Source organism: Arachis ipaensis, chromosome B5 (assembly GCF_059453495.1).
Source record: "Arachis ipaensis isolate K30076 ecotype BB chromosome B5, ASM5945349v1, whole genome shotgun sequence".
Classification (NCBI taxonomy): Eukaryota; Viridiplantae; Streptophyta; class Magnoliopsida; order Fabales; family Fabaceae; genus Arachis; species Arachis ipaensis.
Genome location: NC_142440.1, coordinates 61634349 through 61706437, shown reverse-complemented (window position 1 = coordinate 61706437; position 72089 = coordinate 61634349). Strand labels below are relative to the sequence as shown.

At 38.7% G+C, this 72089-nt stretch overlaps 3 protein-coding genes, 1 non-coding gene and 1 pseudogene across 4 annotated transcripts; 1 reads left to right on the top strand and 4 right to left on the bottom strand.

The window, feature by feature from the left end:
- Positions 1–10096: 10096 nt before the first annotated feature.
- LOC148564398 (small nucleolar RNA R71) lies at positions 10097–10204 on the top strand. The gene has a single exon (XR_015885077.1). It is a non-coding gene; the product is annotated as a small nucleolar RNA R71 (small nucleolar RNA).
- A 4843-nt stretch (positions 10205–15047) lies between these two features.
- Positions 15048–16909, bottom strand: LOC148564397 (uncharacterized). Its single transcript, XM_088487032.1, has 4 exons — positions 16691–16909; positions 16373–16585; positions 15708–16253; positions 15048–15437 (listed from the first exon to the last, which is right to left on the bottom strand). Exons 1-4 carry the CDS (start codon positions 16907–16909, stop codon positions 15048–15050), a joined length of 1368 nt encoding a protein of 455 aa, XP_088343158.1.
- Positions 16910–48972: 32063 nt separating this feature from the next.
- LOC148564396 (uncharacterized) lies at positions 48973–49485 on the bottom strand. The gene has a single exon (XM_088487031.1). It carries the CDS (start codon positions 49483–49485, stop codon positions 48973–48975), a length of 513 nt encoding a protein of 170 aa, XP_088343157.1.
- A 5964-nt stretch (positions 49486–55449) lies between these two features.
- Positions 55450–57030, bottom strand: LOC148564395 (uncharacterized; annotated as a pseudogene).
- Positions 57031–59822: 2792 nt separating this feature from the next.
- On the bottom strand, positions 59823–61007 carry LOC148564394 (uncharacterized). Its single transcript, XM_088487030.1, has one exon. It carries the CDS (start codon positions 61005–61007, stop codon positions 59823–59825), a length of 1185 nt encoding a protein of 394 aa, XP_088343156.1.
- Between the last annotated feature and the right edge of the window lie 11082 nt (positions 61008–72089).

Below are 72089 nucleotides of genomic sequence, written 5' to 3'. Positions count from 1 at the left end.
TACTCGGAATACCACAGACAAAGTTTAGACTTTCCGGATCTCAAGAATGACCGCCAATAGTTCTAGCCTATACCACGAAGGTTCCAATCTTGGATTAGAAACCCAAGAGATACGCATTCAAGCCATTGCTAGTAGAACAGAGGTGGTTGTCAGGAACATGTTCATAGGTGAGAATGATGATGAGTGTCATGGATCATCACATTCATCAAGTTGAAGAACGAATGAATATCTTAGAGAAGAAGTAGGCGTGAATTGAATAGAAGAACAACAATAATTGTATTAATTCACGAAGAACAGCAGAGCTCCACACCTTAATCTATGGTATGTAGAAACTCCACCATTGAAAATACATAAGAACAAAAGGTCCAGGCATGGCCGAATGGCCAGCCTCCCAAAGAGGGTTCAATTATCAAAACATGATTCAAAGATGAAAATGCAATAGCAAAAGGTCCTATTTATAGAGAACTAGTAGCCTAGGGTTATAGAAATAAGTAATTAATGCAGAAATCTTCTTCTGGGCCCACTTGGTGTGTGCTTGGGCTGAGCATTGAAGCTTCCATGTGTAGAGACTTTTCTTGGAGTTAAACGCCAGCTTTTTGTGCCAGTTTGGGCATTTAACTCCAGCTTTTGTGCCAGTTCTGGTGTTTTGACGCCAGAATTCTTAAGCTGACTTGGAATGCCTGTTTGGGCCATCAAATCTCGGGCAAAGTATAGACTATTATATATTGCTGGAAAGACCAGCATGTCTACTCTTCAACGCAATTGAGAGCGCGCCAATTGGGCTTCTGTAGCACTAGAAAATCCACTTCAAGTGTAGGGAATTCAGAATCCAACAGCATCTGCAGTCCTTTTTCAGCCTCTGAATCAGATTTTTGCTCAGGTCCCTCAATTTCAGCCAGAAAATACCTGAAATCACAGAAAAATACACAAACTCATAGTAAAGTCTAGAAATGTGATTTTTATTTAAAAACATAATAAAAACTAACTAAAATATACTAAAAACATACTAAAAACAATGCCAAAAAGCGTATAAATTATCCGCTCATCAGACGCGTATGCACAAGCTGCGCGCACGCGTGGGGGTGATTGCGCCAGTAGCACAATGTCAGCATGAACCTTGCACAACTCTCTGATCGAAGTACCGGGAGTTGGCTGTAAAAGTATCGACGCGCATGTGGACGGTGCCCGCACGCGTGGGTTCAGTAGAGAGCGGATTGACGCGTAAGCTTCAGGTATGCTTATGCGTGGGTGGGAGTTGTGCTCCCAGCACAGTGGTCGCACGATGTTTGTGCAACTCTCTGGAAAAATGTACGAAGAGGTGGGGTTGTGCGATCGATGCAGACGCGTCATCCACGCTTACGTGTGGATGCGCAGATCAGCAAAGGGATACGTACGTATCATGTGCGCGTACATGTGAGATGAGTCATGCAGAGGGCTTAGTGTTGGCCCAGCTCAGGCATAACTCTTGAGAAAAATATACCAGAGAATGAGGAGACGCAACCGACGTGTACGCGTCAAGCACGCTCGCGTGTGGAATGCCCGATCATGTTTAAGGACGCGTACGCGTCATGTGCACGTATGCGTAAGAGGGGTTTGGCGTGGGGCTCAGTGCTGGCTCAAATCTTGCACAACTCTCTCGTCGAAGTACCAGGAGTTGCGAAAGGCCAACGACGCGTACGCGTCTCGTACGCCCACGCGTGGGTACCCCTTTTTTTTCATAGACATGAAGGGATGCATTTTCATCACAAATTTAGTAGGCAATTAAACTAAAGAGATAAAAAACACTCAAAAATCTATGTAATGCTCAAAATGGAGTGGTGTCTTCCACATTAAGGATCCAACCTACTTAAGATCAATGCAAACCTTCATGAACATCACAACTTAGCACAATAAAGTCTATCTAAACAATCAAAAACTAATCATTCACCAAATCAAGCAGGAGTTCAAGATTATATATAAAAGAGACAAAAAAGGTAGATCTCACCATGGTGGGGTGTCTCCCACCTAGCACTTTTGTTTAATGTCCTTAAGTTGGACGGTTACTAGCTCAATTCTCTTTGCCATTAGGTGCATCTTTCAAAAGGAACATCTCGATCTCCTTGTTACTTTTCATCTTTTCACCATGATACATTTTTAGACGATGCCCATTAACCTTGAAATTGTCGGGGCTTGAAGGATGGCGCAAATGATAGACCCCATACGGCTCCGCCTTTTCTACTCGATAACGTCCTTCCCATATTGACCTTAGCTTTCCAGGCATCAACCTCAATCTTGATTTGTAGAGGAGGACTAGGTTGTTGGCGCTAAATTCTCTTCCTCTTATGTTCTTATCATGCATGGCTTTCATCATTTCCTTGTAGAGTCTAGAGTTCTCACAGCCTTCTAACCTCAAGCATTCCAATTCCACTAATTATAGCTTTCTCTCAATTCTGGCCCCTTCCAAACTTGAATTGCACTCCTTGACGACCCAATATGCCTTGTGCTCTATCTCCACCGGTAGGTGGCAAGCTTTTTCATAGACCAACCGAAAGGGGCTCATGCCAATTGGCGTCTTGTAAGCCGTTCGGTAGGCCCATAGTGCGACGGTGAGCTTAGCACTCCAATCCTTTTGATGAGGCTTCACAATCCTTTCCAATATGCGTTTAATATCCTAATTGGAAACCTCAGCTTGGCCGTTTGTTTGGGGGTGGTAGGCTGTGGCTACTTTGTGCATGATGTCATATTTCCTCATTAGCCCTTCCATTCTCTTGTTGCAAAAATGTGAGCCTTGGTCACTCACGATTGCTCATGGCGACCCAAAGAGACAAATTATGTTATTACTCACAAAAGAAACGACCACATTAGCATCGTTCGTCCGGGTGGGTATCGCATCCACCCATTTAGACACATAATCAACGGCTAGTAGAATGTAGAGAAAACCATTAGAATTTGAAAATGGTCCCATGAATTCGATACCCCACACATAAAAAATCTCACAACATAACATGGTTTGTTGTGGTATCTCATCCTTCTTGGAGATATTACCAAATCTAAGACATTGGAAACAAGATTTACAAAAGAGAGAAGAGTCCTTGAAAAGAGTTGGCCACCAAAATCCACAATCTAGGATCTTTCTTGCCGTCATCTGAGGTCCATAATGGCCACCTCTCTCAAAGGAGTGGCAAGCTTCCAAGATTGATTGGAATTCGGTTTGTGGGATACACCTCCGAATTACTTGATCCGCACCACATCTCCAAAGGTATGGGTCATCCCATACGTAGTATTTAGATTCACTTTTTAGCTTATCCTTTTGATGCTTGGAGAGATTAGGAGGAAAGGTGCGAGACACCAAGTAATTGGCAATTGGTGCATACCAAGATATGACTTCAGAGATTGCTTGCAAGCCCTCAAAGGGAAAGGAATCATTAATAGGAGTGGCATTACCCTTGGTGTGCTCAAGGCGACTCAAGTGATCCGCCACTAGGTTTTGTGAACCACTCCTATCTTTAATTTCTAGGTCAAATTCTTGCAATAACAAAACCTATCTAATTAACCTTGGTTTAGATTCTGGTGCACGAAATTGTGATGTCCAGGCTCGAACAATCCCTAGTAATGGCTCCAAAGCTTGGTGCTTTGATCTTAATTCATAATTGTCACAACTTCGATACAACTAACCAGCAAGTGCACTGGGTCGTCCAAGTAATACCTTACGTGAGTAAGGGTCGAATCCCACGGAGATTGTTGGTATGAAGCAAGCTATGGTCACCTTGTAAATCTCAGTCAGGCAGATATAAAGTGATAATGGTGTTTTCGAATATGATATAATAAAATAGAGATAGAGATACTTATGTAAATCATTGGTAGGAATTTCAGATAAGCGAATGGAGATGCTTTTCGTTCCTCTGAACCTCTGCTTTCCTGCTATCTTCATCCAATCTGTCTTACTCCTTTCCATGGCTGGCTTTATGCAAGGGCATCACCGTTGTCAGTGGCTACATCCCCTCCTCTCAGTGAATAATATGCTCACGCACCCTGTCACGGCACGGCTATTCATCTGTCGGTTCCCGATCATGCTGGAATAGGATTCACCCTCCTTTTGTGTCTGTCACTAACGCCCAACAATCGCGAGTTTGAAGCTCGTCACAGTCATTCAATCATTGAATCCTACTCGGAATACCACAGACAAGGTTTAGACTTTCCGGATTCTCTTGAATGCCGCCATCATTCTAGCTTACGCCACGAAGATTCCGGTTAGGAGATCTAAGAGATACTCATTCTAGCTTATTTCATATAGAACAGAAGTGTTTGTCAGGCACGCGTTCATAAGGGAGAAGGATGATGAGCGTCACACATAATCATCACCTTCATCACGTTCTTGGGTGCGAATGGATATCTTAGAAGAGAAATAAGAAGAATTGAATAGAAAATAGTAGTACTTTGCATTAATCTTTGAGGGACAGCAGAGCTCCACACCTTAATCTATGGAGTGTAGAAACTTTACCGTATGAAAATACATAAGTAAAGGTCCAGGGATGGCCGAGATGGCCAGCCCCCTAAACGAGATCAATAGTCTCCTAAGATGAACAATGGATTAAAACTGAGACCAAAGATGCCTAATACAATAGTAAGAGGTCCTATTTATAATAAACTAGCTACTAGGGTTTACATGAGTAAGTATTTGATGTATAAATCCACTTCCGGGGCCTACTTGGTGTGTGTTTGGGCTGAGCTTAAGTGTTCCACGTGCAGAGGCCATTTGTGGAGTTGAACGCCAGTTTCTGTGCCAGTTTGGGCGTTCAACTCTGGTTTTGGATCCTTTTCTGGCGCTGGACGCCAGATTTGGGCAGAAGGCTGGCGTTGAACGCCAGTTTATGTCATCTATTCTTGGCCAAAGTATGGACTATTATATATTGCTGGAAAGCCCTGGATGTCTACTTTCCAACGCAATTGGAAGCGCGCCATTTCGAGTTCGGTAGCTCCAGAAAATCCACTTTGAGTGCAGAGAGGTCAGAATCCAACAGCATCAGCAGTCCTTTTTCAACCTCTGAATCTGATTTTTGCTCAAGTCCCTCAATTTCAGCCAGAAAATACCTGAAATCACAGAAAAACACACAAACTGATAGTAAAGTCTAGAAATGTGAATTTAACATAAAAACTAATGAAAACATCCCTAAAAGTAACTAGATCCTACTAAAAACATACTAAAAACAATGTCAAAAAGCGTATAAATTATCCGCTCATCACAACACCAAACTTAAATTGTTGCTTGTCCCCAAGCAACTGAAAATCAAGTAGGATAAAAAGAATAGAATATACTATAAATTCCAAACTATCAATAAAACATAGCTCCAATCATATGAGCAGGACTTATAGCTTTTTGCCTCTTGAATAGTTTTGGCATCTCACTTTATCCATTGAGGTTCAGAATGATTGGCATCTATAGGAACTTCAGATTTCGAATAGTGTTATTGACTCTCCTAGTTCAGTATGATGATTCTTGAACACAGCTTCTTTATGAGTCTTGGCCGTGGCCCTAAGCACTTTGTTTTCCAGTATTACCACCGGATACATAGATGCCACAGACACATAATTGGGTGAACCTTTTCAGATTGTGACTCAGCTTTGCTAAAGTCTCCAATTAGAGGTGTCCAGGGTTCTTAAGCACACTCTTCTTTTGCTTTGGACCTTGACTTTAACCGCTCAGTCTCAAGTTTTCACTTGATACCTACACGCCACAAGCACATGGTTAGGGACAGCTTGGTTTAGCCGCTTAGACCAGGATTTTATTCCTTTAGGCCCTCCTATCCACTGATGCTCAAAGCCTTGGGATCCTTTTTATTTGCCCTTGCCTTTTGGTTTTAAGGGTTATTGGCTTTTTCTGCATGCTTTTTCTTTTTCTTTCTATTTTTTTTTCGCCTTTTTTTTTTCTGCAAGCTTTGTTCTTTGCTGCTTTTTCTTGCTTCAAGAATCATTTTTATGATTTTTCAGATTATCAAATAACATGTCTCCTAGTCATCATTCTTTCAAGAGCCAACATATTTAACATTCTTAAACAACAACTTCAAAAGACATATGCACTGTTCAAGCATACATTCAGAAAACAAGAAGCTTTGTCACCACATCAATATAATTAAACTAAGTTCAAGGATAAATTCGAAACTCATGTACTTCTTGTTCTTTTGAATTAAAACATTTTTTCATTTAAGAGAGGTGATGGATTCATAGGACATTCATATCTTTAAGACAAAGTTACTAACTACTAATGATCATGTAATGAAGGCACAAACATAGATAAGCACATAACATAGAAAACGAAAAACAGAGAAAGCAAAAACAAGGAACGAATCCACCTTAGTGATGGTGGCGTTTCCTTCTTGAGGAACCAATGATGTCCTTGAGCTCTTCTATGTCTCTTCCTTGTCTTTGTTGCTCCTCCCTCATTGCTTTTTGATCTTCTCTTATTTCATGAAGCATGATGGAGTGCTCTTGATGTTCCACCCTTAGTTGTCCCATATTGGAACTCAATTCTTCTAGGGAGGTGTTGATGTGCTCCCAATAGTTTTGTGGAGGAAAGTGCATTTGAAGCATTTCTGGAATCTCATGGTGATGAGCTTCATACGCCTCTTGAGCTCCATGAGTGGGCTCTCTTGCTTGCTCCATCTTTTTCTTAGTGATGGGCTTTTCCTCTTTAATGAGGATATCTCCCTCTATGTCAATTCCAGCTGAATTGCATAGGTGGCAAATGAGGTGAGGAAAGGCTAACCTTGCCATGGTGGAGGACTTGTCAGCCACCTTGTAGAGTTCTTGAGGTATAATCTCATGAACTTCCACCTCTTCTCCAATCTTGATGCTATGGATCATGATGGCCCGGTCTATGGTAACTTCAGACCGGTTGCTAGTGGGAATGATTGAGCATTGAATAAACTCCAACCATCCTCTAGCTATAGGCTTGAGGTCCAATCTTCTTAGTTGAACCGGCTTGCCTTTGGAGTCAATCTTCCATTGAGCTCCTTCTACACATATGTCCATAAGGACTTGGTCCAACCTTTGATCAAAGTTGACTCTCCTTGTGTAGGGGCGTGCGTTCTCTTCCATGTATGGCAAGTTGAACGCCAACCTCACATTTTCCGGACTAAAATCTAAGTATTGCCCCCGAACCATTGTAACATAGTTCTTTGGATCCGGGTTCTTACTTTGATCATGGTTCTTGGTGATCCATGCATTGGCATAGAACTCTTGAACCATTAGGATGCCGACTTGTTGGATGGGATTTGTTAGAACTTCCCAACCTCTTCTTTGAATTTCATGTCGGATCTCCGGATACTCATTTCTTTTGAGTTTAAAAGGGACCTCAGGGATCACCTTCTTCTTGGCCACAACATCATAGAAGTGGTCTTGATGGGCTTTGGAGATGAACCTTTCCATCTCCCATGACTCGGATGTGGAAGCTCTTGTCTTCCCTTTCCCTCTTCTAGAGGATTCTCCGGTCTTGGGTGCCATCAATGGTAATGGAAAAACAAAAAAGCTATGCTTTTTCCACACCAAACTTAGAATATTGCTCGCCCTCGAGCAATAAACAAAAGAATATATGAAGAAGAAGAAGAAATATGGAGAGGGAGAGGGAGATGTGGTTTCGGCCAAGAGGAGTGTAGAGGGGTGTGTTGTGTGAATTTGATGAAGAATGGATGGCTTTATATAGGGAAGGGAGGGGGGGTTAAGGTTTGGCCATATGGGTGGGTTTGGGTGGGAAATTGGTTTTGAATTTTGAAGGTAGGTAGAGTTTATGAGGTAGGTTTATGGGGAAGAGGAGATAGATGTGAGTGGTGAAGGTTTAGTGGGGAAGAGAGATTGAGGTGATTGGTGAGGGGTTTTTAGGGAAGAGTGTTTGTGGGGTTGTGTGAAAGAGAGTGGTGAGAAGAAGTGAGTGGAGGTAGGTGGGGATCCTGTGGGGTCCACAGATCCTGAGTGGATCCTGTGGGGTCCACAGATCCTGAGGTGTTCAAGGATTTACATCCCTGCACCCATTAGGCATGTAAAAATGCCTTTGTACCCAACTCTGGGCGTTCAGCGCCAGGTTGGTGGCCATTTTGGGCGTTCAACGCCCATTGGTGTGCCATTTCTGGCGTTGAACGCCAGAACCATGCCTGTTCTGGCGTTCAGCGCCCAGAAGCTGCCCATTTTGGGCGTTCAGCGCCAGAACCATGCTCTGTTTTGGCGCTGAACGCCAGACAGATGCTCCTCCATGGTGTGATTTTTCTTCTGCTGTTTTTGATTCCGTTTTCAATTTTTCTATTTATTTTGTGACTCCACATGATCATGAACCTAAGAAAACATGAAAAACAATAAAAATAAGAATTAGATAAACATTGGGTTGCCTCCCAACAAGCGCTTCTTTAATGTCAATAGCTTGACAGTGGGCTCTCATGGAGCCTCACAGATGTGCAGAGCTTTGTTGAGACTCTCCAACACCAAACTTAGAGTTTGGATATGGGAGTTCAACACCAAACTTAGAGTTTGGTTGTGGCCTCCCAACACCAAACTTAGAGTTTGACTGTGGGGGCTCTGGGTGACTCTGCTTTGAGAGAAGCTTTTCAAGCTTCCTCTCCATGGTTGCAGAGGGAGATCCTTGAGTTTTGAATACAAGGGAGTTCTCATTCCATTGAAGGACTATTTCACCTCTGTCAACATCAATCATAGCTCTTGCTGTGGCCAGGAAAGGTCTTCCTAGGATGATGGATTCATCCTCTTCCTTTCCAGTATCTAGGACTATGAAATCAGTAGGTATGTAAAGGCCCTCAACCTTTACTAATACATCTTCTACTTGTCCATAAGCCTGTCTTCTTGAGCTGTCTGCCATCTCTAATGAGATTTTAGCAGCTTGCACCCCATAGATTCCCAGTTTCTCTATTACAGAGAGGGGCATGAGGTTTATTCCTGAACCAAGGTCACACAGAGCCTTAAAGATCATGGTGCCTATGGTACAGGGTATTATGAACTTTCCAGGATCCTGTCTCTTCTGAGGCAATGTCAGTTGATCCAGATCACTTAGTTCATTGACGAACAAGGGGGGTTCAACTTCCCAAGTATCAATGCCAAACAATTTGGCATTCAGCTTCATGATTGCACCAAGAAACTTGGCAGTTTGCTCTTCAGTGACATCCTCATTCTCTTCAGAAGAGGAATACTCATCAGAGCTCATGAAGGGCATAAGGAGGGTCAATGAAATCTCTATGGTCTCTAGATGGGCCCCAGAGTCCTTTGGTTCCTCAGAGGGAAGCTCCTTATTGACCACTGGACGTCCCAGGAGGTCTTCCTCCTTGGGATTCACGTCCTCTCCTCTCCTCACAGGTTCGGCCATGGCGCTTATGTCAATGGCCTTGCACTCTCCTTTTGGATTCTCTTCTGTATTGCTTGGGAGAGTACTAGGAGGGATTTCAGTGATCCTTTTACTCAGCTGGCCCACTTGTGCTTCCAGATTTCTAATGGAAGACCTTGTTTCATTCATGAAACTTACAGTGGCCTTAGATAGATCAGAGACTAGATTTGCTAAATTAGAAGCATTTTGTTCAGAATTCTCTGTCTGTTGCTGAGTTGATGATGGAAAAGGCTTGCTATTGCTAAACCTGTTTCTTCCACCATTATTAAAGCCTTGTTGAGGCTTTTGATCCTTCCATGAGAAATTTGGATGATTTCTCCATGTTGAGTTATAGGTGTTTCCATAAGGTTCACCTAAGTAATTTACCTCTGCTATTGCAGGGTTCTCAGGATCATAAGCTTCTTCTTCAGAAGAAGCCTCTTGAGTACTGTTGGATGCAGCTTGCATTCCATGCAGACTCTGAGAGATCATATTGACTTGCTGAGTCAATATTTTATTCTGAGCCAATATGGCATTCAGAGTATCAACCTCAAGAACTCCCTTCTTCATAGGCGTCCCATTGCTCACAGGATTCCTTTCAGAAGTGTACATGAACTGGTTATTAGCAACCATGTCAATGAGTTCTTGAGCTTCTGCAGGCGTTTTCTTTAGGTGAATGGATCCACCTGCAGAAGTGTCCAGTAACATCTTTGATAGCTCAGATAACCCATCATAGAATATATCCAGGATGGTCCATTTTGAAAGCATGTCAGAAGGACACTTTTTGGTCAACTGTTTGTATCTTTCCCAAGCTTCATAGAGAGATTCACCTTCTTTCTGTCTGAAGGTTTGAACATCAGCTCTAAGCTTGCTCAGCTTTTGAGGAGGAAAGTACTTGGCTAAGAAAGCCGTGACCAGCTTATCCCAAGAGTTCAGGCTGTCTTTGGGTTGAGAATCCAACCATAATCTAGCTCTGTCTCTTACAGCAAAAGGGAAAAGCATGAGCCTGTAGACTTCAGGATCTACTCCATTAGTCTTAACAGTATCACATATCTGCAAGAATTCAGTTAAGAACTGAAAAGGATCTTCAGCTGGAAGTCCATGAAACTTGCAGTTCTGCTGCATTAGAGAAACTAATTGAGGTTTCAGCTCAAAGTTGTTTGCTCCAATGGCAGGAATGGAGATGCTTCTTCCATGTAAATTGGAATTAGGTGCAGTAAAGTCACCAAGCATCTTCCTTACATTATTATTATTTTCGGCTGCCATCTCCTCTGCCTGTTCGAAAATTTCTGAAAGGTTATCTCTGGATTGTTGTATTTTAGCTTCTCTTAATTTTCTCTTCAGAGTCCTTTCAGGTTCTGGATCTGCTTCCACAAGAATGTTCTTATCCTTGCTCCTGCTCATATGACAAAGAAGAAGGCACAGAAAAATAATAATAATAATAGAGATCCTTTATACCACAGTATAGGGATCCCTTTGTGAGTGGAAGAAAAGAGGGGGAGACAAAGAATGTGATGTAAAGGAAGAAACACAACTGTACGGATGGAAGAGATGTGAGATGAGATGTTAGGATATGAATGAATAAATAGAATGAGATGGGGGAGGGATAATTTTCGAAAATTATTTTGAAAAAGAGTTAGTGATTTTTGAAAAATGGTTTTTGAAAAAATGTTAGTAATTTTCGAAAATTAAGTTTTAAAAATTAAAAATAAAAATAATTAGTTAATAAAAAAGAAATTTTTGAAAAAGAGGGAAGATATTTTCGAAAATTAGAGAGAGAGAGTTAATTAGGTAGTTTTGAAAAAGTTAAGAAACAAACAAAAAGTTAGTTAGTTAGTTGAAACAAATTTTGAAAAGATAGGAAGTTAGGAGGTTAGGAAAGATATTTTGAAAAGATATTTTTGAAAAAGATAAGATGAGAAGATATTTTTGAAAAGATATGATAGAAATTAGTTTTTGAAAAAGATTTGATTTTTAAAATCACAATTAATGACTTGATTCATAAGAAATCACAAGATATGATTCTAGAACTTAAAGTTTGAATCTTTCTTAACAAGCAAGTAGCAAACTTCAAATTTTTGAATCAAAACACTAATTGATTATGTTATTTTCGAAAATTTGGTATAAAAATAAGAAAAAGATTTTTGAAAAATATTTTTGGAATTTTCGAAAATAACTAAGAATTTTGAAAAAGATTTGATTTTTGAAAAAGATTTTGAAAAAGATAAGATTTTCAAATTGAAAATTTGATTTGACTCATGAGAAACAATTTGATTTTAAAAATTTTTGAAAAAGTCAATCCAAATTTTCGAATTTGATGAGAGAAAAAGGGAAAGATATTTTTTTTTATTTTTGAAATTTTTATGAAAAACATGAAAAATATGCAATGCATGAAATTTTTAGATCAAAACAATGAATGCATGCAAGAATGCTATGAATGTCAAGATGAACACCAAGAACACTTTGAATGTCATGGTGAACATCAAGAACATATTTTTGAAAAATTTTTTATGCAAAGAAAACATGCAAGACACCAAACTTAGAATTCTTTAATGCTTACGCACTAAGAATTCAAGAATGCATATGATAAACATGAAAAGACACAAAACAAAAAATCATCAAGATCAAACAAGAAGACTTACCAAGAACAACTTGAAGATCATAAAGAACACCATGAATGCATAAAATTTTCAAAAAAATGTAAGATGCATATGCAATTGACACCAAACTTATAACATGACTCAAGACTCAAACAAGAAACACAAAAATATTTTTGATTTTTTTGATTTTCTAATTTTTTTGGATTTTTATTTTCGAAAAATATTTAGAAAGAAAGAAAAATAAGGATTCCAAAATTTTTAATATGAATTCCAGGAATTTTGCCATGTTAGTCTAAAGCTTCAGTCCAGGAATTAGACATGGCTCACTAGCCAGCCAAGCTTTCAATGAAAGCTCCAGTCCAAAACACTAGACATGGCCAATGGCCAGCCAAGCTTCAGCAGATATGGATACTTTTCATGTATAGAGCAACTAAGTGTGTGAGAATCTCTTCATTTGTGATGGTAAGTTGAAACCCCAGTCCAAAAATTAGACATGGCTTACAGCCAGCCAGGATTCAACAAATCATCATGAAACACTAGAATTCATTCTTAAAAATTCTGAAGAAAAATATATTTTTGAAAACATTTTTATATTATTTTCGAAAACAGATGAGAAAATTTTAGAAATATTTTTGAAAAATTTTTTTGAAAATAAAATAAAAATAAAATTACCTAATCTGAGCAACAAGATGAACCGTCAGTTGTCCAAACACAAACAATCCCCGGCAACGGCGCCAAAAACTTGGTGCACGAAATTGTGATGTCCAGGCTCGAACAATCCCTGGTAATGGCTCCAAAGCTTGGTGCTTTGATCTTAATTCATAATTGTCACAACTTCGATACAACTAACCAGCAAGTGCACTGGGTCGTCCAAGTAATACCTTACGTGAGTAAGGGTCGAATCCCACGGAGATTGTTGGTATGAAGCAAGCTATGGTCACCTTGTAAATCTCAGTCAGGCAGATATAAAGTGATAATGGTGTTTTCGAATATGATATAATAAAATAGAGATAGAGATACTTATGTAAATCATTGGTAGGAATTTCAGATAAGCGAATGGAGATGCTTTTCGTTCCTCTGAACCTCTGCTTTCCTGCTATCTTCATCCAATCTGTCTTACTCCTTTCCATGGCTGGCTTTATGCAAGGGCATCACCGTTGTCAGTGGCTACATCCCCTCCTCTCAGTGAATAATATGCTCACGCACCCTGTCACGGCACGGCTATTCATCTGTCGGTTCCCGATCATGCTGGAATAGGATTCACCCTCCTTTTGCGTCTGTCACTAACGCCCAACAATCGCGAGTTTGAAGCTCGTCACAGTCATTCAATCATTGAATCCTACTCGGAATACCACAGACAAGGTTTAGACTTTCCGGATTCTCTTGAATGCCGCCATCATTCTAGCTTACGCCACGAAGATTCCGGTTAGGAGATCTAAGAGATACTCATTCTAGCTTATTTCATGTAGAACAGAAGTGTTTGTCAGGCACGCGTTCATAAGGGAGAAGGATGATGAGCGTCACACATAATCATCACCTTCATCACGTTCTTGGGTGCGAATGGATATCTTAGAAGAGAAATAAGAAGAATTGAATAGAAAACAGTAGTACTTTGCATTAATCTTTGAGGGACAGCAGAGCTCCACACCTTAATCTATGGAGTGTAGAAACTCTACCGTATGAAAATACATAAGTGAAGGTCCAGGCATGGCCGAGATGGCCAGCCCCCTAAACGAGATCAATAGTCTCCTAAGATGAACAATGGATTAAAACTGAGACCAAAGATGCCTAATACAATAGTAAGAGGTCCTATTTATAATAAACTAGCTACTAGGGTTTACATGAGTAAGTATTTGATGTATAAATCCACTTCCGGGGCCCACTTGGTGTGTGTTTGGGCTGAGCTTAAGTGTTCCACGTGCAGAGGCCATTTGTGGAGTTGAACGCCAGTTTCTGTGCCAGTTTGGGCGTTCAACTCTGGTTTTGGATCCTTTTCTGGCGCTGGACGCCAGATTTGGGCAGAAGGCTGGCGTTGAACGCCAGTTTACGTCATCTATTCTTGGCCAAAGTATGGACTATTATATATTTCTGGAAAGCCCTGGATGTCTACTTTCCAACGCAATTGGAAGCGCGCCATTTCGAGTTCTGTAGCTCCAGAAAATCCACTTTGAGTGCAGAGAGGTCAGAATCCAACAGCATCAGCAGTCCTTTTTCAACCTCTGAATCTGATTTTTGCTCAAGTCCCTCAATTTCAGCTAGAAAATACCTGAAATCACAGAAAAACACACAAACTCATAGTAAAGTCCAGAAATGTGAATTTAACATAAAAACTAATGAAAACATCCCTAAAAGTAACTAGATCCTACTAAAAACATACTAAAAACAATGTCAAAAAGCGTATAAATTATCCGCTCATCAGATTCCTTCTTAGCCAACAAATACTTTAACGTCGCATGATCCGAGTACACTACCACCTTGGAACCAAGTAGATACGCTCGGAATTTATCCAAAGCGAAGACAAAAGCCAACAACTCTTTTTCGGTGGTAGTGTAATTGGATTGGGCTCCATCCAATGTTTTTGATGCATAGGCAATGACATACGGATTCTTACCCTCGCTCTGTGCTAGCGCGGCTCCCACGGCAAAGTTTAAAGCATCACACATTATTTCGAATGGCCGACTCCAGTCGGGCCCTCTTACTATGGGAGCTTGGGTCAATGCAACTTTGAGCTTGTCAAAAGCCTCCATGCACTCTTTGGTTAGATCAAATTCAATGTCTTTTTGCAACAATCAAGATAGAGGTAGTGCCACCTTACTAAAGTCCTTAATAAATCGCCGATAAAAACCTGCATGACCAAGGAACACACGGATTTCCCTCTCAGAGGAGGGGTAAGAAAAACTAGATATAACATTGATCTTTGCCGAATCCACAGAAATACCATCATTAGAGACATCGTGTCCTAAAACAATACCTTATCTAACCATAAAATGACATTTCTCAAAATTTAAAACAATGTTTGATTTAGTACACCTTTCCAACACTTTTGCAAGGTTGTCCAAGCAAAGATCAAAAGAGTCCCCATAGACACTAAAATCGTCCATGAACACCTCTATTCAATGTTCTAGAAGATCCACAAATATGCTCATCATACATCTTTGGAAAGTTGCCGGTGCGTTGCATAAGCCAAATGGCATACGCTTGTAGGCATAAGTTCCAAAGGGGCACGTAAATGTAGTTTTCTCTTGATCCTCTAAAGCAATGTGGATTTGAAAATACCCCGAATAACCATCTAAGAAACAGTAATGAGATTTACCAGACAATCGATCCAACATTTGATCGATAAACCGTAACGAAAAGTGATCCTTCCTAGTGGCCGTGTTCAAACGCTGGTAGTCAATACATACCCGCCATGAGTTTTGCACCCTTATAGCTATAAGCTCCCCGCTCTCATTCTTGATTGTGGTCACCCCAGACTTCTTTGGAACAACTTGGACGGAACTTACCTATTCACTATCCGAAATGGGGTAAATGATGTCCGCCTCTAATAACCGGGTTACCTCCTTCTTTACAACCTCTAGAATGGTAGGATTCAAACACCTTTGAGGTTGCCGAATGGGTCTAGCTCCTTCTTCTAAGAAGATTCGGTGCTCACACACTTGGGGGCTTATGCCCACTAGATCCGCCAAGCTCCGTCCTATAGCTCTTTTGTTCCTTCTCAAAATATTAAGTAACTTTTTTTCGTGTTGAGGAGTGAGCTCCCTTACAACAATTACCGGGAACTTGTGAGCTTCATCAAGATAGGCATATTTTAGGTGGGGCGGTAGTGGTTTCAACTCTACATGTTGTTCTTGACTTGGCATTTGAACTTCCGGAGGATCCGGAGGGGGTACAGTGTTCTCTTCACATTCGTGGGGGCTCCCCACACTTGTTCCTTCAATCATATTCTTCTCATCAATATTTACACAATGCACTTCGACCACAACATTATCAATTAAGTCACACTGGAATATGGAATGATTCTCCGGTGGGTGTCTCATGGCTTCATCAAGACTAAAGCTAACAACTCTTCCGTCGATCTCAAAAGAATAAGTTCCCGAATAGACATCCAATTTGAACCTAGAGGTCCTCAAGAATGGCCTCCCAAGTAGGATAGATGATGTCCTTTCGGATTCACTAGGCGGCATCTCAAGGATGTGAAAATCAATCGAAAATACCAAACCCTTTATATTTACCAACACATCTTCCGTAATACCCGTCACAGTTATGATGCTCTTATCCGCCAAGACAAACCAAGCCGCCGACCGCTTCAACGGTGGGAGCTTCAATATATGATAAACGGAAAGAGGCATAATGCTAACGCATGCACCAAGATCACATATACAATCAATGAATTGGACTCCATCTATGGTACAAGTGACTAAGCAAGGACCCGGATCACCACACTATTCCGGTATTGCTCCCATAAAGCCGAAATAGAACTCTCCAATGGAATAATTTCTAACTCATGGATTCTATCTTTGTTCATACACAAATCCTTAAGAAACTTTGCATATTTGGGTACTTGATGGATAGCATCAAAGAGAGGGATAGTTACCTCAACTTTCTTGAACATCTCCACCATTTTGGGGTCAAGCTCTACACGCTTCTTAGTCTTTCTTGCCAATGTAGAAAATGGAATTGGTTGAGCAACTTCTTCCAAGACTTGCTCATCTTTAGAGACTTCACTCCTTGGTTAAGGGACTTCATCTTCAACTACCTCATGTGCTTCATCCTCCTCTTCGATTTCTTCTATCTCAATCACATCCTCATCTTGAGTAACTATCATTGGCCTAGGTGCCTTGGGACTCATCTCTTTCAATTGAGTTCCGGACCTCAAGGTAATGACATTGATGCCAACCTTGGGGTTGGGTAGAGGTTGAGAGGGTATAGCGCTAGAACTTGAAGCTTGAGGAGTGGAGGTAGAAGGTGGTTCCATACGAGCAATGAGGAGTGTCTCATCTTGATTGGAGGGAGGGGAAAGATAGGTGATTTGGGGGGTTTGTGATTGGTTGGGTTGAGGTGGTTGCCTATGATGAGGCGGTTGATAGGTTTGGTAGTTTCTTCCTTGGTTTGGTTGTTGATGTGGAGGGTTTTGTGAGTATCAGTTTTGTGAATTGTTGGTGTTCCATCTTTGGTTTCCTCCATTGTCCCTACCTCCTTATTGATAATTGTCCCGCCAACCTTAGTTGGAATTATCTCTCCAACCTTGATTATAGTTGTTACTCCCTTGATTATAATTATCTCCTTGTTGGGGATACCCTTGGTTGAAATTGCCTCCTTGTTGGTAGTAACTTTGATTTGGGCAGTCATAGAAATTATGGGTGGCCACCAAGGTGTTGTCTTCTTGGAGGCTTGGACATTCATCCGTGTAGTGGGAGTAGCAAGAGCAAATACCGCATACTCTTTGGGGGACCAATTGTTGATTTTGTTGTTGAGGAGGTGGTGGAGGTTATTATTGATGAAATGGAGGTTGTTGTTGATTTATTTGGAGTTGCTTTAGAATGCTTGTCATCTTGCCCAATATTTTGGTAAGGGCGGCAGGCTCACCACTAGAAGAAACTTCATTGACGGCTCTAGGGTGATTGCTCCTTTGTCTAGCATGCAAGGTGGATTCGGCCAAGTCAGAGATCAATTGCCATGCTTCCTCTGCCATTCTATATTTTGTCAAGGAACCATTGCTTGAAGCATCTAAGAGGATCTTGTCTTGTGGTTTTATTCCTTGACAAAAATAGCTAATCAACACTAGAGTGTCAGTCATATGGTTGGGGCATAAGTCAAGAAGCTTTTGGAATCGTTTCCAATACTCGTATAGCATTTCCAATTCACCTTGGACAATGCATGAAATTTCCTTCCACAACTTATCGGTCACTGATGAGCGGATATTTTATACCCTTTTTGGCATTATTTTTATATAGTTTTTGGTATGTTTTAGTTAGTTTTTATTATATTGTTATCAGTTTTTATTCAAAAATTATATTTTTGGACTTTACTATGAGTTTGTGTATTTTTCTGTGATTTCAGGTATTTTCTGGCTAAAATTGAGGAACCTGAGCAAAAATTTGATTCAGAGGCTGAAAAAGGACTGCAGATGCTGTTGGATTCTGACCTCCCTGCACTCGAAGTATATTTTCTAGAGCTACAGAAGTTCAAATTTGTGTTTTTATTTTCTTAAAGATTTCTAAAATTTATTCTTGGTGTTCATCTTGATCTTCTAAGTGTTCTTGGTGTTCATCTTGACATTCAAAGCTTTCTTGTTTGTTTTCTTTATTTTGATCTAAAAATTCTAAGTTTGGTGTCATTTTATTGTTTTTCTGTTTCCTCATTAAATTAAAAAAATATCTTTTCTCTTTATTTTAAGTTAATTTTCGAAATTTACATAAGAATTTCAGATTTTTATTTTAAAATTTTTATTTTATCTTATCTTAGTTTTAAAATTTCAAAATTCAAATCTTTTTCAAAATCTTATCTTATCTTATTTCAAATTCAAATTTCAAAATCAAATCTTTTCAAAATTTAAATTTTTTTCAAATCTTTATCTTATATTGTTGACTTTTTCAAAATTCAAAATTCAAAATTTAAAATTCAAAATTTAATTTTAAATTTCAAAACTTTTTAATTTAAATTCCTTATCTTCTCTTACCTAACTTATCTTTTCTAATCTCAAATCTTTTTAAATCTTTTTCAAAATCTTTTTCTTTTTTATTTATCATTTTCGAAACTTGTTCTATTTTATTATTTTGATTGAAAAATTTTAAGTTTGGTGTTTTCTTGTTAAGAAAGTTTCAATCTTTAAAATTTTAAAGTCATATCTTTTTCAAATCTTTTTAATTAATTAATTATTTTAGTTTTCAATTATCTTTTAATTTTTGAACGTATATTCGACTTTCCATTTATTTTATTTTATTTTATTTTCTTTTAATTTCGGTATTCAAAAAAAAATATTTTTAATCCACATCATCTCCCTTTCTCCATCATGGACCTAAGTGGAAATGAATAGTCCAGAAGGACTCTGGGGTCATATGCTAACGCCACTACTGCTTTATATGGGAGTAGTATCTGTATACCTCCCATCAGAGCCAACAGTTTTAAGCTAAACCCTCAGCTCATTATCATGGTGCAGCAAAATTACCAGTATTTCGGTCTTCCACAGGAAGAACCTATTGAGTTTCTGGCACAGTTCTTACAAATTGCTGACACAGTACATGATAAAGAAGTAGATCAGGATGTCTACAGATTATTACTGTTTCCATTTGCTGTAAAAGATGAAGCTAAGAGGTGGTTAAATAACCAACCCACAGCAAGCATAAGAACATGGAAACAGTTATCAGACAAATTTCTGAATCAATATTTCCCTCCAAAAAGGATGACACAGCTAAGGCTTTAAACAAGAGGATAATGAATCTCTTTATAATGCCTGGGAGAGGTACAGAGGGATGCTAAGGAAATGCCCCTCTGAAATGTTTTCAGAGTGGGTGCAGTTAGACATCTTTTACTATGGGCTTACAGAAAAGGCCCAGATGTCTCTAGACCACTCAGCTGGTGGATCTATACACATGAGAAAGACAATTGAAGAGGCTCAAGAGCTCATTGATACAGTTGCTAGAAATCAATATCTATACTTGAGTAGTGGGTCCTCCATGAAAGAAGAAGCTAAAACAGTATCCACTGAACTTAGTCCTCAAGAACAAGTTGCTGAACTCAATTAGCAATTGCTTATTATAACAAAATAGTTTGAAGAATTCAAAGAGATGTTCCAAGACACTAAAAATGCTAACAAGAATATGGAAGCACAATTGGATCAGACAAGATAGCAGCTATCTAAACAGATAGCAGAAGAATGCCAAGCTATTCAATTAAGGAGTGGGAAGACATTGAATGTATCAACTCCAGGAAGCAGAAAACCAAGAAAGGAACAACTGACAGAGGATAACTAAATCACTGCCCAAAATCCCTCTGAGGACAGTAAGAGCCCAGAGAGGAATGATTTTGGCATTCAAAAGCCAGAAAAGGGTAAAAAGCTGGCGTTAAACGCCCATTGGATAGCCAAATCTGGTGTCCAAACGCCAGAAAAGGGTGGCAATCTGGCGTTAAACGCCCATGTAGCACCCAATTCTAGCGTTCAAACGCCAACAAGGGATCAGACACCTGCAAGTGCTGATAACAAACCCCTTAGGCAGGCTTCTCCAACCACTTCTGTAGGAAATAAACCTGCAGCAACTAAGGTTGAAGAATATAAAGCCAAGATGCCTTATCCTCAGAAACTCCGCCAAGCGGAACAGGATAAACAATTTGCCCGCTTTGCAGACTATCTCAAGACTCTTGAAATAAAGATTCTGTTTGCAGAGGCACTTGAGCAAATACGCTCTTATGCTAAGTTCATGAAAGAGATCTTAAGCCATAAGAAGGATTGGAGAGAAAGTGAAAAAGTTTTCCTCACTAAAGAATGCAGTGCAGTCATTCTGAAAAGCTTACCAGAGAAGTTTAAAAATCCCAGAAGTTTTATGATACCATGCACATTAGAGGGTGCTTGCACCAAGACAGCTTTATGTGATCTTGGGGCAAGTATCAACCTAATACCTGCATCCACTATCAAAAAGCTTGGTTTGACTGATGAAGTTAAACCAACCCGGATATGCCTCCAACTTGCTGATGGCTCCATTAAAATCCCATCAGGCATAATTGAGGACATGATTGTCAAGGTTGGGCTATTTGCCTTTCCTACTGACTTTGTAGTGCTGGAAATGGAAGAGCACAAGAGTGCAGCTCTCATTCTAAGAAGACCCTTCCTAGCAACTGGACGAACCCTCATTGACGTCCAAAAAGGGGAGATAACCCTGAGAGTCAATGAGGATGAGTTTATGTTGAGTGCTGTCAAAGCAATACAGCATCCAGACACACCAAAAGACTGCCTGAGCGCTGATATTATTGACTCCTTGGTGGAAGAGGTCAATATGACTGAGAGTCTCGAATCAGAGATAGAGGAAATTTTTAAATATGTTCAGCCTGATCTGGAGGAACCAGAGAGAACAGAAGAACCTCTAAAAACTCCTCAGGAAGAGGATAAGCCTCCTAAATCCGAGCTCAAACCACTACCACCATCCCTAAAATATGTATTTCTGGGAGAAGATGACACTTTTCCAGTGATCATAAGCTCTGCTTTAAAGCCACAGGAAGAGAAAGCACTAATTCAGGTGCTGAGGACACACAAAACAGCTCTTGGGTGGTCCATAAGTGATCTTAAAGGCATTAGCCCAGCAAGATGCATGCACAAGATCCTATTGGAGGATGATGCTAAGCCAGTGGTTCAACCACAGAGGCGGCTAAATCCAACCATGAAGGAGGTGGTGCAGAAAGAGGTCACTAAGTTACTAGAGGCTGGGATTATTTATCCTATTTCTGATAGCCCCTGGGTGAGCCCTGTCCAAGTTGTCTCCAAGAAGGGAGGCATGATAGTGGTTCATAATAAAAAGAATGAACTAGTTCCTACAAGAACAGTTACAGGGTGGCATATGTGTATTGACTACAGAAGACTCAATACAGCCACCAGAAAGGATCATTTTCCTTTACCATTCATAGACCAGATGCTAGAGAGACTAGCAGGTCATGAATACTACTGCTTTTTGGATGGCTATTCAAGTTACAACCAAATTACAGTAGATCCTCAGGACCAAGAGAAAACAGCATTCACATATCCTTTTGGAGTATTTGCCTACAGGAGGATGCCATTTGGTCTGTGCAATGCACCTGTAACCTTTCAGAGGTGTATGCTCTCTATCTTCTCTGATATGGTAGAGAAATTTTTGGAAGTCTTCATGGATGACTTCTTAGTATTTGGAGACTCATTCAGCTCCTGTCTTGACCATCTAGCACTTGTCCTGAAAAGGTGCCAAGAGACTAACCTGGTTTTAAATTGGGAGAAATGTCACTTCATGGTGACTGAAGGAATTGTCCTTGGGCACAAAATTTCAAACAGGGGAATAGAGATGGATCAAGCTAAGGTAGAGGTAATTGAAAAATTACCACCACCTACCAATGTTAAAGCAATCAGAACCTTTCTAGGGCATGCAGGATTCTATAGGAGGTTTATAAAGGATTTCTCAAAAATCACAAAATGTTTGAGCAATCTGCTAGCTGCTGACACACCATTTATCTTCGATACAGAGTGTCTGCAGGCATTTAAAACTCTGAAAGCTAAACTGGTCACATCACCAGTCATTTTTTCACCAGACTGGACATTACCATTCGAACTAATGTGTGATGCCAGTGACCATGCTATTGGTGCAGTATTGGAACAGAGGCATAACAAGCTTCTACATGTCATTTATTATGCTAACTGTATTTTAAATGACGCACTAGAAGAACTACACAACCACAGAAAAGGAGTTGCTTGTAGTGGTTCACGCCATTGACAAGTTCAGATCTTATTTAGTAGGATCAAAAGTGATTGTGTACACTGACCATGCTGCTCTAAAATATCTCCTCACAAAGCATGATTGAAAACCCAGGCTCATAAGATGGGTGTTGCTTCTGCAAGAGTTTGATATAGAAATAAGAGACAGAAAGGGGACAAAAAACCAGGTAGCTGATCACCTATCCCGGATAGAACCAGTAGTAGGAGTGTCCCTCCCTCCTACTGAGATCTCTGAAACCTTCTCAGATGAGCAACTCTTTGCCATTGAGGAAGTACCATGGTTTGCAGGCATTGCAAACTATAAAGCTGTGAGATTCATACCCAATGAGTACAGCAAGCAGCAAACAAAAAAACTGATTACTGATGCAAAGTACTATTTGTGGGATGAACTATATCTCTTTAAGAGGTGTGCAGACGGAATGATCCGTAGATGTGTACCTAGAGAAGAGGCACAGAAGATCCTATGGCATTGCCATGGATCACAATATGGAGGACATTTCGGAGGTCGGCGGACAGCCACCAAGGTTCTCCAATGTGGCTTCTACTGGCCTACTCTCTACAGAGACTCCCGAGAGTTTATACGTAACTGTGACAGTTACCAGAGAGCTGGTAATCTGCCTCACGGTTATGCCATGCCTCAGCAAGGGATCTTAGAGATTGAGTTATTTGATGTATGGGGTATTGACTTCATGGGGCCTTTCCCACCATCATACTCAAACACTTATATTCTGGTGGCAGTAGACTATGTATCTAAATGGGTAGAGGCAATTGCAACACCCACTAATGATACTAAGACAATGATGAAGTTCTTCCAGAAGCATATCTTCAGCAGGTTCGGTGTCCCTAGGATACTAATCAGTGATGGAGGCACTCATTTCTGTAATAAACAGCTTGACTCTGCTCTGGTCAGATATAGAATTAACCATAAAGTGGCCACTCCATATCATCTACAGACAAATAGGCAGGGTGAAGTCTCAAATAGAGAACTAAAACGAATCCTAGAATGGACTGTAAGTACCCGTAGAAAGGATTGGGCAAGAGGTCTGGATGATGCTCTGTGGGCATACAGAACAGCATTCAAGACTCCTATAGGAACCTCTTCATACCAGCTTGTGTATAAAAAAGCCTGTCATCTGCCAGTAGAACTGGAACACAAGGCCTACTGGCACTACAAGAAAAAGACGTATTTGTAACAAAAAATATTGTTACAAAACGTCGATATTTTGACACAAAAGTTTTTTGTAACAAAAAAAGGGGTCCATTGCAGTAAGTCCCGTTACAAAAAGTTTTTGTAACGAAAAATGGAACTGTTACAATTCAATACCATATTTTGTAAAAAATTTTTTTGATACAAAAAACCAGAAGCCGTTACAAAACTGGTAACAAATTTTGATCTTGAAGGTATTTTTCGTGACAGTAAATTTTTTTCTTCAGTTACGAAAGCGAATAAGTTATTTTGTAACAACTTTATTTTTATTACAAATTACGTGCATAATTTAGTAAATTAGTTTTTAAATTAACTAATATAATAACGCTTTTAATAAGCTAGTTTACATCTATTTAATATGCAAAAACATACATAAGTCAAACAAGATCCTTCTAGCTAAAATTGTCTTGAAACAAAATAACATTAGCTAGTGAGTACATGGATTAGTTCAACCATAACATAAAAGTTCTAACATAAAAGTTCAACCAAAACATAAAAGTTCTAACATAGATTAGTGTCTCTATGCATCAAAACATTCTTGAGCCCTCAAGGTTACATATGGTCACCCTTTCAGCATTCCTGTAAATAAGAAAAACCAAAACCAAAAAGTTAGAAACAAGATATAACACTATCTATAATTTTTCCACTAAGTTTTATCCAAACTGTTTATAAAAAATTCGGCAGAACCTCCCCTAAAAATTGGATATTTCCACCGTTTACGGTTCCAACAAACACAACCAATATGCAACTTATGTCTCAGCCATACCCAACCAAATTTATCAAAGCAATCAATAGGACATTTGTCATTTTTCAACCATGACACAAGTAAAATATGATAAAGAGATCCATATACAAATTAAAATATACTAATATAAAATGGGAATCATCTACAAAAATATATTAAAAACATAAGCAACTTTACGAGTACCTTTAGGGTCTAGTTTGTTTCATTGTCAAAGCGCGCTATGAGAGAGTTGACAACAGCTTGTTGAGCTTCCAATTGAGCTTTCATTTGAGCTAATTCTTCCTCTTGCCGTGTTCGTTGCTCTTCAAGTTTTTCTTTAAGCACATCTATTTCCTTTGTTAGCTCCTCACGGTCTTGCATTGCCTCTTGAAGTTGTGCTTGAATCCTTAACTTAGACTTTGAAGCCTTTATGCCATAACTTGCACCACTTTTGTCACCTCTCACAATTAGAAAAGCTTCATTTGGAGTGAGAGGATTTTCCAAATCATAGGAGTCATCAAGCATAGTGCTAATGTCATCCTACACAATCCAATTTGTAATTTGAAAATGGAGATAATATTTAACTTCCATGCAACAAAAAGAAGAAAAGCTTAAGAATGTTACATCAATTTGTTTAGCTTTTTCATTCACCCATTCTCCATTACTCTTTTGATGAGTAATTTGCCATAATTCTTGAATGTCAGGCTCGACACTGGTTCTAGGATGGCGCTGCAAATTTTTTGGAAGTGTAAAATATAGCATGTAGTTAAGTGCAAACATGACATAGCAAAAAATAGAAGACCAAATTAAAACTTTAAGACTATTTACCCGATCACGTCTAACAACTTGAAATGTCCTTCGACCAACAATATGGGGTACAACATGATGCTTTCTATTATCTTTGTTTCTTAAACTTTTTTCCTATAGAAGACCAAACTCACAAAAGACAAAAGGAGGTCAGCTATAATAATTTGCATTGACCTAAAATAGCAAAACAACATAAAAAAAACCTCAATGGTTGTCACAATGAAAATTTTAAACCTGAAAAGAAGGACTTCCAAAGTAGGACACCAAAGTCTCCCATGTCTCCGGTAGAACATTGTTTGGTGGATTTTGAAGGCGCTCCTCATCAGTTTGATACAACTCATAGTGCTCACGCAATCTTGAGCGCCAACTTCGATAACATATGTTAGCCTTAGCTAAAATTATATTGCGCATTACTTGCGTATCAGCTATATCAAACTTTTCCTACAAATGATTTGTCAAAGTTAGTTAGCAGAAATAACTTCTATAATAAACTGAATAACAGAAAATATAAATATATATTACCAAAACAATGTCGCATATTTTTTGCTTGACATCATCTCCAACTTGGCTCCATTTCTCTACATCCAAAGGAGCATTTTGTCTTGTAACGATACCCACTTCAGATGCAAACAGATCAGCATGGATGCCATTAGGAGCTAATTTCTCCAAAGAGATCGGCAATTCCAATTTCCCATTTGTCTTTGTTTTGATAACCCTATTTGTTGCAATCCCATGCGAAGGTCCCCTTTTACCAATACGCCTATCAACAGGGGCAGTGGGTGGTGCTGAAGTAGTGTCTGTCGGGGCTGGGACAAATGCTGCTGGGGCTGGGGCAGGGGCTGCATGGCTGCCAGGGCTGGGGCAGGGTCTGCCGGGGCTGCAGGGGCTGCCAGGGCTAGGACAGATGCTGCAGGGGCTGCAGAAGCTGGGATAGGTGCTGCAGGGGCTGGGATAGGTGCTGCAGGGGCTGCCGGGGCTGGGACGGGGCAGGGGCACGCGCTGCAGGGGCCGTGGCAGGTGCTCGTGGTGTATAACCAGATGCAGCAGCCCTTGTCAATCTCCGTGTAGCCATTATGTTACGCAATCTACAATAAAGTTAACAGAGATAAAATTAGAAAAATGAAATAAAAAAATAGCAACATCGTTTAATATACAATTACACAAAGGAAAGCACATCAATAAAAGTTGGTACTTGATTCAAAATATATTATAGTTTTCAAAAAAGTTAAACAAGTGGAATAAAGATTGAAGAACTTTGCAAATGTAAATATGATGTAATTCATAAAGTTTAACTACTTTAAAGGCAATCACCATTCCTATACAAAAAGTGGATAAAGTATATTCACAAATAACCTAAAAATCAAATAATCAACCATGTTACACACCAATACTTTCAACCACAACAACATCAGTATAATCAACTAACAATATTTTCAACCACAATAACAGCAGAATCAAGGTTCAATATTTCAGCTAAGATTATCAACTAACAGCATAGTTAACAATACTCAAATAAACTGAAGTTACCTTTAGCAGAAACGTAATAGGACCAGACCCGACCAGCAGGAGAAGAAGGACAACCGAATCAGACCAGCAGAGGCAAAGGACAACGCCGGATGAGCAGAGTAGCATAAACTATCCTAGATTAATGCAATGTAAAATACACAAAATTATTAACAGAATTTAAACAATATCCCTATGTTACTAAGGATCAAATAGTTACCTACTTTACTCAATTCACAAACACAAAAGTATAAAAAAAATATTGGAACAGAATAAAAAGAAAGCATAAGCTAACAACACTAATATAGTCAAACAGATATAAAAACTAATATTTTCAGTCACAACATCAGCAGAATCAAGGTTCAATACTACTTTTAACTGGACTTACCTTCAGCAGAGGAGACGAGCAGAGGAGACCGCCAGTAGACCAACGAAACACGGCTGAACCAGAAGAAATTGAAGACTGCAACACAACACCAGAAGAAGACCCTTTTTTAAAAATTCATCATTTCACTATCAAGCTAGAAGACAAACTTTTTAGTGCTAATAGAGGTTTCTTCTGCTTTATTATGTAACTCAGGTTTTCCAACTTTAGTATACAACCCTCAAGAAAGGAAAAAGAACAAACAGAACAACATATTAAATCATTTATTTTTACATAATTAGCATCAATTTTTCTCTTCTAAACCTACAATAAAACAGCAAGAATTACGTCCACAAAATTAATTTACAATAACTACATATTAGAAAAAATCATCACCTCTAGACTGAAGAATGGCAGAAGCAGATCAAAGTTCAGTTCTCAGCGACGGGTTGGGGCCGTTCCACCGTCGAAGACGCAGGCCACCGGCGAGGAGATGTGACCGCACGATCAGAGCTTCGGCACGAGCAGAGCTTCGGCAGGAACAGCGCACATCCAGCAGAGGACTCACCCACCAAGACGACCACAGATACGGTGGTAGCAGAAACAGAAGAGGCTAGACGCAGAGGCAGAGAAGGCAGAAGGCAGCGGAGCCAAGACGGCCACGCCGACAGAGACGGAGGTAAGGAGTGGCACCCACGAACCAGATTCGACCAGCGACTTGAGGACCACGACGCAGCCGAAGACATCTCCGAGGGGCTACGCCGGTGACTCTTTCTCCTGCAAGCAGCTCCTTTTTCCTTCACAGATAGGGTTTGTTGACGGCGCCATGGGTTGAGAGTTACTGAGTGTGAGGCTTCGAGTGAGGTGGGGGAATGGGGGAACCTTAGGGTTTTTTTACCATTTTACATTCACTAGCTATTAGCCCTTGGTTTTTTTAACATTGCATTTAGTTTTTTACATTTTCTTGGAATAATTTTAACTCTTTGTTATTTATATTTATAAATTAATAAAAAAATTTAAATTTTACAAATTAGTTTTAAGTTATTTTAAAATTCTGATTATTATAAATTATATACTAATTTTCTAAAGGAATATAAATTAATATTTACATCATTTAAAAATTAATGAATATGTAAAAAATAATCTATACAATATATTTTAAAAGAATTATATAAAAAAAATTTTTTATTTCTGAAACAAAATAAAATTATTTTAAAAAAATATAAAGACAATTTTTTTAATTCTTAAAGTTTTTAACATTTTGAAAAAAAATGTATAAATTATACACATATTTTATGACACAAAATAAAACTTGTTACAAACAATATTAAATTTCGTGACAAATTAATTTTTTGTTACAAATTAATTTAAGTTTTTCAGACAAAAAAATATTTTGTTACAAAACATTTGATTTTTTGAAACAAAAAACTATTTTGTTACAAAATACTACGAATTTTTGCAACTACTTTATGTTTTGTTACAAAACATTACAATATTTTGTAACAAAACACCGGCGCGTTACAAAAACTACCATCATTTGTAACAAAATAAAATGTATTGTTACAAAATATCTGGATGTTTAGTAACAACTTGTAATGTTGTTACAAAACATACTTTTTTTGTAACAATCAGCAACTATTAATACAAAAAAATGGTTTTTTGTAACAATTTTTAATTTGATACAAAATTTTTGTTACAAATGTTCCATTTTCTTGTAGTGTGGGCAATCAGGTTCCTAAACCTTGATGCTAAGGTAGCTGGAGAAAAGAGATTACTCCAGTTGAATGAGCTAGAGGAATTCAGACTCAGTGCTTTCGAAAATGCTAAAATCTACAAGGAGAAAGCAAAAAGATGGCATGACAAAAGGCTATCATCTAGAGTCTTTGAGCCAGGACAGAAGGTCCTGTTGTTTAACTCTAGGCTTAGATTGTTCCCTGGGAAATTGAAATCCTGATGGAAGGGACCATATGTGATTATAAGTGTATCACCATATGGATATGTAGAGCTTCAGGATATTGACTCTGACAAAAAGTTCATTGTTAATGGACAGAGAGTCAAACATTATCTTGAAGGCAATGTTGAGCAAGAATGGTCAAAACTGAGACTAAATTAAAAACCTCAGTAGAAGTCCAGCTAAAGACATTAAAGAAGCGCTTATTGGGAGGCAACCCAATCTTATTTATATATGTTAATCAATTTTTCATTTCTTTTTCCATTGTTATTTTATGTTTTCTTTAGATTGATGATCATGTGGAGTCATAAAAACAGCTGCAGAATTAAAGCAGAATCAAAAACAGGATAAAAATAGCACACCCTGGAGGACAAGCTCACTAGCGTTTAAACGCCAGTGAGGATAGCAGAATGGGCGTTTAACGCCCATGCAGGCAGCATTCTGGGCGTTCAGAAAAATGCCCAGTAAAGAAGGATTCCTGGCGTTTAATGCCAGCCAGGGTATCAGGCTGGGCGTTAAATGCCCAAAAAGGCACTCAAGTGGGCGTTAAACGCTAGAATAGATAGCATTCTGGGCGTTTAACGCCAGGATGACACAAGGGAGGTACTTTTGTTTCCAATTCAATTTTTTTCGAATTTTCATGTTTTAATTCAAAATTTCATGCATCAAAACATTACAAACATTCAATTTTTTTCCATTCCCAAAAATTAATAATCTTATAATTTCTTTTTAATTCTTTTTCAATTCTTTTCAATTCCTTCCAAAACGTTTTCAAAACTTACATATCTTTTCAAATTATTTTCAACTCTTTTTAAATTTTCTAGTATACAGTAATAAGTTTTCAAAATTAATTGCATCATTCTTCTTCTACTCCCTTCTATCTTATTTTGCTTGAGGACAAGCAAATCTTTTAAGTTTGGTGTGGAAAAGCTCAACTTCTTGCTTTTCATAACCACTAATTGCACCTAAGGCCAGAGAAACCTCTAGGAAGAGGAGCAACAAAGGCAAGGAAGAGACATAGAGGGGCTCAAGCACTCCATAAGATCTTCAAGAGGAAGAACTAGCCGCCATCACTAAGGTGGACCCGTTCTTTAATCTCCTTGTTCTTATTTTTCTGTTTTTTGGTTTTTATGCTTTATGTTTTGTCCATGTTTGTGTCTCTATTACATGATCATTAGTATCCAGTGCCTATGTCTCAAAGTTATGAATGTCCCATGAATCCTTCACCTTTCTTAAATGAAAAATATTTTTATTTGCAAAAGAACAAGAAGTACATAAATTTTGAATTTTAAATAGTTTAATTATTTTGATGTGGTGGCAATACTTTTTGTTTTCTGAATGAATGCTTGAACAGTGCATATTTTTTGATATTGTTGTTTATGAATGTTAAAATTGTTGGCTCTTGAAAGAATAATGAAAAGGAGAAATGTTATTGATAATCTGAAAAATCATAAAATTGATTCTTGAAGCAAGAAAAAGTAGTGAAAAAGAAGATGCTTACAAAAAAAATGGCAAAAAAAAAAAAAAGAAAGAAAAAGAAAAAAAAAACAAGTAGAAAAAGCCAATAGCTCTTTAAACCAAAAGGCAAGAGCAAAAAGCCAATAACCCTTTAGACTAAAAGGCAAGGGTAAAAAGGATCCAAGGCTTTGAGCATTAATGGATATGAGGGCCCAAAGGAATAAAATCCTGGTCTAAGTGGCTAAACCAAGCTGTCCCTAACCATGTGCTTGTGGCGTGAAGGTGTCAAGTGAAAAGCTTGAGACTGAGCGGTTAAAGTCGTGGTCCAAAGCAAAAAGAATGTGCTTAAGAGATCTAGACACCTCTGACTGGGGACTTTAGCAAAGCTGAGTCACAATCTGAAAAGGTTCACCCAGTTATGTGTCTGTGGCATTTATGTATCCGGTGGTAATACTGGAAAACAAAATGCTTAGGGTCACGGCCAAGACTCATAAAGTAACTGTATTCAAGAATCAACATACTGAACTAGGAGAATCAATAACACTATCTGAATTCTGAGTTCCTATAGATGCCAATCATTCTGAACTTCAAAGGATAAAGTGAGATGCCAAAACTGTTCAGAAGCAAAAAGCTACTAGCCCCGCTCATCTAATTAAAACTGATCTTCATAGATATTTTCGAAATCTATTGTATATTCTCTTTTTTTTTATCCTATTTTGTTTTTAGTTGCTTGGGGACAAGCAACAATTTAAGTTTGGTGTTGTGATGAGCGGATATTTTATACCCTTTTTGGCACTATTTTTATATAGTTTTTAGTATGTTTTAGTTAGTTTTTATTATATTTTTATTAGTTTTTATTCAAAAATCACATTTCTGGACTTTACTATTAGTTTGTGTGTTTTTCTGTGATTTTTGGTATTTTCTGGCTGAAATTGAGGAACCTGAGCAAAAATCTGATTCAGAGGTTGAAAAAGGACTACAGATGTTGTTGGATTCTGACCTCCCTGCACTCGAAGTAAATTTTCTGGAGCTACAGACGCCCAAATGGCACGCTCTCAATTGCATTGGAAAGTAGACATCCTGGGCTTTCCAACAATATATAATAGTCCATGCTTTGCCAGAGATTTGATGGCCCAAATTGGCGTTTAAAGTCAGCCTAAAAATTCTGGCGTAAAACGCCCAAAATGGCACCAGAATTGGAGTTAAACGCCCAAACTGGCACCAAAGCTGGTGTTTAACTCCACGAACAGCCTAAACACGAAAAATCTTCAATGCTCAGCCCAAGCACACACCAAGTGGGTCATAGAAGTGGATTTCTGCACTATCTGCACTTAGTTACTCATTTTATGTAACCCTAGGTTGCTAGTTTAGTATAAAAACTACTTTTAGAGATTCATTTTAGACCTTATGACATTTTTTACACTTGATACTGTATCTTTGACGGCATGAGTCTCTAAACCCCATAGGTGGGGGTGAGGAGCTCTGCTGTGTTTAAATGGATTAATGCAATTACTACTGTTTTCTATTCAATCACGCTTGATTCTATTCTAAGATACTCATTCGTACTTCAATCTGGAGAAGATGATGATCCGTGACACTCAACATTATTCTCAAATCTATGAATGCGTGCCTGACAACTACTCCCGTTCTATCTGAGCTCAACGTAGTCATTGGGCGACAGCTTGAGTGCGTATCTCTTGGGTTTCTGATCCACGGATCGAGTCCGGAGGTTAGAACCTTCGTGGTATAGGCTAGAACCAATTGGCAGCATTCCTGGGATCCGAAAAGTCTAAACCTTGTCTGTGGTATTCTGAGTAGGATCTGGGAAGGGATGACTGTGACGAGCTTCAAACTTGCGAATGTTGGGCACAGTGACAGTGTGCAAAAGGACAATGGTCCTATTCCGACGCTAGTGAGAACTGACAGATGATTAGCCGTGCGGTGATAGCGCCTGGTATTTTTCATCCGAGAGGATCATACAGCCTGCCATGGAAGGAAGCCATGCGTGTTTGGAGAAGAAGACAGTAGGAAAGTAGAGATTCAGATGACAGAGCATCTCTGGAACATCAACCTGTTTTTCATTACTGAATCATAAGTACTATTTATTTCACGCTATTTATTTTTCATAAATACAATCACTCTTCTTATTAATCTCCTGACTAAGATTTACAAAATAACCATAGCTTGCTTCAAGCCGACAATCTCCGTGGGATCGACCGTTACTCACGTAAGGTATTACTTGGACGACCCAGTGCACTTGCTGGTTAGTTATGCGGAGTTGTGAAAAGTGTAATCACAATTTCGTGCACCAGTCACCGACGCAGGAAAGAATTTGTCTAAGAATTCTCTTCTAAGCAAGTCCCAATCACTAACAATCTCACTCGGCAAAGAGTAGAATCACTCATTAGCTCTCCCTTCAAGAGAGAAGGGAAAAGCATACAACCAAACCGTAACTTCACTAGAGCCTTCCTGCTTAGTAGTAGAATATACACCTTGGAAGTCCCTAAGGTGTCTAATAGGATCTTGAGCGGGAAGTCCTTGGTACTTGGGAAGAAGATTGATTAAAGTAGTTTTAAGCTCAAAATTAGCATTCAAGTTTGGATGACGAATGTGAGTAGGTTGAAGAACAAAATCTGGAGCACCGGCTTCCTTGAGAGTGACTCGCCTTGGAACGGCCATAGTGTCCATACCTAGATCAAGAGAAGAGTTTTTAGTAGTATCTATGGAAGAGTAAACAGTGCCTTCTTCGAATGACGATTCAGAATCAACTTCGGATGTGGTGGGTGAATTGGCAAAAACCTTTTCACCACCTCCAAAGGCCAATCATCTCCGAGCTTATCTAATGTGAAGCAAAGTTATTTCTATTTCAGGATCAAATCTAGCTAAGCTTGTAACAACCATAGTTTTTGAAAATCAAATAATTAGTTATTTGTGATTTATTATATTTGTTGATAATTTTATTTTAAGAAAATTATTTTACTAAAGGTAATTAAATGGAGTTCCATGATAATTGAAGTTTAAATTAATTAGAATTTTTATATAATCTTTATTAGATATTTGTTATAATTGAAATTATAATTTTGATAATTGAAAAATAAGAAGAATTGTATAATTTAATTTAAATAAATTCTATTTTTAATGAATTATGTTATTAATTTGAACTCCTAGAAATGATTTTATTAAAACTGATTAGATTGATATTTATAAATACTTTAAGTTTACGTCAATTAATATTTATGTACAATTTTTATTATAATTGGTTATTTTATAAATTGAAATTAAAGTTTTGGAGATAGAAAAATAATGAGAAGTTATATCATTTAATTTGAATAATTAATATTGAGTTAAAACTATATTTTATAGAAATATGATTAATATGTTCATTTTATATTTTAAATTAGAAATAATTAATTGAACTTAACAATATGTTGATAAATAATGTTCCTAAATATTTTTAATAGAATACATTTGATTTTAAAATTACTCTACTCTCCAATTTTCTATCCCTAAATCCTAAAATCCCCAAATTCATTCAGAATCCCTAATTTCCCCAATTCCTAACCCTAACAGATGCAGCCTCACCCTCCTCCTTCAATGTAACAAACACACACAAACTCACCCTCTCTCCCTTAGCTTCACCGCGGCACACACACACACACACACACACACACACACTCAAGAACACTACACCCACTCAGCCCACACTCCTTCCGTCACACACCCACACACTGTGAATGAACTTACATCTCGTCCAGCCCGCCTCACCACCGCCGCCGCCATTATTGCCGACGAAGAGGGACGCCGTCGATGCTGTTCAAGGAGGAAGGAGGAACCGAGCGAGACCCAGAGGGGAAGGGAGCCTCTGCTGCGTCGCCACCGCGCCTGGGTGCTGCTGTTGAAGCCATTCCTGCCGCCGCTGCTACTAGGGTTTGTCGCCGTTGATGAAGCTTCAGTCGCCGCTGAGGAAGGGAGGTCGAATGCCGTCGCTAGGAAGGAGGCTTGGCCGTCACCGAACAGAACGCGACAGTACTGAGAGACATCACCATTGTTGACGCCGAAGCTCGACAAGGGCTGTAGCGCCGTCGCCAAACCACCGCGCCGCCGTAGCTGTCTCCGGGAAGGTCGTTGGAGCTTGCTGAGGATATTGTTCTCGTTCTGAAGCAATTCATCCATATCAGTGCTCATTTTTATCCCCTGTTCTTCCTCTACCTCTGGGTTCTGTGAGTTACCGGAGCTCTCTGCCACCGGAAACCAACATTCGAGCTGCCCAGGAAACCACCCTTAGAACCACTACTGTTTTGGTGAGCTCTGTCCCCTATTTCTGCTTCCTTGTCCTATCAATTTGTTTCTACTTTGAAGCTTGTCCCTGAAACTGTTTGTATTGTATAAAGAGATTATTGTAAATTACCTTGCCGCCGCCATTACTGGAGGTAGCTGCCGAATCTATTTAGAGACTGCTGCTAAGTCACCACCAAAGCTAAGAACAGGTGCTGGGATTTGATGGAGCACCGCGGCTGCTGTGAATTCGTAATATTTGGTTTACCGCGTTTAAATTCTTTAATTACGGCTAATTGAGGTAGGGAATTTATTTTTAAAGTTAAGCATTTTTAATTTAGAATACCTACAAAGTTATTTGGATAAGTGCAAATGGTTAACAATGGTTAAGAATTTCTTAATTGACATGAACGACTCTAAATGCATTTGAAATTAGTTAGTTGTGATTATTTTGAGCTGTGACTGGAATTAGATGCTGTTGTAAATAATGATTAATTTAGTGTGATTTATTAAATTAAAATATACTGAGTTAATTATTGAAAAGCTGTCGTATGGATAATTGATGAATTGAGTTTGGATTATTGCTGTGAATGTGATTGGTTTTGTTGTTATGAGAGATTAATTGGTGGAATAAGCTTGGGTTGAGGTTGTGAAATTTGGATTAAGTTTGATGATGTTTTAGTGTTTGAATTGGAGTATTGAATTCAGGTTATGGCTGTGAATGTATTTGGGTTTTGTTATTGTGAGTGTTTGAAGCTGTAATTGATATTGATTTTTCTTATTTTGATGGAATTGTTGAAAAATTATGGTTTTATGTGATTATACTGAATTAGTTGAGTTATGTGGCTGTATTATGATTATTGAGCATAAGTGCTTGTTGTTGTTTTTAGTTATCTGATGTAACAGAACGGCTGTGATACTGACAACGACTGATTGGAATTGGCTTTGATTGTTGTTAAAGTTGATTCATGATTAATTAGAATTAAGTTTGAGAACTGTTAAAAGATTAAAGTTTGATTACCAAATCATTCTCTTCAAATTTTACTGTTAAAACAAAATAGTAACTTTGCTAAAGAGTAAATGACATTAAAATAATTAGAATTATGAAGGGCTGATTTTTGGGATTACTAGTTGATTGAGTTTAATTTTGAAAGGATTCTATGATATGTGAAAAGTAGTATGAATTGATGAGATTGGAGTTGGATTGATGGATTAGTTGGAATTGTGGAGCATGATTGATTTGTTAATTATTATAAATTGTGAATGTCTGATTGATTGAGAATTACCTGTTTGAAAATTGTTGAGAAAAGGGCTGGTGATTTGTGGAGAAAGAGGGAACCTATAAGGGTGGCTATGTCCGAGTGTTAGGGGAGGTGCTGCCGAAATTTTATAAAATCTGAGGTTTTATTCGAAAAGTTATTTTAGAAGATTTGGATTTGGAAAATGATATTATTTAAGTTTTATTTAGTTAAGAAAAGAATTATTCTATTTTGAAGTCGATTTACCAAGAAAAGGTTTACTTCAAAAATAAATTATTTAAGAAAGAAACCATGTTTTGAGATTGAATTAATATGAAAAGAATTATGTTTTGGGTTTAAAATAAAGGATTGCTGTTTAGAAGTTTGATGAATTTATAATATTTAAATTTGAATAGTAAAGAGAGATGATTTTTGAATCGTTGGGAAGTTAGTAAACTTGAGAAAGAGTTTTATTTGATTATTTCTAATGAAAGGTTATGTTTTGAAAAGTGTTTAATGAATTTAAAATAAATGATTTTCTTGAGTCTTTGATAGAGAACTAAACTGAAAAATAGTTTTAAATTTGGCTTGACTCAAGATTGCCAAAGCATAGATTATGAACTGAATTGATGGTTGAAATTTTTATGAACGAATGCTTGAGAAAGTTAAGAAAGGTTTAAGAAAATGTGTTAAGGATTCAAAGGGAAAAAGAGAATGGAGAATTGATATACGAAATGTTGAGATTTAGAAAGAATAATAAAAAATGATAAAAGGCGGGAAAACCCCATGAACTGTTAGTTGTTTAACTACGGGGAAAACCCATGAATTGACAATTGGTTAAATTCGGGAAGTACCTACGAACTGAATGATCATTGATCTCGGAGAAACCTATAAATTGTTATTCGTTTTAAATGCGGGAAAACCCACGAATTGATAATCATTGATTACGGGAATAACCCACTAACTGTTATATGTTGATCTCGGGTATAACCCACAAACTGAGGATCATTGTATTGTTGTGTATTGATCTTGGGTATAACCCACGAAATGAGGATCGTGTTTGTTGTTATATGTTGATCTCGGGGAAACCCACGAACTGAGGATCATTGTTTTGTTCGTGAATTGATCTCAGGGACGCCCATGAACTAAGGATCACTGTTTCCCCTTGTGCGTATATTATGGGGTCGGTCTTTGCGCCGACTGCCGGTAGTCACGAAGGAGTGGTATTCTTACCACCGACACATATACACTAAGTACACAAAGGGAAGCCATATCTGGGACTTGTTCCTAGGTAATGTCAGGCTGCAGGGTGTAAACTGACACGTAAGCTCATGGCCTGCTTAGGACAGACATGCATCATATTGTTTGTGCATATGCATTTAATTGTGTTGCTTGTCTTGTTTTTTTGTGATTGTGCTGCTTGTCTTGGTGACTTGCTTGTGTGTTTGATTAGATATTTTTGTTGATGTTGTGAACTTAGTAAAGTATTGAGGAATGGTATTTGTGAAATGAGATTTGGGTATATTATTTATGTTGCTGATTTACTTAGTTATTGTGATGGTTGAGGAATGCTATTTGTAGATGATGAATTGCTAATGCAGTTGAGACTTTATTTAAGTAATATGATTTAAAGAAAGGGATTTAAATGGTTTCAAGTAAGTATTAAGAAAATTTTGAAAAGGTTTGATAAAGAAAACTATAATGGAAACATGAGTTAATTATTGTATTTTATTCAGTACCTTTACGACATTCCCATTCCCTACTGAGAATGTGTGGTTTGTTCTCACCCCAAAATCTTTCACCCTTTCAGTGACACAGGTTCGAAGACTCAGTTTGAAGCTGCAAGCGATTGTTATACTATATTTATAAGTTAAGTTGTTTTCATAGAGTTCCCTCGCCTTTGTAGCTTTGGTTTTTATTTTATGCAGAGGGATATGAATTGTACATGAGTTTTATTTAAATTCTTTTGTATAATATTTATTATTATTAATAACTAAGTGATTATTATTACTTGGTGATGTTTGCTATATGATTTTAATTAAGAAAAACAAAATTTTTCTGGAATTTTCTATAAAACTGAAACACGATATCGAACTAAAGGTTTAATATTAAATAGTTAATAAAGAAAACAGGTTAGTAACGCCTTACTTTTGGTATGATCATGACGTACTGGAAGTTGGGTCGTTACAAAGCTCGGATCAGGTAAAGAACACGTCATTCAAGGAAAGAGATAGAGAGCTCATGACAATATGGTGAACTAAACAAAGAGTAATCCTAACTAACAATTGAACTAACACATACAATCAAGAAAAATGCAAGTATGCACATATCCACATATTTACACTAACCAACAACATGGCACTCATGTGCAACTCCCCGGAAACGGTGCCATTTTGATGAGTGATTTTATGCCGGTGTAGAATTTATCAATAAAATCCAATCGTGAGTATAGTCTAAACCGACACGTAATTCCACATCAAACAAAGAAATTGTGTTATCACAATCCAAATTCAACAACCAAAAGTATTAGTCCCGAGTCGTTCTCCCTAGGAGTGCTCAAAGATGCACATTATTGGTTAAAAGTTGTATTGGTATTTTGGAGTTTAAGGCAAGAAAGGATGATGAGCGGATTTTTGCTAGTAAAGAATTCACAATAAGTTAGTGTTGCAAGTATAGTTTCTAAACTAACAATAATCCTTTCATACAAAAACTTGTTTGTCACTTAAGCAAACCCAATAAAATTAAACTGAAGTATTTAAACCTTGGGTCGTCTCTCAAGGAATTGCAGGGAGGTGTAGTTATTATTGGTTATGGAAAAAATATATTTTGGGTTTTTTTAGATAAGAAGCAAGAATAGTAAATGGCAATGGAAACAAACTAACTATAAAACCTCTTGGCAAGGTATGAGAACTGGACGTCCTATCCTAGTTATCCTTATCAATTGTGATGAGAATTGTCTATTGCTCCCACTTGAAGGTATGTCAAGTGGATAAATTAATTTGATTTCTCAGGTCCTAGTCAATTCCTAAGGAAAGACTAGAGTTATTGGAATTCAAATCAACTAGCAAAGATAACAATTATCAATCAACAAGGAGTTTGATAACTCAAGTGTCTCCAATTACTCAACCAAAGCTAAGAATATAAAAAGCTAAATTAAAATCATAAATATGAAATACCTCAAATTACAATAAATAGAAAATCAAATTAAACATGAGAATTCATAAACTAAATTGGGAAAATAAATAAACTAGAGTACCACAACAAATAAAAGTAGAAGAGAAACTAATTAAAGGAACATTGAACCTTAACCAAAGGGGAAATTGAAAGAAGAAATCCTAAATCCTAAAATCTAAGAGAGAGGAGAGAGCCTATCTCTCTAGAAACTACATCTAAACCTAAAATTATCTGAATAATGGAATGTGTTGTGAATGAATGAGTTGATTCCCCAACTTTGTAGCCTCTAAGGTGTGTTTTCTAGGCCGAAAACTGGGTAAAAAACAGCCCAGAAATCGCTCCCAGCGATTTCTGATACGTTCAGCACATCGCTCTGTCACGCGTACGCATCGTTTGATGATTTTCCTTGCCACGCGTGCGCGTCAGGCACGCGCTCGCGTCGTTGTGCAGATTCTCTTCCACGCGTACGCATCAGGTACGCGCACACGTCACTGTGAATTTCTCCAAATCGCGCGCACGCGTGAGCCATGCGTGCGCGTCGCTTCTCGCTGGTTATCTCCTTTATTTCTTGTGCTCCTTCCATTTTTGCAAGCTTCCTCTCCATCCTCTAAGCCATTCCTGCCCTGTAAAGTCTGAAAACACTGAACACACGGATCACGGCATCGTAATAAGGAAGGGATTGTAAAATCATGCAAATAGTATGAATAAGTGAGTAAAGAGTTGATAAAAACCACTCAAATTAGCACAAGATAAACCACAAAATAGTGGTTTATCAAACTCCCCACACTTAAACATTATCATGTCCTCATGCTAAGCTCAAGGAGACAAAGAGAATGAATAAGGGAAAGTAAGACTCATGAAATGCAACCTACATATGAATGCAACTATATGCTGAGATGATTCTGTCTACTTGGTTAAAAGTAAATAAGTTCTCTAAGACAAACATAGTTCAGATTCCACTAATTCAAATCATACAGTAAAGACAAGTAAACTTGTAAGAAGATAGCTCATGAAAGCAGGGAACATAGAATCAAGCATTGAACCCTCACTGGTAGTGTATATCACTCTAACTCTCAAGTGTCTAGGGTCAATCACTCTACTCTTCTCTAGTCATGCTCTCTAAACTTTATTCTTCATCTAACCAATCAACAAATATTTAGTATATCAATGCAAACATCATGAGGTCTTTTCAAGGTTGTAATGGGGCTAAGGTAAAGGTGAGGATACATGTATGGCCAAGTGAGCTATAATATGAATCTTTGACTAACCTAAGCTTACCTAACATACACACATGCTCTATATAACTCTAGAATTGTACCTAGCTACCCAATATTCCCACTTTTGTATAATTCCCATATTCATGTACCAAATTTTCTTTAATTTTTATCACATATACATTGATCTTTTATTGAAACTTAACATTGGGGTAATTTTTGTCCCCTTATTCACTTGTCTGCTTAAGCAATTGAATATTTTTGGATTTTTGGGTTTTTTTTTTTGGAATCATAAAAGCAAACATAATATATCAATGCACATGGGTTTTTAATTTTTTTAGTCTTACATGAGTAGGTACCCAAATTCCCAATATTTTATCATTGTATACTTTCATCAACCCAAGTTCCCACAGTTCCCCACACTTAATTGATACACAATCTCTAACTTAAGCTAACCAAAGATTCAATCAGGGTAATTACTTGTTTTTCTGCTTAAGGCTAGTGATGTGGTAAAATATAGAAAAAATGGGGATTAATAGGCTCAAGGTGGCTAACAAGGGTGATTTAAAAGGGTAGGCTGATTTTGGAATAAGTGAGCAAAAACAAGTAATGGCCTCAATCATATGCAAGCATGTAAATATGCTAAACAATGGACATATAGATTGAAATAAAGCAAAGATTGCAATTATAGAGAAGGAAACACACAAGAAAAAAATATTATGGTTAAATATTATCACCATGTAGTTAAGCTCAAGTCTCACAAGTTGTGTGTTCATAGCTATAATTCATGTTCCAAATACAACTTCAAACAAGTTTAACCAAAAAGTTTTAATTTAAATTAGTGAAATATTATAAAATAGAGTCTTGAGAAGAAATTTATTACTTTAACCAAGCAAACATATATGCAAACAATTATTATCATGCAATCTATTCTATCTAACAAAAGAAAAGCTAAAATGTTGGTGTTAAGAAAAAGAACTTACCTCCGGAAGTCAGGTATTGACCGATCTCCCCACACTTAAAGCTTGGCATCATCCTCGGTGCCATCAGTTACGAACAAAGGGGGCTTCTAACAGCATCTCCACCGTCGGGATTGTCATGGATCCCGGTGCTGGTAGGTAAGGTGGAGTTCGGAGTGTCTGGTTCTTCTTCAGGTGGGTGGTTGCCAACAATCAGTTCCTTGAGGTATGTAAATTGGCGCTTGTTACGGGCTCCATTCGCTTTTCCTGCCGGTCTAGCCGGTCCAACCTCTGAAGTATTTGGGAGAGCAGCTGATTTGTTGAAGGTGCTTATGCTTTTTGTTCCTCTCCTCGCCGGTGGCTTGTTAGAGGCTTTCTCTGTACCCTTCCTGGTGGCCATCCTGAAAAGGGAGAAGAGAAAGGGGCATGAATTCAAAGGGATAGAGTAAGGAAGAGGGCAGTACGAGTGATAATCATGCCAAGGTAAAGAAGAATGTCGTTAACACATGGTCGCGACTCCATGCAATTAGGACATCAATGAAAATATAGCATGATGAATTGAGGCACTTAAATGCAAGATGTTTATTGGCATGCTGGCAAGGGCATGAGTAGCATAGATCAAGCATTAAAAGCCAAAATGTATTATCAGTCGTAACAAACTAACAATAACGTTTGTATTGACAATTATATTTAATTAATAAAATTTTGGAAGGGTTTTGTGAAAAACAGGCATTAGAGTGAAAGGATAGAATAATTAAGAATTCATAATGCTAGACGGGCTTTTCACAAACATGTGGTATGCATGTAAAATATGTTAAGGAAAGTAAGAACTCCAACATGCCTACAATCCAAAAATTAATATTAATTGTCAAATCACTCTTGATGATATCCACAAGCTCAAGTATAATAATATGAGACCCAAATAAAGCTCCAACACCAACATAAAAATGCATGAAGAAAAAGAAAAGAATGAGAAAGAAACCATAAATAACTAAGCATGAAAGTTAAAAATTTTTGAACAAAGAAAAGTAATTAAATGCAATAAGAAGAATGAAGGAAGAAAGGACAAGGGAATGAAAAGTCGGGATGCGACGCGTGCGCGCAAGGCACCCGTGCGCGTGAGAACTGTATTTGCCATGTGACGCGTACGCGTACGCGTGGGTGGTCTTGGAAGCGAAAGGTCGCGCACGCGTCAGGGACGCGTACGCGTGGACGACCTTGTGCCTCTTAGCACAGTTCCAGCGTGGGGGCAGCACAACTTTCTGTCCAACATGCTATTTACGCTGATTTTCCTATCCATGCGTGCGCGTGCTTGACGCGTACGCCTGGGTTTCCCTTGTGGCAAATGACGCGCACGCGTCATAGACGCGTACGCGTGGGTCGAATTGTATGCAGAGCACACTAGCTGCACGATTCCATCACAACTTTCTGTTCGTTGGATGGGGGAGCGAAATTGCTATCGACGCCTACACGTGGCCTTTGTGCCCGCGTGGTTTGCCCCCTTTTTTTTGCAGAATGTAAAATACAGATGCTGATGCAGACATTATGAATGAACACTAAGAAAATAAAATAAAATAAGACTAAGAATAAAAAGGAACGATTATACCATGGTGGGTTGTCTCCCACCTAGCACTTTTAGTTAAAGTCCTTAAGTTGGACATTCGGTGAGCTCCTTGTCATGGCGGCTTGTGCTTGAACTCATCCCAGAATCTCCACCAATATTTGAAATTCCAATAGCCTCCGGGGTCCCAAACTAGGCATTTAAAGCCTTCGAGCAAGTTAAAGCAAGTGACAAGGCCCCAAGAGTGTTGATTGCTAGACTGAATTCCGGGGTCCTAAACCTTGCTTTTGCACCTGTCTTCTTGCTGATCATCATTGTTCCAACCGGGTGGCATGCAATTGAAATTCTCACTGAGACATCCAAACTGCTTCCTAGACCCATTCAATTGAGAATTGTACCAACCTTTGTACTTCAATTTGGAGCATGCAGCCATATTGAACCTTGCATGACAATTTCTACTACTAACCATCTCCCGTTTGCTCTTATAGCCACAAAGAGCTCTAAGTCGCTCAATCGTCTCAAGCAAAGCATATTCAAGTGGGCTGATTAAGTTTAGAGATGAGAGATTTACCCACTTGAATGAAGGGATGGATGGTGATGGCTTTGGGGGAGAGGTCTCAAGCAGCTTTGGCAAGGTGATTTCCAGTTCCATTCCTTTAAGCTCTTCCTTGACAGCTTCCACCTCCTTGCAAGCTTCTTCAATATCAACCTCTTCCCCTTGGTAGATTTCTTCCAATTCGATATCTTCTTCATTGTTCACCCAGGGCATGGGAGGTTGTGCTTCTTCTTCTTTAATCTCCATGTCAAGTCCAATGGGAGAGGATTCAAATGTAGATAAGAAATCATCAATGATTGAATCCATCTCTTGATTATCCTCTTCAAAGTCTTCGACCATGATATGCTTTAGAGGTTGTACACCCTCCTCAACATCAAATTCAAACTCCTTAGAAGGGGGCTCTATGACTGGGCTTTCCCATGGACGTTCCGCATCTCCTAAGTCTTCGACCACTTCTTCCTCTTCAACAATTACGGCTTCGTCCAATTGTTCCAATACAAAGTCATGCTGCTCACTGTCCACCAGGGTTTCTAGCTTCTCCTTCATGCTGCGTTCTTCAGTAGATTCTCCACATGAAGCCATGGGGGTTCCTTGAGTGTTCAAACGTTGGGAAGCTAATTGGTTTATCGCTCGCTCCAGTTGATAAAGAGTTGCATGAAATCGATCCATTGTTTCCTTGAGACGATCCTTTGATTCTTGTTCCGCTTGGGTATCATAAGTAGGACCATAAGGCTCTTGGATTGATGGATATGGATATGGTGCATATGGAGGTGGTGGATCTTGGGAGTAATTGGGTTGGAATTGGGGTGATTCTATATATGGTTCATATGGCTCATAAGGTGGTTGGTATGGTGGATAAGGGTTAGGGTCATATGGAGGTGAATGGTAGAAGGGGGCTTGTGAGTATGGTGGTTCAGAGTTATATTGAGGAGGTGGTTCATAAGCATATGGTGGGGCTTGTTGGTGACTACAAGGGGTCCACCATATCTATCATCATGGTACGCACCTCGGAATGGTTCTTGACTATAGTAATTTGGTGGAGGTTGGTTGTCACGAAAAGGTCCACCATAACTATTGTATTGGTATGCATCATAGAATGGTTGTTGGTGATAGCGCATTGGAGGGAGTTGTTGCCAAGAGGGTTGATCAAATCCTTGTGGCTCCTCCCATCTTTGATTCTTCCAACCTTGATGCCTGTTCTCATTATAGCTTCCATTCCTTACAACAACATTGGAACCAAACTTGAAACCAGAGGGGTGAGAATTCATAGTAGCTAAAGAAAATAAAAACTAATAAAAATTAATGAAAATAAACTCCTAAAACTAGAAACACTAAGAAAGAAACAAAAAAGCAAATATTTACAATAACCTACAATAAGGCACACGTTTGCAATTCCCCGGCAACGGCGCCATTTTGATTAGCGGATTTTTGCTAGTAAAGAATTCACAATAAGTTAGCGTTGCAAGTATAGTTTCTAAACTAACAATAATCCTTTCATACAAAAACTTGTTTGTCACTTAAGCAAACCCAATAAAATTAAACCGAAGTGTTTAAACCTTGGGTCGTCTCTCAAGGAATTGCAGGGAGGTGTAGTTATTATTGGTTATGGAAAAAATATATTTTGGGTTTTTTAAGATAAGAAGCAAGAATAGTAAATGGCAATGGAAACAAACTAACTATAAAACCTCTTGGCAAGGTATGAGAATTGGACGTCCTATCCTAGTTATCCTTATCAATTGTGATGAGAATTGTCTATTGCTCCCATTTGAAGGTATGTCAAGTGGATAAATTAATTTGATTTCTCAGGTCCTAGTCAATTCCTAAGGAAAGACTAGAGTTATTGGAATTCAAATCAACTAGCAAAGATAACAATTATCAATCGACAAGGAGTTTGATAACTCAAGTGTCTCCAATTACTCAACCAAAGCTAAGAATGTAAAAAGCTAAATTAAAATCATAAATATGAAATACCTCAAATTGCATTAAATAGAAAATTAAATTAAACATGAGAATTCATAATAAATTGGGAAAATAAATAAACTAGAGTACCAGAACAAATAAAAGTAGAAGAGAAACTAATTAAAGGAACATTGAACCTGAACCAAAGGGGAAATTGAAAGAAGAAATCCTAAATCCTAAAACCTAAGAGAGAGGAGAGAGCTTCTCTCTCTAGAAACTACATCTAAACCTAAAATTATCTGAATAATGGAATGTGTTGTGAATGAATGAGTTGATTCCCCCACTATGTAGCCTCTAAGGTGTGTTTTTTGGGCCAAAAACTGGGTCAAAAACAGCCCAGAAATCGCTCCCAGCGATTTCTGATACGTCTAGCACGTCGCTCTGTCACGCGTACTCGTCGTCCACGCGTACGCATGGATTGAACTTTTGCCAGGTCACGCGTACTCGTTGTTTGACGATTTTCCTTGCCACGCATGCGCTTCTGGCATACGCTCGCGTCGTTATGCAGATTCGCTTCCACGCGTACGCGTCAGGTACGTGCACGCGTCACTGTGAATTTCTCCAAATCGCGCACACGCGTGAGCCATGCGTGTGCGTCGCTTCTCACTGGTTATCTCCTTTATTTCTTGTGTTCCTTCCATTTTTGGAAGCTTTCTCTCCATCCTCTAAGTCATTCCTGCCCTGTAAAGCCTGAAAACACTAAACACATGGATCACGGCATCAAATGGTACGGGAGGACATTAAAAATACACAATTTAAAAGCTTAGGAAGCAGGTTTTCAATCATAGAGCATAATTAGGAAGGGATTGTAAAATCATGCAAATAGTATGAATAAGTGAGTAAAGAGTTGATAAAACCACTCAAATTAGCACAAGATAAACCACAAAATAGTGGTTTATCAAAGGAAGAAGCCAATAGTGTGAATGACAATCAAGCAATATAAAACCCTTGGCTAGGAGTGAGAATTGGACTTCCTATCATCATCATCTCCATCAATTATGACCACAATTAGTTATTGCTTCACTTAGTTAACCTCTAGTGTGAAGGAAAGTCAAGTGAAAGTAATCAATTTGAGTTCACAAGTCCTAGTCTAACCCTAGGGAAGTCTAGCTTTAGTGACATTCAAACCAATTAGCAATTTCCAATTGATAATCAACAAAAGACATTGATAATTCAAGTGTCTCCAATATCTCAACCCCCAAGCCAAGAATGAAAAGTCTACTCCATAGCTAAAGTTGGCATTTTCTCAAACACTTGGAGAGTAATGATGAGAGACATTGTAAAATTGAGATTAAACTTGAAATCAATGATATCCACTACAAGAGATTAATAACAATCAAACAATTGGCAACAATGAACATAAAATTTCTCAAGCATTAATGAAAATCAAAGTAACAAAATTCCAAATCTAAGATCCACAAGTAACTTGAGTAACAAGAACTAGATTGAGAGAAGGAGGATTAGATCTCACAAATGGATCCAAGAGAATTCCAAAGTGAGAAGCAAAACCCTAGAGAGAATCTAGAGTTTCTCTCTCTACGAAATGTAACTTCCAAAACTAACTAAAAATATCTAAACGTGTTAATGAATGAATATCCCTTCATCCCTTGGTCCTCTTAAGTGTTTTGTCGCCAGAATTGGTTTAGATTGGGCCCCACAGCTTCTGTGAATTCGCTGGGCACGTTTTCACTAAAAAACTCACGTGCGAGCACCGACGCGTACGCGTACAGCACGCGTGCGCATCGCTGGGGCTTTTACGATCCACGCGCATGCGTAAAGCACGCGTGCGCGTCCATGAGGTTTTGGCCTAGCCATGCGAATGCGCCGGCTTCTAGCTTTGGCTTCCTTGCGCTGATTCCAGTAGCGCGCATCCACATGTACGCGCAAGGCACACGTGCGCGTCGCTGCTCAAGCTCCAAAGCTCTAATTTCTTTGCACCTTCCATTTATGCATGCCTCCGTCCTCTCTTCTAGGCTATCCTTGTCCTATAAAGTCTGAATTCACTTAACAAACAGACGACAACATCTAATGGTAATAGAAGAGGATTCAAATATGGCATATTTAGTGTGAAAGAAGCATGTTTTCATCTGTGAAGCAAAATTGGGAAGGAAACACAAAACCATGCATTTTTCATGAATAAGTGTGAAAGAACATTGATAAAACCCTCAAAATCCATACAAGATAAACCCTAAAAACGGGGTTTATCAATGATATGCAGTACTGAGACATAGCCTCGTACCGAAAGCTCTTTGGAAAGCTCCCCAAAACCTTGAAGTGAATCAGGGATCACGGTCCGATACTATGCTCGACGGCACACCATGCAACCTTACTATCTCCTTTATAAACAACCTTGCTAACTCTTCCATAGAACAGTTCACTCGAATAGGCAGAAAATGAGCGAATTTGGTTAAGCGATCCACGATCACCCAAATCGCATCAAATCTCGGCCTAGTCCTCGGTAAACCGGTCACAAAATCCATTGTAATTCCTTTCCACTTCTATTGAGGAATTTCAAGAGACTGTAGCATCCCCGACGATTTCTGATGCTCTACCTTCACCTTTTGACACGTCAAACACTTGGATACCATTGAAGCTACATTACCTTTCATCCCAGACCACTAGAACCTCTTCTTTAAGTCTTAGTACATCTTTGTGCTTCCTGGATGAATAGAAAACCCGCTGATGTGAGCCTCCAACAACAAGTCTTACCTCAAACTCCCGGCATCCGGTATGTAAATTCTTCCCTTATATCTCCATAACCCTTCATCAGCCTTGGTGAATTCTCCACGCCTCTTATCACCCACTGGTTGAATCAATTGCTGAAGCTTCTATTCATCTTACTGAGCCTTTTGAATCTCCATCTTAAACATACTTGAAATCTGCAACTGCTACAAACAATCTCTTCCGGCGATTTCACCAGTATTCAACTTAAGATCCATAAACTTATCCACTAACTCCTCCTCCTTGATTCTCATCCAAGCTATTGTCAAGGACCTTCGACTCAATGCGTCCACTACCACATTCCGGTGTTGCATCAACCCGTAACCCAAACCCTTCAGAGAAGCATCACAGTACATTCCGAATGGTTCATGCGGTTCCGACAATATTAAAATAGGTGCTGAAGTTAACTTCTGCTCCAAAGTCTGAAAACTCTCTCGCCTTCTGCTACGTCACTCTGATTATCGTTGTTAAAAATCCAAAAATTGTTCCTTAACCCAAATACCAATTTTTGTAATACTGTTCAAAACCTTTAAAATAAGTTCCATATAAATGAGTTCATTGTTAAAACTTTTTCAAAAGAGTCAAAAATCGTTTATTTGTAAATCAATCATTTTAAAGCATGATTTTCCTAAATTCATCGAAACCCATGAATCAAAACCTCTCCATTTGAATCCCTTATGATAAACGAAATTACAAAACCAAAATCTCAAGTTAACAAAATCATACAACTCACTTTCCTTTTTAAATCATACCAACTGATCAAAAGTTCCCGTCCTAGTTTCAAAACCAAATCATTCAAACCAAAGTTCGAACCAAGTTTAAAAATCAATCTAAGCTTTAAAACTTTTTCAACACGAACGACGATAGTCTATACTATGAAGATAAGTTGAGATTTGGTCATTGGCTTCATAATTACCTCAACCCTGTGGTTGTGATCGATCCGCCCCACGTGCTCCTCGGTGTGGACAATCTCTAACCAAATGTCCCGGTGCGCCACACTTGTAATATGGTTTCTTACCCAACTGGCATGGCCTATTCGGATGGTATTTCTCGCACTCTTGACATTTCATATCAGAGGAGTAAGCTCTTGATCGCTTCACTTCGCCATATTTCTTGAAGTTTTGCCCCTTTGGTCCAAGGTAATCATCGCATTCCCTACTAGTGTTCCCTCCATGAGTGTCCCTTGACGAGGCTACCATCTTTGCGTATTCCTCAACCACTCTTTCCTTATTCACCAAATCGGAGAAAATCTGAATCTCCATAGGAGCCACAGCAGTCTTGATGTCGTCCTTCAAACTCCTTTGATACTTTACACACTTCCAACTTTCATAGGTCTCTTGGGCACCCTGACATACACTAGAAAACTTACATAGTTCCTCAAACTTGCTTGTGTAGTCCGCCACAGATAGGGAACCTTGCTTCAGCTGCATCAGTTCCATCTCCTTTGCTTCCCTTGCAGACTCAGGAATGTACTTCTTGTAGAAGGCCGTCCGGAATACATCCTAAGGAACATCGGCGTTCTGAAGTTGGAGCAAGCGACATTCAGCCTGCCACCAATGTTGGGCCTCGTCCAGAAGATGATAAGCAGCAAACTCCACGTATTGGTTGTTCAGGACATGCTGTGCTTGTAGTGCACGCTCCATAGCTTGGAACCAGTTATCCGCTTCCGTGGGATTGGTCGATCCTCTGAAAGTCAGTGGGTGAACTTTCAGAAATGTAGCTAGGGTCATCGGAGCAGCATTCGGCTCCATGGTGTTCGCAAGGTTCGCCATTGCCGCCATGTACTCGGCATGGTTATCAGCCGGTTGCTAGCTTCTACTCTCTCTTTGTGAACGTGTACGACCTCGTCCGCGAGTAGCCATTAGGGTTCCTGTCTACACCAAACAATCGATATCAAGGTGATCTGTCTCAATATCAAAAGCCTAGTGCTTCCATTATCCCAAACAGGCACTCACAAACAAGTATGCTATACAATATTAAGTAGATAACCTAATACCATCAAAGAAAAAGACACACAAAGTATGCAACAAAACACAATCGGTCCATCCCTCAGGCTCACGAGGACGAACCGCTCTGATACCACTAAATGTAACACCCCAAGTACCCTAAGCCTTACTTCTTGCCGTAAAGCAAAGGTTAATCAGAGGTTACGACAATTCTAAGGCTTATACATATTTATATATAGAAAGAATAGTATAATCTAGAAGCCCGATGAAGGTGATAGCTCAAAAACAGGATTTGAAAAGCGCAAAACGTACTAGCGAAGCTAATAACTTAAAACACAAGGTACAGGTAAGATGTATTAAAATATAATAGTATAATATCATAAGAATCTAGCCACGACTCGCGGAGTTTAAGCCGGCTAGTCATATATATATACCACTAGAAGACTGTAGTTCAAAAGGGCTTATACAAGTTTTGTTCTCTCAAATAAAAGCCTCTAGGCAAAAGTAAATACAAAAGTGAGAGTACAAGTTAAAAATAACCAAGATAACAACAAAATAGAATAAGATCCTCCGCTCTCCTACCATCACCCAACTCACTGCGGTGGGTTGCGACCTGCATCTGAAAAACAACAACAATGTATGAAATGAGAACCTGAGGTTCTCAGTATGGTAACAGTACCCAATAATGTATGATGTAAGGCTCCAGGACGCCAAAGGCAATCCTAGAACTTCACATCAAACTGATATTCAAGCTTAAAACAAAATATAATTAACGTAAACCTTGAGCAGTAAACATGGTTTTCTAAACTTAAAGGATTCTAACTAATACTAATCACATCGTTGTATCCCACAGCCTTTGCCAACCTAACCTCCATGCGATCCCATCGCCACCACCTGCCTAGCCTCCTCAGCATCAGACAAACGGAAGATAAATACAAGCAAGTAAAACACAGATAGTATACATTTACAGCAAGTAATTAAAGAAGCAAGTAGGCATGTTATACAATTAGGCAAACTCAAGTAAACAATGCAAGCAAGCATATAGAGAATGCATATGATGAATGTCTGTCCTATTGGCTGTGATATCACATGTCGGTTATCGCCAAACCCGACAGAAAATTCGGTCAACAACGCCCGGATTAGTCTCTCTATTGCGCATAAGGAGGAATAATTCCGAGGGATGAGTGCCGTACCACCTTCTCCTTTCAGAGGGAAATATTCCGAGGGAGCGTGCCCTACCACCTTCCTCTGGTTGCCGTATAATTCCGTGGGTTAGTGCCCTACCACCTTGCAATCACAGAGAAGTCACATTTTTAGGAGGAATAATTCCGAGGGATAAGTGCCCTACCACCTTCTCCTTTCAGAGGGAAACATTCCGAGGGAGTGTGCCCTACCACCTTCCTCTGGTTGCGAGAAATATGAGTGAGAAGCCCAGCTTCAACTCTCACATCCGAACGTAGGCGGGAGACTGCCACAGCCCCTACGACGTAGAACAATGTATATCGTAATCACATGTTCAAACTCAGAGGCCACTGTTCATAGCACCCTTCCACTCATACTCGTCACAACCATTCTCAATTCATAACTTCCTATTCCGAACTCACTAGTTCGTCACTTTCTCAATCCATATACCATTCTTCTTTTGCACTCCACCAAACCCAGCCTCAGAACACCAGAAACCTAAGCCTCCGTTCTCTATCTTTTCAAAATAAGATCACTAAATCCCTTAAGTTCTCTCCTATATTCTCATACCAAAAAATTATGTCCAAGAGTCTTAAAGTGGTGTTATAGAAGCTTGTAACCTTGTTGGGAAGGTAGAATAGTTGAAAACAAGTGAAATTTGAGAAACAGGGTGTGCGCGTCCGCACAGGGGTGTGCGTGCACATGCCCAGGAAATTTTGAAAGTGTGTGTACACATGGGGGTGTGCGTACGCACAGGTATAAAAACTTGTAAGGTCTGTTCACTCGCACAGGGTATGCTAGCGCTCCCAACAGACGACCCTTCCCGGCTTGTGCGTGCGCACAGGACTGTGCATCCGCACAGGTTGCAATTCTTCATTGATGCACACAAGCTGTGCTAATGCTACAAGCAGTAAGCCTTTACCTGCCTGTGCGTACGCACAGGTCTGTGCGTCCGCACAGCATGAGATTTTTGCAGGGTTGTGCATGCACACAAGGCTGTGCGTGCGCACATATCAGAAGTTCTGAAATTCAGCAACTTTGCAGAATTTCAGATTTTTAACACCAATTTTGAATGATCATAACTCCCTCTACAAAATTCCAAATTTTACAAACTTTATATCAAATCGAAGGGTTTTTAAAAATCCTTAATTCTAAATCAAATTCAGCAGATTTTGAAAACCGAGGCAAAAGTTATGATCAGACAAAGTTTACCGAAATTTCATTTTTACCAAAAATCACAAATCCTCAACTTCACCAAAATTCACAATTCAAAGCCAAACTAATCATACCCCAAACAATACCAAAAAAACATCAAGGTCCATACCAAGTATTTCTCAACCACTTCAACCATTCAAGCATATATATATATAAACCATTTAATACTCACCTCATCTAACTTTAAATTCAATCTAACATCACATCCAATTTTCTTAATACCACCATTCAAATTCTCAACAACCATAACAAATCTCATCATTCAATATCTCAATTTATCAACTGTTAAATGATCATCTCCACTTACCAACAACATCAATATGCATTCATAATCATCAACCATATCACAAACCTCCATCAACAACAATAAGTCTCACATTCATCATCAACCTTCATACTAATTAAAATACCAATAATCATCATCAAATCATATAATCATTATCATTATTCCAATTCCTTCCACACAACACCATCACAACATCAATCAATCCCCATCAACAACCCCAATAATGGCATTAAATAGAGAAATAAAGGATGAATTAAAATGCAATAGATCTAAACAGAAAAGATGAATTACTTGAGAAACCAAACAAAAGGCAAAATGTAACTTAATTGCAATAGCTAAAGGGAAATTGAAGATCTCAGGGGTGGAGGAGACTAGAAAACAAGTCTAGATCTCAAATCCTTCCTTGATCCAACAAGAGAATTATTGCAGAAAAGTAAAAGAACAAATTGTAGAAGAAGTAGAAAATGGAAGCAGTAAAGAGAATTCAAATCCCAAATCAAAATTCCTCGAATTATGTAGACAACTAATCAGAAGGAGATCTCAAGGTAAAATTGAAACAAAATTTCTTCAATTCTCCACCCAAGATCCAAAACAAAGAGTAAAAAGTGCAGAGGCAAGAACAAGGAAGAAGAGAGATTAATTCTGCTTCCCAATTCCCCAAAATAGAACTCAGAGATCCAAAGCAAAAATTCAAAAGAAAGTAAAAGTGTAAAATTCTAAATGAAGGTAAAAAGTAAAATTTCCAAAAGTGCTCTCTAAATCAAACTAGCTTCTATTTATACACTTCCTAATTTGGATCTAAGAATTTGGGTGGGCTTTTAAATTTGGTGAAGAAATGAATTAAATTGGATTTTTGATGAATTTTTGGCCCATGGAAGTTGCTTGGTGCCTTGCCTTGTCAATTGTTGCGCGCCTTTCTTCTTATTACAAGGAAGTAAAGCTCTTTGTGAGAGCTTCAAGCTCTTGGCAAGAGCTTTCTCCTCATCCTTGGTGAGGTCCCACGTTCGACACCCAGGGAGAGCACTTGCTGGTCATTTTCCTTGGCACATGAGTAGCGCTTAAGTCCTTGCTTCCTTGAAGTCCTTAGTTCGAATCCCATGGAGTGAAAACAAGCCAATTTTGGCTTGTTTTTCTTGTGAGGTAGCGCTGCCCCCTCCCCCTTTGGTCTTGAGTTCAAACCTTGGTGAGTGCATTGGCAAGCTTTTCTTCCTTGATTTTCTTTGAAGCATGCCCGATAAAGCTCTTAGCAAAGCTCTTGGCAAGAGCTGAGCTTTGAAGTTTGCCTTGCTTCCTCCTTGCTTGTAGCGCTCAGTTCTTGTGGAGAGCTTTGTTCTCCTCTTTTCTTGGCCTTGCCTTTGAAGTAAAGCTCTTGGCAAGAGCTCTAGGCTCTTGGCAAGAGATTTGTGCTCTTGCTCATTGTTTTGAGCCACTCTTTTCTTCCTTTGGCCATGCCTTCCTTATTTCCTTTGATCACGCTCCTTAGGCTACACTTTTCTCATTTTTTCTTTTCTTCACCTACAAGTAATCAAAACAACCAATCAAAGTATCACAAAATTCACAAAGCTTAAATTCATTTAAAAACCAATTAATTTTAGCTTAAACCTCATGATTTTGTGTCAATTAAAGGGTGGTTGATTGATTCAAAGGAACCATGCAATTCCACTCCAAATTGCTAACTTACAATGCAAGAAAGTGCATAAAAATTAATGAAACAAGTGAAATTTGCTTGAAAAGCTAGCATATGATGACTTGTCATCACAACACCAAACTTAAAACTTACTTGTCCCCAAGCAAGCACTAATCATAAGGGAAAATGAATTGAAACAGAGAAGTATGCATGTCCTTATTTAGCAGATAGTTGAACTTGGTTCATGGGGTTTTATGCAGACAATGATAGCTCATTTATTACTTGCTGTTACATAAGATATGTTTCCTCAAAGATTCACTGAGTTTGCTGCTATAAGGCTCTACTTTTGCTTAATCCCTTGCTAGCTTTTCCTTCTTTATTTCTGCTTAGAGCTTATTGTTCATTGAAGGCTTGGTTGCAAATGTTGCAGCAGCCTTTGGCTTAGTTTTGCTCAACATTTCTTCACCACAGACACATGGCTCACATTTTCTTCCTAGGATCATTGATGCCCAGCATCTCTTTGGATTACTAAATATTTTGTAGCTAGGTTGCTCTTTATTGTGGACATTCAGTTGGCAATCCCAAATCAGTTGATCTAAGTTGCCAAGTTTCGAAATACTCCTTAGAACCTACTTGTCCAAGCATATCCTAGTACAAAAACACCACAGGTATGGGTCCTAGGGTCCAAGCTATTGGTGTCTAGCCTTATTGTTTGTTTCTTTGCCAATTCTTGGCTTTTCTTTTTCTTTTTCGTTCTGTTTTATTTCATTCTCAAGGGATCTTTAATGATCCAAGCATTTATAACAGCAAGCTAGTTCCTTCTTTAAAGAACATATCATTATGCATCATTTATTTTATGAGCCATGCATTAAATCAACAAATACCACCACTAACTTTCATTCTAACTTATGCAACATTGGATATTTACTTCTTAATTCAAACAGTTTTTCTTTTATTCAAGCAGCAGGGGAAACAAAACAAAATCTAAGCAAATGAAGGATGACAAGATTATGCAGATTACTTTCAAGCTAATTACTCAAAACAAAAATGCAGAACAAAGAGCATTTGGAGGCATGTCATGTTTCAGACATGCATCTTCCTTATTCAATTTGAAATCATGAATGAACTTCACCACCTTCTAATTGTTTTGTTCCTGGTTTTTGCTTGATTCTCCCTTCTTCTTCTTTCTCTTCCAGAGCTTGGAGTAGTCTTGAGCTTCTTTGCCAGGGCATCTTCTGTCCCAGACAGAATCTAGCAGGCCCGAGAGTCCAACATCCTCCAATCTGTTTTGCATACGTGCTGAGTATCTATCTGTTCTTGCTCTCTGTTGGTTTACTAACTCAGGGCACATCCCAAATGGTTTAATATGTGGATTTATTGCTGGCATGCTGTGAGTCAAATAATCCAGCTTTGCTTGGGTGTCTTCATCATATTCTATTCTATCCACATGCCTACACTCTCCAATGGTATGATGTATGTTCTTCCATTGATACAAGTTGTGAGTGTATTTCCCAGATTTGGCTTGGGTCAGGAACATTTTGTCATATGACTCTTTAAGATTTGTTGTTTGTTCTCTCTGCCCCTCAAGAACCTTTGTTTGGAATTCTTGTTGTTGAGCCATCATTTGTAGCTGCCAGCTTTCTTGCCTCTCCTCCATTCTGCGCTGCCAAGCTTTATTTTGCTCTCTATCCTTCAAATATTACTCCCGGTGCTCTAGATATTGCTCTTGTTGCCTTGAATATTGCTCTTGTGTTCTCACATTTTGTTGTGATATTTCCTCAAGAGCTCTCTGTAATTGGCTTATGTCTATGGCTCCAAGAGTTTATTCTTCTTCCCTTTGAGGTCTTCTTCTCCTTTGGGGTTCTTCTTCTTGATCATCCTCTTCAGTCATGCCTTCCATGCTTCTCTTTGTGATTCCCTTCCCCTTTTTTACTTTCTCTGTATCCTCTTCTTCAAAGATCACTCCAGCTCTGTTGTATAGCCTTAGAATGGTGCTTGGATGACCAAGCCTACTTGATTTGGTTGCGTTTTCAGCCATCTCTTGGATACTGTCGGCTATGAGTTGTGCCAGATTAATTTCTCCTCCATTTAAGATACAGTATACTAAGAGTGCACGCTTGATTATGACAGCTGAGGTGTTTCCAGTGGGAAATATAGATCTTTTTACTATCTCATACCACCCCTTGGCCTCAGGAGTGAGATTTATTCTTTTCAAGTGGCTTAGAACTCCTTTTGAATCTCTTTCCCAGTCTGTGCCTTCCAAACATATCCCCTGTAAGATCTCATCGGGGTCATTCTCCCCTTGCAGTCTGGCTTCATAGCTAAGCTCTTCGTAAGTTATGGTTCTCAACTTCAGGGCCCTTGTAATGGATGCTGGACTAAAATCCACTTCAAATCCTCTAACATAACTTTTGTAAGGGGTGCTGTTTTCTCTCTCTTTCACAGCATTAGCATAAAATTCCCTGATCATGACTGCACTAATGTCAGTGAGAGGATCGCATAGAAGCTCCCACCTTCTCTCCCTAGTGATTTGCTTCATGATGGGGTATTCCCCTTTCCTCAGCTCGAAGCCCATCTCATAAATGATATGCTTTGTTTCCATGAGCCTATGATATCTTCCTTCATGAAACTGAGATCTAAATCTCCTTGTATCATAGGTTGGAGGCTCTATCACCATTGGTTCCTTGCCTTTTCTTCTCTTTGAACTTGATGAGGCCATGGGTTTAGAAAGAACAGAGAAGTAAGGGTGATCTTGTGGTTGGTTGAGGCACGGCTTTGTAATGCAAAGAGAATGGAGAAAAGAATGTTGCTGTTGAGTGGGGAATGGGACGTGTTTTGGTTATGCACAAGGTAGAAGGAATGCTTATAATTGTGAAGAGGGCTTGTAGGAATATGTGATGCAAGAAATGTCCCAACCTATTTATAGGCAAGGCATTAAAGCTTTGAACAAAAACACACTTTGGGGGGAAGGAGTTCGGTCATGACTTATGAAGGGTGAAGATTGAGTTAAGCAACATAGTAACTTCATGAGATGAATGGCCTGCATGTTTTACTGAGGTTTGACAAGGATTCTCTCCCTATTGGTTGCATGAGGTTTGTCCTCTAAGGTGGCTAGCATGCAGATTTTGTTTCCCAAAGTAGGCACACCTCTCTAGGCACATGTGACCCTTCTCACTTGACTTGTCATAGACGTGGGCCTCCTTTTTCTTGTCCTCTTCTCAATCTTCTTTTTCCTATTCAACCAAATCAACAAAATGGTGAGTCTTAGGCTAGAACACGGTAGTGTAGTGATGAATAATTAAACTAACTATCATGTGCTTTATTCATAAAGAACCCATTGTGTTCCTTAAATAATGAATCAAGATTTGGTGAACACCAAACTTATTCATTGCTAAGGAGTCAATAATAAATGCACACGGTCTATCACAATTGGCATATTAATCCTAAAGCGCACTTTATTTCTTATCATGTCTTCCTAAAATGAACTATGCATGATCCATTCGTGCATGGCTTTGATTTCATGAACAGAAATTAATTCTTCTGCAAATTAATGCATGTGTAGACACCAAAATTAATGTTTGGCTATATACTTTATCACAATAATTAAACATATAGTCTAAGAAAGTTGAAGAGCTAATTTGGAGTGCCTTGAGGCACACCAAACTTAGAAATCTAACATATGCTCCAAAACAGTGCATGCAGCTATCGGGTAAGTTCATGAGAAATCAAGTTCATGCTAGAATTATCATAGATTATTGAATTTTAAAGACAAGGCAAAATTCTTAGATCATGGGTTGCCTCCCATGGAGCGCTCTTTTATTGTCACTAGCTTGACATTGGCCCCTCATTAGGGTGGTTACTGACAGTAGTGTCTCAGTTTGTCTCCCCTGACTGTGATCTTCTTTTTAGTGCCTTGATGCTCAATTTCAGCATGTTCCAATGAGAGTATTTTACTGCCAGTGTAGTAATCATCAGCCTGTTGACTTGTTCCCAACTATTGGTAAACTAACTGTACTTTATCACCTTTAGAAAACCCCTCAGTTGGTATCTTCTTGTTCTTCCACCCCTTTTGAGCCTTTTTCTTGCTTTTCTTCTTTCTTTTTGTTCATCTTTCTCCTTTGACAGAGGATTGGACTTTTGGATTGTCCTTCTCAGTGGTTAACACTTCAATCTCTTCTTGATTCCCCCCATCACTCTGCTCAGTCTCTTTCTCTTTTTGCCCTGCTGTATTATTTGTTTCTTGTTCTGAGAGGTAATCACAGATTGTCTTGTTTGTTTTCTTTTTCCATTGCAAACCACCTTTATCCGTCTCCATGTAGTTTCCCTTTTCATCACTGGGTTGTGTTTCTGGGAAAATATTCAAGGTGATGCTTTCATCATGCATTCGGAGGGTCAGCTCTCTTTGCTCCACATCTATAATGGCCCTTGCTATGGCCAAGAAGGGTCTTCCCAATATAATGGAATCACCTTCATCTTCATCTGAGTCTAAGACCACAAAATCTGCAGGAAATATGAATCTGTCCACCTTAATTAAAAGGTTTTCAATCACACCCCTGGGACATATCACTGATTTGTCCACCAATTCTAAAGACATATGTATTGTCTTCACTTCCTCTATGCACAACTTCTTCACCAAAGAAGAGGGCATAAGATTGATACTCACCCCTAAATCACACATTGCCTTATTGATGATCATACTGCCAATGGTACATGGCAGAAAAAAACTTCCAGGGTCTTCAAGTTTAGGGGGAAGTCCTTTCTGGATTAATGCCCTGCATTCTTCAGTGAGCAGTATAATTTTCTTCTCATGCCAACTCCTCTTTTTGTTGATAAGCTCTTTCAAGAACTTTGCATATAGAGGCATTTGCTCTAGTGCCTCAGCCAGTGGAATGTTTATCTCCAATTTCTTGAAGACTTCAAGAAATTTAGGGAAGTGTTGGTCCTTAGTCTCCTTGTTGAACCTTTGAGGATATGGCAATGGAGGTGTGAAGTTCACTCCCTGCCTGTGATCCTTGGTTGGTTCTTCCATTGCTTCCTTCTCTTTTCTTGAGATTTGTGGTTGGTCTTCCTTTTCTTGAGCCTGCTTGCCTGTTGTCACATCCTTGTTGCTGGCTTCCTCTTTCTCTGTTGGCTCTTTCGCGTGAGTGACGCAGATGCGTGGGAGGTGTTTTTCGCGACTGACGCGAACGCGTTAGCGATGCGGTCGCGTGGAACAAATTGTGCCAAAGGCACGCCTCCAGCCACGCTTTCGCATGACTTTCTGTTCACTTTCCTTTTCTTCTTAATGCACTGGTGACGCTCTCGCGTCGCGTGCGATTTTTTTTATGTAATTATGGAATTATGCAGTATGCAATGCTAATGAATAATATCCAGGTTCAATGAAAATAATATAATATAAAAACAAACAACACGAAATAAAATTGAAAAAGAAACGACCATACCATAGTGGGTTGTCTCCCACCTAGCACTTTTAGTTAAAGTCCTTAAGTTGGACATTGGATGAGCTTCCTGTTATGGTGGCTTATGCTTAAATTCATCCAAAAATCTCCACCAATGTTTGGAATTCCAACAGCCTCCGGGGTCCCAAACTAGGCATGTAAAGCTTTTGAGCAGCTTCAAGCAGGTTCTCAGGCTCCCGAGGTGACGAATGTCAGAATAGATTCCAGGATCCCAAACTTTGCTTTTAAATCCGCCGTTGTCTTGATCTATATTCTTCGATCCAGGCGGTTTAGAAATTGTATTCTCACCAAGATGACCAAACGTCATCCGAGACCCATTCAATTGAACTTGATACCAATCCTTGCACTTCGAATTGAAGCGCGGAACCTTATTGAACCTTGTACACCAGCTCTGAGTACGAGCCATTTCCCTCTTACTCTTAAAGCCGTAGAGAGCTCTAAGCTGGCCATCTATTTCAAGCAAACCATATTCAAGTGGAAAGGTAAAGATAAAGGTTAAGGATTGTACCCACTTGAAGCTTGTATTAGGTGGTAATGGCCTTGGGATAGGTGTTTCCAGTGGTTCTGTAAGTTCTACTCCCTTGTATTCTCCTATGAATTCCTCCACTTCTTTGCAAAATTTTTCAACTGCAACTGCGTCCTGGTCAAAATCTTCTATGTCTTCCTCGTCACTCAAGTCATACGTTGGAGGTTGAGAAAAATCTACCTCGACATCATCTTCGTATTCACTTGGATAAGGTTCTTCAGGCTCAAGGAGTTCAGTTGTGGATGTGAGTTCGTGATTAGGAGAGCTTGATTCATGATCATCACTGCCTATGGAATCAACTTCTTGGTCTGTTCCGTCCAATTTTTCACAAGGTATATGCTTTGAAGGTTGTGCACTATCCTCTTTGGCATCAATTTTGAACTTCTCAACAGAATCCTTTATAGTTCTCGATTCCCATGGAGGTTCAGCATCTCCTAAATCTTCAACCACTTCTTCCTCTACAACTATCATGGCTTCCTCCACTTGTTCCAATACAAAGCCATGCTCCTCATTGTCTACCGAGGTTTCTAGTGTCTCCTTCATGCTTCGCTCTTCTTTTGATTCTCCACATGTAGCCATGGGAGTGCTTCGAGTGCTCAGATGTCGGGAAGCTATTATATTTACTACCTCAGTTAAGGCACTAGTGAGTTCCAGTACGCCCCTTTGCATCCTCGCTTGCCCTTGAAGAAGAACACGAAGTTTGTCATTCATTGGAGGTTAGGGTAGGTATGAGGGTTTATTGGTTGGGAAAGAGGGTTCAAAATAAGAATGTGGTGGTTCTTGGGAGTAATTGGATTGGGATTGTGGTGGATAAGGGTCGTACGATGGTGAATGGTAAAAAAAAACTTGTGAGTGTGGTGGTTCAAAGCTACGTTGAGAGGATGGTCTATAAGCACAGGGTGGGGCTTGTTGGTAATTACAAGGGGGTCCACCATGTCTATCAGCTTCGTATGCATTGTAGAGTGGTCCTTGCCCATGATATCTTGGAAGGTGTTGTTGCCTAAAGGGTTGATCAGGGTCTCTTGGCTCCATCCATCTTTGATTGCTTAGACCTTGATGCATATTCCTGTTGTAGCTTCCACTCCTTTCAACAGATTTAGAACCAAACTCAAAGCGAGAGGGGTGAGAATTCATAGTAGCTAATAGAAATAAAAGGGAAAAACAAAAACAAATAAATAAATAAAAGAAAAATATTTACAATAACCAATAATAAGGCACACGTTTGTAGTTCCCCGGCAACGGCGCCATTTTTTGACGTTCGATTTTTCTATCGGTAAAGAAATATAAAAATATGATCGCGTTGTAAGTATAGCTTCTAAACCAACAGAAAATACTTTCGTACAAACGTTTTGGTTGTCACAAGTAACAAACCCCTTTTTAAAATTGATAACCGAAGTATTTAAACCTCGGGTCGTCTTCTCAAGGAACTGCAGGGAGGTGTTCTTATTATTGGTTATGAGTTTTGTAAATTGGGGGTTTTAAAAGCAAGGAACAAGTAATTTAAATGACAAATAAAATAAATAAATAACTATAAAATAAACTCTTGGCAAGGTATGAAAATTCAGAAGTCCTATCCTAGTTACTCCTATGAGAATTGAAGTTAATCCCACTTAGTTAACCTTTACGAAAGCAAGGGAAAAGTCAAGTGAACTAATTAGTTAGATTCCCAAGTCCTAGCCAACTCCTAAGGAAAGACTAGAGTTAGTGGAATTCCAGTCAATTAGCAGACATAACAATCAATCACGATAAGTTGATAACTCAAGAGCCTCCAGTTAATCAATTAAAGCCAAGAATATAAAAAGCTAAATAAAAATCATAAATCTGAAATACCTCAATTGCATTAATAAGAGAAAATCAATCTAAACATAGAGAGTTCATAAGCCAATTTGGCAACATAAGTAATTAAAGGAAAGCATTAAAGTGTCTGAAAGTAAGAGAGAAATATGAAGTAAAAGAAATATTGAACCTGAGAAAGGGTTGAAATCCTAAATCCTTTAAGAGGAATCCTAATCCTAAAACCTAAGAGAGAGGAGAGAACCTCTCTCTCTAAGAGCTACATCTAAATTATGAAAAGTGAATAATCGAAGGTCCCCCTGAATGGATGCATTCCCCCACTTTATAACCTCTAATCTGTGCTTTCTGGACTTGGATCTGGGCCAAAAAAGGTTTCAGAAATCGTTGGGGGCATTTTTTGCAGTTTCTGGTGCGTGGCGTCTGTCACGCGTCCGCGTGGGTCACGCGGTCACGTCATCTGGAGTTTTCCTTATCATGCGTTCGCTTCGGTCACGCGTACGTGTCATCTGCATTCTGCTCAAGGCGCGCGTCCTCGTCAGTCACGCGTTCGTGTCGCTGCCTTTTCGCGCTAGGCATGCGGCCGCGTCGTCCATGCATTCACGTCGTCCATGCATTCGTGTCGCCGCCAGTTTCTTCAAAAACTCCATTTTGTGCTTTCCTTCCATTTTTGTATGTTTCCTTTCCATCCTTTAAATCATTCCTGCCTTAGGAGATCTGAAAATACTTAACACACAAATCACGGCATCGAATGGTAATAAAAGGTAATTAAAATAACTATTTTTAAAGCATAAGAAACATGTTTTTCACATATATCACATAATAAGGAAGGGAAAGTAAAACCATGCAATTTCACATGAATAAGTGGGTGAAGGGGTGAATAAATCACTTAAATTGAGCACAAAATATGTCATAAAATATGGGTTTATCACTGTCCATAGCTTTCTTGGTTGCTTCTTTGTTGTCCACCAATGTCTTTCCACTCCTTAGCTGTATAGCTTTGCACTCCTCTTTTGGATTAGGAATGGTGTCGCTTGGTAATGAGCTTGATGGTCTCTCAATAGCAATTTGCTTAGAAAGCTGTCCAATCTGCCTCTCCATATTCTTCATGGAAGCTTCCTGATTCTTTGTTGTCATCTCTTGGTGCTTCATCATTTTCTCCATTAAAAGCTCCAAGTTGGTGATCCTCTGAGAGTCTTGTGAGATTGGTTGGTTGTGAGATGTTGAGGTTTGATGGTAAGTGTTTTGATTGGTGGCTTGGTTATTGGATGGATGATGGTTGGAGGTGGGGTAATTGTTTTGGGGTTTTTTGTAGGAGTTTTGGTTAGTGTTCTGCTGGTTGTTTCTTGGGTAGTTTTGGTTTGAATTTGTTTGCCATGGTTGTTGGTTCTGGTTGTGACTATCTTCCCATCTAAGGTTTGGGTGGTTCTTCTAGGATGGGTTATAGGTGTCACCATAAACTTCACTTGATCTAGACCCTTGATTGTGCACATATTGAATTTGTTCTTGCTGTTGATCCTCTTGATTCTCCTCATTCTGCCCCTAAGGGGTTGATGGCTAGCTTGTATTTACTGCTGTGACTTGGAACCTATCAATCCTCTTAGCCATTTCCTCAAGTTATTGTTGAATTTGCTGCTGCATCATTTTGTTTTGAGCTAGGATTGAAATCTACTCCTTCCAACTCCATCACTCCTTTCCTTTGTGATGGTTGGTGTTGCCTTTGGTGAGCAAAGAAATATTGGTTGTTAGCCATCATATCAATGAGATTTTGGGCCTCCTCTGCAGTTTTCATCAATTGTAAAGAGCCCCCTGCTGAGTGATCTAGTACCTCCCGAGCTTTCAATGTCAAGCCTTTATAAAAATTCTGCAATATGTCCCATTCATTGAATATTTCAGGAGGACACTTCTTGATTAGAGCCTTGTATCGTTCCCATGCCTCATAGAGAGGTTCATTATCCATCTGTGTAAATGTTTGTACTTCAGTCTTCAACCTAATAATCCTCTGAGGCGGGTAAAATTTAGCAAGGAACTTGCTCACTAGATCTTCTCAATTGTTGATGCTATCTCTTGGAAAGGATTCCAACCATTGAGCAGCTTTGTCTCTGAGGGAAAATGGAAATAACAGCAACTTGTAAATGTCAGGATGTACACCATTGGTTTTGACAGTATCACAAATCCTTAGAAAGGTGGATAAGTGTTGGTTTGGGTCTTCAAGTGGTCCTCCTCCATAGGAGTAGTTATTTTGAACCAAGGTGATGAGCTGTGGCTTCAGTTCAAAGTTGTTTGCATTAACATTTGGGGTAAGAATACTACTCCCACAATGTCTAGGATTTACAAATGTATAGGAAGCCAAAACTCTTCTCTGTGGTGGATTATTGTTGTTGTTGGCTGCTCCTGCTGGTGGATTTAGTAGATTTGTTGAGTGTTCCTCCATTTCCTGGAACTCTTCCTCTGATTCTTCCTCTCCAATAACACTTTTCCCTCTTGCTTCTCTTCTTAATCTCTTGAGGGTTCTTTCGTCTTGTTCATAAAAGGTGGGTATAGCTCCCATTGTCCCTGAGATACAAACCAATCATAAAAATCACACAAAACCAGAAAAACCAGGAAAACTTCACTCTATTACTAAAGTGAGGTTTTAGTTAGCTTAAGCGAAAATTCAAATAGTTAGTGTGTTAGTCAAAAAGTAAAGAAACAGAAAAGAAAAAGTGCTTGATCTAGACCTCCACCTTCCTTAATCATTGTCAATCTAATCAATCCCCAGCAACAGCGCCAAAAACTTGATGTGTGGAAAACGATCCAACATAAAACTCACCGGCAAGTGGACCGGGTCACATCAAGTAATAATAACTCACATGAGTGAGGTCGATCCCACAGGGATTGAAGGATTGAGCAATTTTAGTTAGGTGGTTGATTTAGTCAAGCGAACAAGAGTTGATTTGAGTGATTTGTATCCAACAGAAGCTAAATTGCATGAAATTTAAAGGGAGAGGGGTAATTGATAGGAATTTAAAGTGCAGAGGAATTAAAAGATCTGAATCTTAAAGTGCAAGTAATGTAAATTACAGAAACTTAAATTACAAGAAATGTAAATAGTTGAAACTTAAAGTGCAAGAAATGTAAATGGCTTGAATCATAAAAGGATTTGGGAGTTGGGAATGCAGAAATTAAACAAGAGAAAGTAAAATGGCATTAAACAGAGAAATAAAGGATGAATTAAAATGCAATAGATCTAAACAGAAAAGAGGAATTACTTGAGAAACCAAACAGAAGGTAAAATGTAACTTAATTGCAATAGCTAAAGGGAAATTGAAGATCTCAGGGGTGGAGGAGACTAGAAAACAAGTCTAGATCTCAAATCCTTCCTTGATCCAACAAGAGAATAATTGCAGAAAAGTAAAAGAACAAATTGCAGAAGAAGTAGAAAATGGAATCAGTAAAGAGAATTCAAATCCAAAATCAAAATTCCTTGAATTATGCAGACAACTAATCAGAAGGAGATCTCAAGGTGAAATTGAAATAGAATTTCTTCAATTCTCCACCCAAGATCCAAAACAAAGAGTAAAAAGTGCAGAGGCAAGAACAAGGAAGAAGAGAGATCAATTCTCCTTCCCAATTCCCTAAAATAGAACTCAGAGATCCAAAGCAAAAATTCAAAAGAAAGTAAAAGTGTAAAATTCTAAATAAAGGTAAAAAGTAAAATTTCCAAAAGTGCTCTCTAAATCAACTTAGCTTCTATTTATACACTTCCTAATTTGGATCTAAGAATTTGGGTGGGCTTTTAAATTTGGTGAAGAAATGAATTAAATTGGATTTTTGATGAATTTTTGGCCCATGGAAGTTGCTCCCAGGGCAAGGCTCGGGTGTCACTAAAAGCCGAGCTTGGTGCCTTGCCTTGTCAATTGTTGCGCGCCTTTCTTCTTATTACAAGGAAGTAAAGCTCTTTGTGAGAGCTTCAAGCTCTTGGCAAGAGCTCTAGGCTCTTGGCAAGAGCTTTGTGCTCTTGCTCATTATTTTGAGCGACGCTTTTCTTCCTTTGGCCATGCCTTCCTTATTTTCTTTGATCACGCTCCTTAGGCTACGCTTTTCTCATTTTTTTTCTTTTCTTCACCTACAAGTAATCAAAACAACCAATCAAAGTATCACAAAATTCACAAAGCTTAAAATTCATTTAAAAACCAATTAATTTTAGCTTAAACCTCATGATTTTGTGTCAATTAAAGGGTGGTTAATTGATTCAAAGGAACCATGCAATTCCACTCCAAATTGCTAACTTACAATGCAAGAAAGTGCATAAAAACTAATGAAATAAGTAAAATTTGCTTGAAAAGCTAGCATATGATGACTTGTCATCACAAAGTACCCAATAAGCTAAGCTAAGAAAGAAAAGAGAAAGACAATAAGCTTGCTTCAAGGTCGAAATAGTAGAAAGGATTTCATAATGTGATCAAGATAAAAACCTTGACACTTAGAATTCTTCTGTGATTGATGCATGCATGGTGAAATAGCTAACCAAGAACATTAAAAATTGCTAATCTTCACCCTTTGGATTGTCAATATTGAATCCTTAAAGTTGATTTATGTAACACCCTACCACACAAAGTCTTATGCTTAAGTCATAAGACAGAGGTGGTGAGGTATTATGACCTCTAAACATAAACTTATATATATAATAATAGTGAAAAAGATCCTTAACTAGGAGCCTTTGAAGAAAAAGGGATAAAACAAAATCGTTAAATTGAAAAGCGCACCACTCTGATCGATAACATAAACAAAGCAGATAAAGTAAGCTGACACAGATATATGTACAATAGAGGGCCAAGATACAGATAGCAAAGCTCAGGTCTCGGTTCGCGAAGGTAATTGGTCCGAGCAAATAGTTATACATAAATAGATATATAGGAAAACCCAAAAGAAAACCCAAAATACAAAGTTACAAAAGTTGAGTCTCCAAAATAACCTCTAAGAGGAGTCAATATAGTATATATAAACAATGGAGATAATAAGTATCTAAGTAAGTACAGATAACCAAAATAAAGCCCCGAGAGCTAAGGATCTTCGCTAGATCAGAAGTCTCCAGCATGCCTCAGCGAGGAGCCTCTCGTCCTACAACTTAAAAACACAAAATCCGCATAGGTGAGAACCGGAGGTTCTCAGTATGGTAACATTGCCCACATATCTAGCATATAATGTCCTGGGAAAGCCGAAGGCAATCCTGGAACTCCCAATTCATAATTAAAGCGTATAAACATAACTAAACCATGATAAACAAAAATAGGCAACTAACTAAGGATCTTCAGTCTAACTAAAACTCCCCTTTCCAAATCCTCCGAACTTCCCAACTGCCACCGGTAATAGAATGTTGCAATTACAATTATATCAAGCAAGGAAATCACAAATAGAAAGTAGATACAGCAGTTAAACAAGTAGCAAGTATTTATCCAGTCATTTAGACATTCCAAACAAATCACACCAAACAAACATATAAATGCATATGATGCATGCTTGTCCTAGTGGCTGATGACCATTGGACTATCCCTCTGTCGTGCATCCCCAACTCGAGTAATTTACAAACATAATCATAATCACATACAACACCCACACTGGTGTTTATCCACGGGGGCGAGCTCATCTGGAACTTTCAAAGTATCCGGCCACACTTACGACATAGGGTCAGCAGAGTATCGAGTCTCAACCTGGAGCACGTGGTTGTTAACAACTGCTTTCTCCTAGGGAAACACGTATCTCAGATAGGTGGAAGTGCAACAATCACATTTTCAATCAATAAGCATATACGCATTCATACTCAGCCATAAATCAATATTTATCTCAGCCATCAGGCTTATAATCATAATTCATAACCAGCCATAATTCATTATCACACACTGCCTTTCGGCTCACATGATACACAACACTTCCACCATCATCCTCAACAACTCATACAATCATCATTTGTCATAATTCCTCATAATTTTCCCTTTTATTCATCCACAAGTTACCCTCTTTCTTAGCTTCTTCTAATTACTAGGCATTATATAATGATTTAGGACTTAAAGGATGAAAATGAGGGCTTAGAAGCTTGAAATTCTGTTTCAAAAACACAAAAAATCATATTTGTTGCAAACAGGGTCACACGTACGCGTGGGTCACGCACACGCGTGAGCACCAAAGAAATCCCAAGTCACGCGTACGCGTGGGCCACGCGTGTATGTTGGCTCATTATGCGTATGCATTGCTTAATTTCGCGTACGCATGCGGACCAGGCAGAATTGACTGGTCACGTACGCAAAATCCCCATGTCATGCGTATGCGTGGGCGACGCGTATGCATGGGCATGCGATTTTGCCTGCGTATGGAATGCATGCATATGCATGTAATGCAGTAACACAAAAAGCTGCTAAGTCCCATTTTTTCAGTTTACGCACCAAATTTTAATCGAGCCTAACTTCCTCATTTTAAAACATTTTTCCTCCATTCTTCGAATGACATAAACATCTCTACCCAATTTTATTTCTAAACAAGTTTGACACAAATCGAGAGTTTGGAGATCAAGTTATACTTCACCAAAGTTGGCAAAAAATTACAATTTTCACAAAAACTGATAAGCCTCAATTTTCAAACATACACGTTCAAACCCCTTTAAACCCAACCAAAACCTTACCAATTCAGCCTCAACAACATTTCCAACTTCCTTATTCATTCCACAACACATCAATTCTCTATTTCATCAACTTTAACTCAATAATCGAAGTTCACAAATTCACAATATACATTATCAATTTCCATCCTTCCATTTTCATCAAACCTCAAAACCAAGACTTCCAATTCCACATTATTCAACATACAAACCAATTAATCAAATCAAGCATAATTCTTAACTTCAAATCAATCTTTATACCTACCAAGTATCATCATATACAATTTACATGCATCATCAACAAAAACACCAATTCCACCTTCAAAAATCAATAATCACATAATCCATGTAATCCGTTCGAACCAATCAAATAATTGTACCCTATTTTCATGACCCTTTGCATTTTGTTGTTTCTATGCTGCTTTACCTTGCTAGTCTAATGCTTAGATCACTTCATCTTGTTTGAATTGTATGCTTTGTTCTCCATGCTTCAATAAAAGAAAATATTGTGAAACAGAAGAGTAAAAGTCCAACTTAGTAGAAGATGAATAAGGTCCTAAGGTTATGTGGTGGTACTTGCTAACTAAGTTGGTTCACTAATAAGGATGAATGCTAGAGATAAGTACGAGCTTAATTTGATTTCTATGAAACTCAAATGAATAAAAAGATCCATGAAAAAGAAAGAAAAGAGCAACCAATAAAGCTAGGCACCAATGGTTTGAATCCTGAGATATGTGCTTGTGGTGCTTTTGTACATGGATATGCTTGGATGATTAGGTTCTAAGGAGTGCTTCATCACTTGACAACTTGGGTTAACTAACCCGGGATTGTCAACCAAAAGTCCACTATCAAGAGCAACCTTGCTACAAAGCACTTAGTGACCCAAAGAGGTGCTGGGTACCAATGTCTTAGGGATAAAATTTCAAGCCATGTGCCTGTGGTGTGTATGTGTTGAGGAGAGGCTTGAGTAAGTAAGTCCTCAGGGGTGTTTTAACACCTTGAACCTTGAACCAATTGGTTCGAGAGTGTTGGCTGAAAGCTTATTATAAAGAGCTGCCTTAACATAGAGCACTTAGCCAAATAGAGTAATAAGCCTCTAGAAAGAAGAAAAAAAGAAAGCAAAAGTTAAGCTAAGGATCAAAGAATAAAATTCTCATAGAAGGTAACAGAGTTAGCACCTAAAGAGCATATTATAGTCTAGAAACCAATAAGAGTATAAACCTAAGTTATCATGCATAAAACTCCAGGAACCAGGGCTTGAAATCTCTCAATAAGGACTCATATCTCTCTGTATTCTCATTCATTTTTCTTATGTTTTTTGACTTGCTTGGGGAAAAGCAAGATTTAAGTTTGGTGTTGTGATGTCAAGGCATCTTGGCTAGCTTTACAAGCCATTTTTAGCATGTTTTAGGTTAGTTTCATGTATTTTTTTAGTCAACAAGCAAGCATTCAGATGAGTTATGTATGCATGTCCTGATTCAATCAACATTGTGAATTATACATATTTTCATGAGATTAATGAAAATAACTACGTAATGTAATGAATGATGCATTATCTTATGATTATAGCAAAGCTTTGATGCAATTATTTGATTGATGATAGGCAAAAAGAAGCAGAGGAAAGCAGGAGAGGAGTGCCATTAGTGGCCACGTTAACACCACTAACGCCAGTATTAACGCCAGCTTCTAAGGTCGGAGTGGCGTTAGTGGCCATGTTAACGCCACTAACGCCAGCATTCAAGGAGGAGTGCCGTTAGTGGCCAAGTTAGTGCCACTAACGACAGTGCTAACATGGAGGGACCAAGGAAGAGCTGCGTTAGTGGCCAAGTTAGTGCCACTAACGCAGGGACTAACATGAGCGACTGATAAACCACTATTTTATGGTTTATCTTGTGCTAAATTGAGTGGTTTTTATCAGTTCTTTGCACACTTATTCATGTAATTTGCATGTTTTACATTTGCCTTCCTAATTTTGTTCTATGATTGAAAACTTGCTTCCTAAGCCTTTAAATTGTCAATTTTTAATTCCCCTTTATACCATTCGATGCCATGATCTATGTGTTAAGTGTTTTCAGGCTTTATAGGGCAGGAATGGCTTAGAACATGGAAAGGAAGCTTGCAAAAAATGGAAGGAACACAAGAAACTAAGGAGCTTACCAGCGAGGATCGACGCGCACGCATGGCTCACGCGTGCGCGCGACTTGGCGCATTCCACAATGATGCGTACGCGTAACTGACGCATAAGCGTGACAAGCGAAGTCATACATCGATGCGTAGGCGTGACTAACGCGTACGCGTGACACGCGCAGAAGACCATCGATGCGTACGCGTGACTGACGCGTACGCGTGAGTGCTGCAACTGTAGAAGACGCAGGGGGCGATTTTGGGCTGAGTTTGGACCCAATTTTTGGCCCAGAAACACATACTAGAGCTAAGGGATAAGCAGAGATTCAACACACATTCACATTCACTTAGTTTTAGTTTTAGTTTTTGAATCTTAGAGAGGGAAACACTACTTCCTCTAGGGTTCTTCACATTCTTAGATTTTTAGTTTTATGCTTTTGGATTGGACCTTGAGAGAGTTACTACCTCCGTTTGAAGTCTCTATCATCACAGTTTGCTTTCTTACTTCCTTACTCTTTTGCTTTCCATTCAGTTTGTTCAGAGTTACATACGGATATCTTTGATTTTTTGGAAATTATTAATACAAGCGTTATTTTTACATTTAATTTAATTATTTGTTTGATTATTTAATTACCATGTCTTCTTTCTACTCCCTTTACATATTTGAAAAAATGGCATCCATGTCAATGGAGTAGACTCCTAACTTGACTTTGGAGTTGATTAATAGGAGACCCTTAAGTTGGAATACTCAAGTGTTAATTTGTAATTGAAAGTTGTTGGCTGGTTCTCTACTCACTAACTCTAATTCTTCCATAGGAAGAGATTAGGACTTGTGAATCAGAGTTGGTTTTGTTACTTGACTTTCCTTTATTAGGAAAAAGGATAACTAAGTAGAAGCAACAACCTCTTAATACTATACTTGGGAAAATTCAACAAGGATAGAAATTCCGATTAATCTTCTCCTAGTCAAGGCTTTTTAATTCAATTATATAAAACCTCTTGTTAATTTTTATTTCTTTAATTGATAGTCATTTATATTACAGTTCTTCAACTCTAAAAATTCTCAGAAAATTCCTGACCAATAAATTGCACTCTTTTGTCAAATCGTTGGTTGACGACCTGGGAGTTCTACTCCCAGTTAATTGATTCTAAATTGTGACAACTCTTTTTAAATTGATAAGCGGAATTTTCCTCGGTTAAGAACTGTAATTGTAACGTTATTTCCATTATAAATTCTTAATCGG

What these genes read in the sequence shown, in the direction of transcription:
- LOC148564397 (XM_088487032.1), bottom strand. Translation starts at nt 16,909, where the DNA reads ATGGAACCACCTTCTACCTCCACTCCTCAAGCTTCAAGTTCTAGCGCT. An exon ending in AGGAGGATGAAGCACATGAG is followed by an intron (nt 16,586 to 16,690) that starts GTAGTTGAAGAT and finishes TTGGCAAGAAAG; the next exon opens with ACTAAGAAGCGTGTAGAGCT. An exon ending in AGCAATACCGGAATAGTGTG is followed by an intron (nt 16,254 to 16,372) that starts GTGATCCGGGTC and finishes CATATATTGAAG; the next exon opens with CTCCCACCGTTGAAGCGGTC.
- LOC148564396 (XM_088487031.1), bottom strand. Translation starts at nt 49,485, where the DNA reads ATGCAGCTGAAGCAAGGTTCCCTATCTGTGGCGGACTACACAAGCAAG.
- LOC148564394 (XM_088487030.1), bottom strand. Translation starts at nt 61,007, where the DNA reads ATGAATGACAAACTTCGTGTTCTTCTTCAAGGGCAAGCGAGGATGCAA.